General features: G+C 38.0%; 1 protein-coding gene and 2 long non-coding RNA genes across 3 annotated transcripts; 1 reads left to right on the top strand and 2 right to left on the bottom strand.

Moving 5' to 3' along the window:
- Positions 1–3,550: 3,550 nt before the first annotated feature.
- On the bottom strand, positions 3,551–21,939 carry LOC118767293. Its single transcript, XR_005003199.1, has 3 exons — positions 21,830–21,939; positions 20,375–20,390; positions 3,551–3,589 (listed from the first exon to the last, which is right to left on the bottom strand). It is a non-coding gene; the product is annotated as an uncharacterized LOC118767293 (long non-coding RNA).
- Positions 21,940–29,132: 7,193 nt separating this feature from the next.
- LOC115222530 (Golgi resident protein GCP60) lies at positions 29,133–67,206 on the top strand. The gene is made up of 10 exons (XM_029792787.2): positions 29,133–29,284; positions 41,569–42,032; positions 46,616–46,757; positions 47,606–47,746; positions 50,474–50,587; positions 52,364–52,451; positions 54,722–55,985; positions 62,298–62,419; positions 63,623–63,809; positions 66,162–67,206. The coding sequence occupies exons 2-10, from the start codon at positions 41,873–41,875 to the stop codon at positions 66,473–66,475; spliced, it is 2,532 nt and encodes an 843-aa protein (XP_029648647.1). The 5' UTR covers positions 29,133–29,284; positions 41,569–41,872; the 3' UTR covers positions 66,476–67,206.
- On the bottom strand, positions 48,739–68,869 carry LOC118767240. The gene is made up of 3 exons (XR_005003140.1): positions 68,589–68,869; positions 49,368–49,378; positions 48,739–48,775 (listed from the first exon to the last, which is right to left on the bottom strand). It is a non-coding gene; the product is annotated as an uncharacterized LOC118767240 (long non-coding RNA).
- Between the last annotated feature and the right edge of the window lie 3,220 nt (positions 68,870–72,089).

Genomic DNA, 72,089 nt, shown 5'->3' with positions numbered 1-72,089 from the left:
TTTACACTATACATATATAATACTTATGAAAATTCTTGAATCAAATATCAAGAAGACAAGAAATCTAAAGAGGAGACTCCCTTTTAGTTAAGTACTAGCAGAGATACCAGGCATTGCCCAGTATAACTCTCAGTGGAGTAGTTATTCAAATGAACCAAAAGACTTCTGTCAAGCACGACTATAGAAGTAACAATTTACAGAATTTTGCCCTAAAGGGGGCCTTTGAACATTCACGAGGAAATATCTCTGCAGTGGTGCTACCAGCAAAGATGAATCCGATGGTAACAATTTAAACTTGGTGGCCCTGAAGAGAGCCTTGGATCTTTCACTCTTTAAAGTCCCAGCGGCAGAGCTGTCAGTAAAGAAGACTCCGATTAGAGTTGGTGGCCCTTAAGAAGTCCTTCACACCACTTTGGTGTGTTGTATTTGCTTTGCTTGTTATTTGAGATTGTAACCTAGAAGAGCATGTAAGTCGATAGCCACAAAAACAGCCTTGGCAAGATCATGCTGATATGTCAAAAATATGTGTAAATAAGATGTAGGAAAAAGTAGATTAAGTTAAAACTGGAACATCGATAGCAAAGCGTGATTGCAACATATAAATACGGAAAACAGAGACATTGAACATTTATAATGTATAAAAAAAGCAACCTCAGAGGCATACATGGACAAAAACGGCACACAAATACAGCAAATGTAAGCACTTATACAAAAGACAGCGATTACTTTTTGGCTGATAGAGCACCTACAAAATTTCCTTATAGACTATATTTTGGGTTTTCTCGCGAGTTGCAAAAGCAAATAGGTTATGTCAGCTCCTCACTTGAGAGCAGCCAACATATAGTTGACCATGGGAAAAGCATGGTTATTCTAAATTAAGCCCTACAACTGTCAGCATCTGTTAATCAACATGGTGAAACTGAACCAGAGAGGAAATTACAACCTTCTGAATGTGAAAGGAATGTCTTTACCAGATGGAACGAGGGGTATCCTTGGTATGGCGACAGTATTCCCCTTATCACATCCTGTAAGTGTTGCCTCAATAACATGAGGCATCGCCTTTTGGGCGACCAGATGTGTGCCATTGCAGAGCCTGGGGGGGTTCCAAATTCCTGAGGAGCATGACAGGGGCACCATTCTTAAGTCACAATAAGTGTGGTGGCAATCTGGGAGGGTCTAGGAAATTAAGAAATTCTGTGGGGTAATTAACAACCTTGTCCGAATCAGCCATAGAGTCAAGGGACTTGTAAACGTGCAGGTTTCCAGGCAAACACAGCACGAGCTGTTTGCCAATATTGCGCGTTCACACAACCACTCTTAATTTGTGTTGTTCTCCTCAAGATTAGGAAAAACAGATGTCTGTAACTCAGCAATTAACTGATGTTACGTACCACACAAATGCACAGCCTTCCGTGGTACTACCATGGGTTCTAGTGCGAAACAGCCTGCAACGCATGAGTGGAAACATGCTCAGCAAGTCGATTACCACTACAGAAATGGAAAAAGCAGTACTGAGAAGCCAGAAAAGCCGTCAACAATAAATCCAAACTTGCGCCTCATCAAATTCAATTTTCTCGATAAATTCACAACATGAATGTCTCCACAACGCAACAACTGATTCACAGTCTTTTGTTGATCTCAACATGCAACAGAACATGACGACACAACACCTACACAACGACTGTTCTTCAACTGACCTTTTTTTGTCTATTCAACAACTGACCTTTTTTGTCAACTTTATAACTGAACTCTTTTCCTGTCCTCATGCCAGCTCACCGTTTCCTTTTGACTGATGACCTACATGAATTTCTGCGCAAGTGCATGCCTGCAACTTTATTTGTAGGCCATAAACAAACAAAAAATCAATTTTGGTGAAGATGGGAGGCAAACTGCAGGTATTGTAGGGCCTTTATGCAGTAATACTGCTGACTCCAAGAGAGAGCCTTAAGGGGGTTTCTGCTCCTGGGGCACCACACAATTGATGTGCAGAAAAATAAAATAGCCTACGACATGCAATAGGACTTCAGAAGCCTATGTATGAAATTTGGTGCAAATCGGTTGTAAAATGTAGAAATGCATGCAGTTACACAAACAGACAGACATCTTCTGTATTATATATATAGATGACTGTAGAGCAAATTTTACATATTTAATGTTTTGGCAAGGAGCTCCTCTGTCATGAATTCATACCTCCTTTAAAATAAAATATCTTGTATTTAGTATGAGCAGAGTTTCTTTGTTAAAGCATTAAATCTTTAAATAAAAGTGTTTATCATATATATATATACATATATATATCTGTAAAATAATATGTGACAATTACTCGGTAGCCAAGATAAAACTCTGAGTTTTGGATGCCAAGGTGGAAATCCACACCACCATCTCTTCAGTTATCTGGCCATCTGAAGAGATGGTGGTGTGGATTTCCACCTTGGCATCCGAAACTCAGAGTTTTATCTTGGCTACCGAGTAATTGTCACATATTATTTTTACAGATAAATTCCTCTATTTATTGGGGCCTTTTTCTTTCTTTTGTTATCTTACCGTTTTTACCAATATATATATATATAGATCCAATAGAGGTAGAATCAACAAAACACACTCCATCCAATGAGAGATAAATATCAATTTAAATACACAACCAAAAGAGCTACTAATAGTTTCATGCTGTTATGATACTTGAACAGGCATATTTATAAAATACACCATATATCTTAAAGCAATCTTTCAGTCTGAAAAATTGCTTTATGATACACGACATATTTTATAAGTATGCCTGTTCAAATATCATAATAGCATGAAACTATTAGTAGCTCTTTCGGTTGTGTATTTAAGTTGATATATATACACATACATAAATAGATTGAAAATGAAAGACAAACCAGCATAGCATGTTGTGTTACGCGAAGATATTTATTTCATAATAAAGAATGCAAACAAAGCATAGAACAGTTATGGTAGTTACATAAAGTAACTTTATTTATCTGCCATAACTGTTTTATGCTTTTTTTTTTATATATATCTAATTTGTACTCTTTATTGTGAAGTGAATATCCTTGAGCAATGCCAGATGCTCTGCTTGTCCATCTTCCATTTTTGACCTATTTACACCCGCTAAAACAGGTACTACTTTGAGCCACCTTCGATGGGCAATTTCAACTGCTCATTCCCATTTGCACTTCAAACCAGAGTTTTAGTGGTAAAATGATCTAAGCACTTGTACATGCCTATCAATATATGTCAATTGACGTATATTACTTACATCTTCTATGTATGTATATATATATATATATGTGTGTGTGTGTGTGTTCAAAATAAAGCAAAGGAATAAAGGTAGTGGAATTACATTTATTAACCAGTTATGATAATTTCAATAACTACTGTGGAATTGTTATATCAAACAACATACTAGATCATATACTGAAAAATTACCTAAGTTACATTATAATTATCATTTGAGTTCATACAATATCAAATGACAATTTTACCAGTCATCATGACTTTTGTGTATCATGAAATGACTAAAAGGATCTCAGTCTTACAACACTTATTTCTCTCTCTCTCTCTCTCTCTCTCTCCCTCTCTCTTTCTCGCACACTTACACAAACACACATTTCACTCATCTGTCTCTTTACAGAAAAAGAAGCACGAGTGACAGGAGTACTTAGTATTCTGAGACAGGTAGAAACGTTCAAGACAATATGACTAGGTCGGCAGGGAGGTAATAGAAGCCTATGTAATCTATAGTGTAGAGCAACATCAGTGACCCAGGATACACAGGAGAAATAGAATACAAGTATATCAACTAAGTGAATGACATTGGGTTTTAGGAGAGTGTACCAGAAACAAGTGGCCAGATGTGGCCACTCACACATAGGAGATGTGATTCATCAGAGGGCTTGAGTGATGTGGTCAGGGGAGTATGGTGAGTAGAAAATAGGTGGTCCTGTACAAGGGAGCTGCATAAAGGAGTGATGGGGAGAGGGATGGATAGGAGCTGTGGCTCCTTAACTCTCAGCAAATATATAAACATACCATCAAACCAAATTGTAATAGTTATCATCTGAAAGTTGCAATGGTAAGAAACTTGTGTTGCAAAATAAACATCAAGATTTCAATATGCTATATACTTTTCATGCATTGATTTACAACTATCACACACACATATGTATAAGGGCTTTTTTTAACCTGTTTCTGTCCACAAAGTCCACTCACAAGGCTTTGGTTGGCTTATAGTAAAGACTTTCCCAAGGTACTATGCAGTGAGATTGAACCTAAAACCATGTGGTTGGGAAGAAAACTTTTTGCCATACCAACACCTATATATATATATATATATATATATATATATAATATATATATATATATATATAATATATATTTACTCTTTTACTTGTTTCAGTCATTTGACTGCGGCCATGCTGGAGCACCGCCTTTAGTCGAGCAAATCGACCCTGGGACTTATTCTTTGTAAGCCCAGTACTTATTCTATCGGTCTCTTTTGCCGAACCGCTAAGTGATGGGGACGTAAACACACCAGCATCGGTTGTCAGGCAATGCTAGGGGGACAAACACAGACACACAAACATATACACACACATATATATATATACATATATTCGACAGGCTTCTTTCAGTTTCTGTCTACCAAATCCACTCACAAGGCATTGGTCGGCCCGGGGCTATAGCAGAAGACACTTATATATATATATATTGGGTTGGTAAAAATGTTTGTAGTGTTTTTTAAGTAAAATTCATTAACAATATTTAGATAGTTGTGCATACCTTTTACTCAACCACATATTTTCCATTTTGTTTCACTACCTTTCACCATTTTTGAGGCAGCTTCATAATCCCATCCTCCCAGATGTTGGCATCCTTCTGGGTCATAAACTGGTCTAAGTAGTTTTTATACTCTTTTAAAGAATAAAAGTTCTTCCCATTAAAAGAATTTTGCCGGGATTGGAATAAATGATAATCCAAAGGTGCAAGGTCAGGTGAGTATGGTGGGTAGGGTAGGACATCCCATCCAAGCTGCACCAATTTCTGCCTGGTCTACAAAGAAACATGCAATCTAGCATCGTCCTAATGTAAGACAACACCCTTTTGGTTGGCCAGTTCTGGACATTTTTCATCAATCGCCTCCTTTAATTGGTCTAATTGGAAACAATAATAGTATGAATTTGTTGTGTGGACGCCCCCAGACGATGAAGTAGGCTAGCCCAATACATAGATATAGAGGGAGAAGCCTAGATATTGGTAGAACAGAGCACAGCTGTGAAGAGTAGACAGACTAGAGTAGAGAGTCGAGTTGAGTAGTAGAGAAGAGATGAGTAGCGGCCATCCAAATGTGCGACATTACAGAATTTAACATTTGATTTTGTGGAAGTAGATCATGGTACACAATATCCTTCTAATCCTACCAGATACAAAACATTATCTTCTTCAGATACAGACCAGCTTTTGGAGAGATTGAAGGTACTTCATCTCATTTTGTTCAGGACATTTTTCATTTTATTTTTCATTTAGCTCCTATTCCATCCCTCTCCCCATCACTCCTTTATGCAGCTCCCTGGTACAGGACCACCTATTTTCTACTCACCATACTCCCCTGACCACATCACTCAAGCCCTCTGATGAATCACATCTCCTATGTGTGAGTGGCCACATAAAATGAAAAATGAAAAATCCTTTTCTCATCACACATTATCATTCTTTTCAAAAATGTATAATTTTTGTTTCATCTGAGCAGAGAATCGCAGTTGGAAATGCACTGTTTTAAGTTTTTTCCATTAAGTTATGAGGCATCCAAACTTCATAGCAATTCACATAATAATATCAATTCCTACAAGTAAGATGTAACCTTCATTACAATTAAAACAGCTTAAATTCGTAACAATGGATTTAACCCAAATGCTTTAAATTATGCATTACCAAGGGGCCAGAATCAAAACATATGTAGGTGCTTTTAAGTCTTATATTGTGCTTTTTAAAAATTTATTTGTATTTATATATTAAAAACAAACTATGATGCAAATAAATTAACTATACATTTCTAACTCTCCATTTTCTTACATTACTAATTTTACCTATTATAACAATCCATAATGCAAAGTAGAAATTTTCTTCTAATGTGATTAAACTAGTGAAATTTCAGATTTATTATCCCTAATGAGGATAAGATATCCTTGAATTGACTATATATATATATATATATATAATATATATATATATATATATATTGTTGTATTTGGGGATGGTCATATATATAATAAAGAAAAATCCCCTTGTACAGCACAACTAATTAGCATTCTAATTAAGCAGTGGGAAAATAACATAAAAAAAGAGAGAATAAATTTCATAAGTTAATGTTCTTTGTCACTCAATATATTTCATGAGTCAGAAAAAAAATAAAACACTTCATAAAATTAAGCTTCATATACGACTAAAATGTTACAGGATGTTTCCATATGAAATTAAGCTTCCCTTCAAAGAAAGAATAATTAAATAATCATAAGAGGTCATCAACTTTTAATCGAAATATTCTTTTGCACTTTGGTCAATGTAGGCACACTTGTTTAAGGAACACTAAACAAAAGTTGAATTTCCAAACAATTTATCTTTAATGAGCAAATCAGAGAAACAAACTAATTGGATGGTTCACAATTATTGGCATCTCTACAACATTCAATGATTAACAATTAGCAGTGTATCCTTTATGCTTAATAACTTCCTTCAATTTGCAGAAGTAGTTTTCAATTATCTTCGGACACATATCAGAAGGACTTTTTGCCCATTCTTTAATTGCATATTCTTCCAACTACTTCAGGTTAGATGGCCTTGTTGCTTTCACCCTTTTCTTTAGCTCCTACCATAAATTTTCTATCAGGTTTAAGTCAGGATTTTGAGTCAGCCATCAGAGTAGATCTATTTTGTTTTCTTTCAACCAATTTTAGATGAAAAGGGAGGTATGATTGGGATCATGGTCCTGCATGAAGGTCCAACAGTGTCCGAATCCTATGCTTTGCCAATGACTAGGTTTACATTCAAAACATCTCTTTTTCATTGTTCCTTCAATTCAAATAAATTTTCTTGTGCCTTTCACAGAAAAACAGCTCCTCAGCATTATACTGCCTCTGCCATGTTTGATGGTAGGGATGGTATTCTTCAGATTGTAGGCTTCTCCTCTTTTCTCCCAATGGTTGTCCTATTGTTGTGACCAAGTAATTTGATTTTGGTTTCGGCAGACCACAGAAAAGAGAGCCAAAAACATTCAGACTTCTTCTGAAAGTCCCTTGCAAACTTTAAATGAGCAGTCAAGCATTTCTTCTACAACAATGGCACCTTCTGGGGACAGTAGGCCTGAAACTATCTCTTCAGAGTTTGAGCAAATGTTAACCTTGAAGCATGAAGTCTGATTGGTGTCAAATTAGCTTTCATTGTTGTAGTCGTTATCTTAATTAACATCTGCTCATCTCATTCTGAAAAAAGCTTCTTGGTGGAAGAAATTTATTTTCCAATAAACCAGTATCTTGGTGCTTCATGATTATGTTGCAAACAGTTGATCTAGCTATAATAATATTCTTAGATATTGCCGTAAAACCATCTCCAACAACACGAGCATCAGCAATCTTCTTCTTTAAGTCAGAACTGTGCTCCTTCACCTTTACTATGATGTTGCAAATAGAATAGTTCATTGTCCAAAAGAAAGTTGTTCTGTGTTATTATGTATTTTAGAACTTTCTATTATTCAACACATATTCTTATATTGTAGCTCAAATTAGTGTTTTTCCAATACAATAATCAAATTGTTATGTAAGTGCCAATAAGTTTGAACAATGCTTGAAATTTTTAGCAACTGAGATTACCATATTAAACATTGCCAGATGTCCTCCATTGGTAAATTTTATGCTTTAGTTGTTAACATTATTGTGCCATAGTATTTTTGATGAGATCTAATTTTAACAAGAAATTCAACAAAAACCCACTTTTTACAAGGGGTGTCAATAATTGTGTGCATGATTGTATGATATTATGCACATTATACACACATGCATATGGATGAAGACAGCTGTGTAAGAAGTGCTGATCCTAACTCTGGAAGGAACCTGTGGAAGAGGTAGACCTAGGTGGCAAAGCATGACCTTCAAATATTGGGCCACATAGAGGTGATAACAATTGATGATATGTTGTGCTTAGGAAGATTCATCAAGCCGCATGAAATCATAGGCATGACCAAAAGATCAGCAACTAGCTGATCTCTCTCTCTCTCTCTCTCTCTCTCTCTCTATATATATATATATATATATATATATATATATATATATACTAGCAGAGATACCAGGCGTTGCCCATGTTACATGCAATTGAAGAATTAGACTTTTCTGTTATATTTTCTCCAATGAACTGGAATATCTATGTTTTGAATTTCATCAAAATTGCAGATGAGGGTTATTTCCCTCTTTACACACCCTAAAAAAATTGTAATCATGCCACATGTATGCCATACTACTGATTTTTATGCGCATATTTCAAAATTCCAGTCTTATTGAACCTGTTAAAAAGATTTTGCTCCTGAAAAATGATGGTCATAGAGCTCTAAAATGTGAGAGGCTCCTGTTGGGGGTGGGCATCTTAATGTCAACCAGGGAAGTTGAATTGTTGAGAATCTTTTTAACTTGGGTCTTATATCTATTGTTTGAATTTCTTTGAAATAGGAAATATATGTTCACTGGGTCTGTAAAAGAGAGCAAAGCTACAGGAAACCAAAAGACGGATGATCACAATAAGCAGTCAGCTACCTAACCCTAGTCATTACCACTCCCAATATAGGATTCCTCACCATCCAGGTGACAGGCACAGCCATAAGATGCATTACGAATCTATAGCAATTGGAAGGGCATGACCCAACTGAAATAAACATTAACAACTGTGTGACGTGGAGGCTAAGGAGAAATGAAAGTGTCACCTCTGGAGTTTGCAAATGACCACTATACTGATACGTAACTGGACAGAATAAATTTACAATCTATAAATGTCTTTGAATAACCAGTCACTCATCTGGGAAGGCCTTGAAATCAATGTTACCATGTGGGGACTATGTGTGATCCAGTGATAATAAAAAGACTGAAAGGAGGTCTGCAATCAAATAACTTTACTCAACACTTTGCAACTGAATCAGTGGAGGCAAAGATGCCTCTCATTTACTTGACAATTTATGCACCACATTGCAGAAATCACAATGTAAGTGCATGTCAAAGCAAACTGTTACACTGTTGTACCATTGAATTACAAATAATGCTCATCTTTTATGCTTGGGTAACCCTACAGCTTCCAAGAGCACAACTGTATTTGTTTTTGCTAAGATAAAATGACAAAATTGTGGGTGTTAAGTCCCCATGGAGGGGTCTTTCTAACTTGTAAGAAGATGAAATTTTATAAATATTACTTCATTTGTGTGTAATATCTATGGTTAAAATTTCATCAACAGCAAAAATATATGAATTGTCATGGGGGTTATGACCCTTGTGCATAGAGTATAATTTCCAAATTTCATAAAGATCCATTCAGTACTTTTGACCTAGTTTTGGATCATAAAAGAAATGGCTAAAATTTGGGAGTTAAGGCCCCCATTAGGGTGTTATATATATATATATATATATATATATATATATATATATTTAGATAGATAGATAGATAGATAGATAAATATAGATATAGATATAGATACACACACACATACAAAGATAAATTGATAGATACAACTGAGTGGGCAAACAAAAATATGAGACACAGCCTAGTGCTTTTGTTTATGTTGATAAGCCTAGTACTTATTCTATTAGTTTGTTCTTGTGAAACCAGTAAGTTATGGGGATGTAAATAAATGAACAGCAGTTGTGAAGCAGTGATGAGAGCGAAACACAGAGACAAAGACACACACATACACTTACATATATACATATATATACGATTGATTTGTTTCAGTTCCTGTCTATGAAATCCATATAAATACACACACACACACACACACACACACACACAAAGATAAATTGATAGATGCAACTGGAGTGGGCAAACAAAAATATGAGACACTGCCTAGTGCTTTTATATATACAATTATATACAAATATATTTTATTTTTAACCCTATATATTACTAACATAGATTTTGTAAATTTTTCGTATTTTTTCGCATTTTCATTTTTTTATTTTTTATTTCTTATTTTATTTTTGTAATTTTTTATTTGAATTTTTATCTGAATTATGGCTTGTACTGTAGGGTCCAGCGAACCTAATTTACACATACCTATTTTACACATACTTATGGGTTTAAAAAAATTAAAATATAGTTTATAGTATTGAACGATGATAAAGTGATATAAAAGACTGATGATTGGGGTTACATTCTAAGAAGGGTTCCAGCTAAACATGGAGTGGTTTAGGAACCGGGAAATGTACCTCATGAAACACATGAAGCCAAGTTATAAAACAGTAGGTATTTAAAATAAAAATTATTTTTTATATGGTGAGATGAAGGGGTCTACTATCTCTAAAGGGAAAAAAATATATATATATATATATATATATATATATGCAGGTATATGCAAATATGTATATATGTATATGTGGAGGAACATGGTTAGAGCATGTGGACTCACAGTCGAGGGATCCTGGGTTCGAATCTCAGACCGGGTGATGTATATATATATATATTTTTTTTTATGTATGTATATATATATATATGTATATGTATATATATATATATATATATATATATAGTTGAAATTTTCAGAAAAACATAAGATGAAGACAGGTGTATAAACAACAAGCAGGTGATGCTGGGGAAGGTGAGAAACTCTTTTACATTTCAAGCCTAAGCTCTTCAGCAGAAAGGAACACAAGGACATAAACAGAAAGAAAATAAATAAAGCTTGTGTATTTAGCAGTCAATCATGGCGACTGGTTGGACAATGGTAGTTAGACAGGAGAGCTAGGAAGAAGGGGAGATAATAAAGTACTGGTAATCCCAAAACGAAGGTGCTCGTACATGTGTGTATGTGAGAGTGTGTGTGTGTGCATGTGGATAGGAGCTGGTGACTTTGAGGTGTAGATATGTGTGTGCATGCGTCTGTAATGTGTGGGTGTGTGGATGATGGTGTGGGTGCTGAGAGGTGGTCAGTGCTTGTGTGCAGAGAGGTGTGGGGTGGGGTGGTGTGACGGTGTTGGGATGAGGGTGGGCTGAGGATATGAGGTAGGGGTGGGGTATGTGGGAGTGGGACATGTGGGGATGGGGTGTTGATGGAGTGGTGTGTTAATGAAGGAAGAAGGTAGGTAGGAGTGAAGAGAGGAAGAAGGTGTCAGATGAAGAGAGAAGAGGAGGGTAGCCTGATGAAGAAGGGAGGGGAGTTGAGCCCATGTAGAGCAAAGGAGTGAAGAGAGAAGATTAATTCCTCTTTATAGCAAAGGTGGGAATCCAGATGGCCCCTGTGCAAAGACAATCTGAACACAGATAGGTGTTGTAATGAATGACCAGTAGAGTGGAAATGGCGCAAGACTGGGGTGTCATTGCTGAGTCCAATGTCTTAGAGGTGCTCCATGAACCTGTCAGCCAAGCGGTGTCCTGTTTGACTGATATACAGAGAAGAACAGAAAGAGCAGGAGATGCCGTAAATGACATTGCTAGAAATGTAGGTCAAGGTGTCAGTGATATGATAGGGATGATGATGACGGTGGTGTTGGAGAGGTAGGGCAAGTGTAACAGTGGGCGGGAGCAGGGGAACAAGCCAAGTTGAGCAGTGGGGTCAGGGAAGAAACTGTAGATCAGGAGGTCATGCAGGTTGTGGGTTTGTTTGAAGTAGGAAAGGATTAGGTTGGGGAAGATGTGTGAAGTGGAGGGGTCGGAATGGAGTTGCCGGAAGGCTTGGAAAATGGAATGTTTGAGGGGGCAGAGTGGAAGGGTGGTAGGTGAAGGGAAACAGGAGACAGGCAATGGCGGGGCAGGTGTGAAGAGTGAGAGCAGAAGCATGGTCCACAGAACATGTTCAGGCAAAAGTGGTATGGATAGTGGTGAAGGATATCCACAAAGGATGAAGTGGTGAGCCATGAGTTGAGACTGAGTCTCAAAGTCATGGTTGTCACTGCAAAGCCTGCACCGATGGAGACCTCTTGGTAAAACTTCCCTGCGAACGAGAAGCAGTTGAGGGAGAGAACAAGTTCAGCCAGATGAAGAAGTGTGGAGGCATCAGGTTTGGTCGAAGGTCTAGAAAGTGTTTAAGTGCAAGAAGTCCTTCAGTGTGTGGGATCACCATACATAGACTCTTGATATCAAGAATGAAGACAAGTTTAGAGGGGCCAGGAGGGAAGGAGAAAGAGTTTAAAAACGAAGAACAGGTTTAGTGTCATGGATGTGTGAGGGGAGAGAAGCCACTAGTGGGGACAAGGTCACAGTTGAGGTATTTCGAGATCAATTCAGTGGGGCAGTTACAGACAGAGACAATGGGGTGGCAGGGCTGTTGGGCTTGTGGATTTTGAGAAGGAAGTAAATGGTGGGGGTGCAAGGAGTGCAGATAATGAGGTTAGAGGGAAATGGGAGGAGAAGATGAGGTCATGGATAGTGGAGGATACAGTCTGTTGGTAGCTAGGCATAGGGTAGGAGGGCAGAAGGCGATAGAAGATGTTTTAAGGTTAACGGAAAGCTTCATCCTTGTAGAGGTCTGCATGCCACACCATCATGGTTGACTGGTTTTATGATAATGCTTTTGTGGCATCAGAGACATTTAAGGAGCAAGAGTTTGGCTGGGGAGATGTTCAGATGTCAGGGATGCCTGTAAAGGTTAAACCAGTCCATAACACGTTGGCAGATGCCCGCAAACTGATCAACTGCTTGGAACTGGCCAGGGGCTGGTGTCCAGTGGGATGGTTGGTAGCACAGGTCGGTGAAACAGTACTCTTCGCTAGAAGCAGATGGAGTGTTGTGGAATAGTGCATATAGCCTGAGATGGTGCACAAAGCTATGAATATCAGCACGGGTCTAAAATTCGTGACTGGATGGAGTGAGGGGGGACAAAGCACAGACCCTAACTGAGAAGAGAACGCTCCGCCTCAGAGAAGGAAAGATCAGGAGGAATGGTAACAAGACTAAAGTGGGGAGGGGATGGATGAGTTAGATGTAGGAGGGATGGTGGGGTAGCGGAAGGCTGGGAGAGAGAGAGGAGGGTTAAGGTTGGTGTAATGGAAGGGTTGGGATGAGGATGAAGGGAAAGCTTATTGGGGAGGGGTGGGGTTGTGGCATCAGGTGTGATGGAATGAAGGAGTGAGTGGAGTTTACATTGTTTTGTGTGAGTGAAATACTCGTGAAAAAGATGATTTAATGGATTATGTAGTGTAGAGTAGAATGTGCATAAGAAGGTGAAAGAGTGAAGAAAAAGATGGAATAAGTGAGAGGGAGAAGGTGGTCGAAGGTGTGCATTTTGGAAAGATTGGAATGAATGGTGGCAGGCACAAGGCAGTTGGAAGTAATACGGAGCATGGGTAGGATAGCAGAAGCAGAGTAGAAAGTGGGGTGGAAATGGAGGTGGAAACCTTTGGGAATAAGGTGGTAGTGAGGGCAGCGATTGAGAAATGAAACACAGCTAAAGAACCGTGTTTTTTCGAAAATTAGTAGGGAAAGATTGATAGATGTTTGAAAACAGCAGAAAGAAAGTATGGAAAGGTGTTTCCTTGGGTGGTGGTGAAGGTGGAAGAGGAAAGATTTGTAATCAGGCATGATTGAACAAGGAGACAAAAAAAAAAGGGAGAAAGAAAGGCAAAGTAATGAAATACGGAGTATAAAAGTTCAAAACATTCAAAAGGCATGAGAAGAAAAAGAAAAAAAAAGAAGAGTAAAAAGAAGAGAAAAAGAAAAAAAAACAAGGAGAAAAGGAGAAGAAATCAAGAAGAGAAGATGAAAAGGAAAAGGATTAAATCTGATGATACTGCCCTACCCCTTACTATATTGTGTGCAATAAATACTTTCCAGGATGGTGCTGTTAAGCACAGTTTCTTTCATTCTCAAATTTTGTTTCTTGGCTGTTAATTAGAATTTATTTTTGATTATAGTGGGAGGATTGCAAAGCAACTTAAACTTGCTCTTTCCATGAAGTAGGTTGACGTTATATCACATGCAAATAACAATTATAACCATTCACCATTAATCATGTAGCATATTTCCCTCATTAGCAGGCAACTATCACAATGGAGAACAAAATATTACTTAATTACATAACTAATGCACAATGATGCACTGCAAAAAATTGGTTTCATGCATAACTTGGAACATGGCGTATTAAAACTAAGAAAAGATACATCGTCTTTTCTTTACTACTTGAATTTTGATGGAGTAAAAATAAACAATAAGGAGAAAGTGCCAATCCCTAGCAGTTGAGGGAACCCGTGGAAGAGGTAGACCCAGGAAAACCTGGGACGAGGTGGTGAAGCACGACCTTCGAACGTTAGGTCTCACCATGGAAATGACCAGAGACCGAGACCTATGGAAGTATGCTGTGCGTGAGAAGACCCGGCAAGACTAGTGAAGCCATAACCCGTGGCCCCTACCTGGGACGTAGTCAGTCCACCTGTGCATACCTTCCTGCTTGTGACACTTGTGAAGACCTGTTGAGGCAAATCAAATCAAAGTCAAATCGAATCAAGTCAAACCAATCAAATAGATGAACATCAATGGAATTTGTATCCTTGTGGTACCAGTGCCGGTGGCACATAAGAAAACCATCCGAACGGGACCGTAGCCAGTACCACATCGACGGGCCTCCGTGCTGTGGGCACGTAACAACACCGTCCGAGCGTGCCGTCTGCCGCCTCGTCTGGCACCTGTGTCAGTGGCACATAAAAACACCCTCCGAGCGTGGCCGTCTGCCAGCCTCGTCTGGCACCTGTGTCGGTGGCACATAAAAACACCATCCGAGCGTGGCCGTCTGCCAGCCTCGTCTGGCACCTGTGTCGGTGGCACATAAAAACACCATCCGAGCGTGGCCGTTCGCCAGCCTCGTCTGGCACCTGTGTCGGTGGCACATAAAATCACCCACTACACTCTCGGAGTGGTTGGCGTTAGGAAGGGCATCCAGCTGTAGAAACACTGCCAGATCTGACTGGCCTGGTGCAGCCTTCGGGCTCCCCAGACCCCAGTTGAACCGTCCAACCCATGCTAGCATGGAAAGCGGACGTTAAACGATGATGATGATGAAGTGAGTGACCTTAAATGAATGAAAATGGTAATCTTCAGTTTTAGTTGTTCCCCTCTCTTACTGGTATGAATGTACATGGAACATTACTTTTCTTTGGAAAGAAAATCATGATACAATGATGATTTCTGTTCATGGCCAAAAATATGTAGGTCCTAGGAGAAGCTAGAAATATTTTTATTGAAGTAATGAATATGCTGCGCTCATGGTATGAGGCCTCCTACTTTCATGAGTTGTATAAAGTGGACCCACTTAGTGATCTGAATGCCACTATGCCTTCAGCATTGGTAACAACCAGCCAGTCAGCTGTGATTTTGCAATCCAAAGACAAGTTCCGTGTTGCAGTAAATCATCTGAAGAATGGGAAGGTAACATGATGTTCATGAGGTGATGATTAAGTAAGTTTGGCCTGCTGAAGTCTTGTTTTTTGCTTAATTTGGAACAGTGGCATCATACAGCTTGACTGGTAGAGGGGCATAATTATCCCACTCTGGATAGGTAAAGGTGACTGCAATGATCACAACAATTACAGGGCTGTTACACCCTTGTCAGTACCTGGTGAGGTCTTTATCAGAATTATCCTGAAAAGAGATAATCCTGCTGGCATCTCAGCAGCTGGAGCAGTCAGTGTTCATGCCAAAGAGGTCAACTACTGACAGGATCCTGTCTCTTCATGTACACAAGTGTACATTGAACACAAGTGGAGCTTTTGGCAGGGGGTCTGTGTCGACCTCTGCAAGGCATTCGACTTGGTGGATAGGGATGTGCTTTAGAGGATTCAGAAGCTGTGAGGTATACCTCCTCAACTGATTGGGCTGATGATAGCCTTGTACACTGGAACAGTCAGTGTGGTTTGGATTAAGGGCTCAACATTTGATTTTTTTCCAGTTAGATCTGGGGTTCAATGCTTGCATGAACTGGATACTCAGCTGAATGGTGGCTTGATAGAGTTGTGGTGCACTCACTAGTGAAATTAGGATTATAGACTTAGATTTTGCTAATGACACAGTTAGTGTTGCTGAATTCTAGATGTCTTAAGGAGCACTTTCCTTTTACTGAGTGAGGAAGCAGAACCACTTGCCTTTAGAGTTTCTTGGATGATCAAGACAAAGATCCAGTTCTTCATTGGCTTCTTGGAGGACTCCACCTTGTCTGTCACTGTCACAAATGAGAATGTTGAATTTGTTTACCACTTTGTTTACTATAATTTGTTTACCACATCACAATGAGATTCATAGTGGCATTAGCTGTGAATCTTAAGTCCTAAAAGGATTTGGACAAGCTGGTGCAGCTATGGACTCATTGGACATGGGTGTTTACTGCTGGCAATATCTATGCAGGAAGACAAATGTTCAGATCTTGAGGTCTCTGGTCCTCCCTGCCTGTCCAACCTTATAGCTGGACACTATCTGGGTCTTTGGGAGTTGCCTGAACTCCTTTGGTGCCAGGATTATGGGTGTCTTTTGGTTGGTTTTGTTCCAACCAATGACTCTACCCAGAAGCTGGGATGCAGTCTCTTACTTGTATGATTTAGCCATATTGCTCAATTTTCCAAGTTAGACCTTACTTGCCATTGTCTCTTCACTGAAGATCTCACTGAGTTGACAGCTCTTTTGGATAACCACATGACACATGGTCATATGATCAACCAACATGACCATGATGAGGAGGTATCTAGGAGAGATGGGGCATGACTGGAACTTTGCTCAATGGGTCATGAGGGAGGACCTAGGAATATACCATCAAATGATGAATGCAGCAAGCACTACAATGGCGCATGCCCTCTCACCTGAACCACCTGAAGTGATCAGTATTCTGGTGTTAGTAGTGACAATTTTGGCCCTCATGAATATGGTTACTGCCAAGATCAGGAATTTGCCAGCTGTCATGCTTTGCTGCTCATATTACTAAGTTCCTGACATATCATCTGCCAGTCAAATTCTTCTCTCTTTGTCTTCAGATCTAGTCTCTTTTACTGACGTCCAGAGTAAATTTGACTTGGGTAGATGTATGTTAAACATTATCACTCAAAACTCTGGGATATGTTTGTTATAATTTGATTGACCAGATTTTTACTGATGTCATCATTCAAAGAAAATAGATTATAAGTTGAGGCAGAACCTGCTCCAATAGTAATACATATCATAGCTTGAAATTTTCTACTCTCATCAGCTGTAAAAGTCACATACTGTTTTATAAAAAAGAATGTAAACGTTTCTATTAGCTGTGTTAGTAGCATCACAACTTAAACAGCCAGTTGCATCAGAAGTAATTATATAAGGAGCAATCACATCAATCACAACAGTGCAACTAGAGAAAAAAACCATACCCTGCTCACAAATAACTAGTGTAAAGAGCTAAAACAATAGCAAAGAACTACTTGTAAGAAGGATAGCAACCTATATTTTCAACCTCAACCAGTTCATTTATCCCGTTTTCAACATCATACAGGTGAATACACACACACACACACACAAATACATATAGATTTATACACCAAGTCACATACATGCACGTATGAAGACAGACGCATATATATGCCAGTGGATCTATGCCATCCAGGCTAGCAGAAGAGTCTCCTCAAAGACAACATTTTCCTAACAAAATCAATAACCTTATTCTGGACTATTATTGTAACTTCAGGGTGAGAATTATTTCTAGATCCGCATCAGAGTGGCACAGGTCAGACAAAGGTAGTGCTATTTCAGTAATTCTTTTTGCCATTGAAATGAACGAGATGGACAAGTTAGCAGAGGTAGAACACAAAGCTTCTGATGGACATGCAACAACCATCAGTGACAGCCTTTATAGATGATCTGATTGGAATGACATCCATTTGGTGGTGGCAGATGTATCCTTCAAGGCCTGAGAAACTCGTCCCATACACAAAGATTAGCTTCAAATCATCAAAACCTTTGTGGTGATGAGAGGGAAAGTGATGGAATGCTTCTGCTTCACTTTATCCCCAAACCGTCATCTCAATATTGATAGAACAGTTTATCCACAAAATCAGAAAAGACCATGAATCTAGGTTGTCTGGTCACTTGAATGCCTGGGTATGCTAGCACATCATCTTGCTCAAAGTTTTGTGCCCTGCACATGGGGGGAGTCTGATAAGAGAAAGCTTACCAAATGCCAGATGCCTGTACAATTGTATGGAAGCCAATGTCAATGGGCACACTGTGAGCCAATTGAAATAAACTGCAAGAGTTTTGAAGGGTGATTATTTTGCAAATCTCTGCCCTAGCTTGGAATCTGTGGTGCAGCAAAGAGTGGGTAGGGTCCATACTTTTCATATCAAAATCCAATGGTTATACCTAACAATAAGCTTGTTCTATTCTTCCTAACTTTAAGCTCATTAATAGAATACAGTCTCTCCTTAAAATCACTATGATCCAGTGTTTCATTGCTGTAGGCTGAATAATCCTTGAATATCTGCTAGTTAGTTAGCTGCCAACTGAAATAATCTCAATGAGATGTTTTTGACCATTTGTTTTCTTTTTTGTATATTGTTCAAATAGTTCAAAAGTTTATTTACAAATTAATGGTCTCATCTGGGTTTCTAACGAGTAAATCAATCTATTGCAGAGATCCAAGGTCACATCCCCCAAAATTGGAGAACTTTCCTTCCAAATATATTCACACAATTACCCAAATGTAAATGAGATTCCCAACATGTATGAACTGGTAAAACAGACAATTTGTTTTTATCACTAGGAAGGAGTACAAAAGCAATTATTTGACAACTCAAGCATGTAAAATATCAGCAAGCAAAGCATTGGCATATAAATTCAACTGAATGCATGTTTCTATTGTCAAGGAAGATTTTATTCAATTGTCACATTTTTTACCTCTTACTTTTTACTTGTGTTAGTTTTTAGAATTGAAGGGATTAGTCAAACAAATCCATGTAAATTTAGTAAACAAACCGACATCAGTTGTGAGGCAATGGTGAAAGACTGACATAAAGACACACACATGCACATGTGTGTGTTTGCACGCACACACATACTCACGCATGATAGTCACTCCTGTCAATTTTGACTGATGATTGTTTGAAGAAGAGAATTTAAAGAAAAGAAAAAAGTGAGACAAAAAAAAAAAGCAACTTTAAAATAAAAGAATAAAAGAAGTTGCATCTATTTGTGATGATTGCATGAATGTAATTTGAGTCCAGGTATGGATTTTGACATAAAGTCACACTGAGGACACTCATAACTTTGATTTTGCCTGGGATTCGGCAAATGTGTGAGGATACAAATTTTTTTTATTGTTCTGATATTAACATAAATGGGCTGAGGTTCAATACAGCTGTTTCAGACATGTTTTTAATTCAGGAACAACTCAATTTACATTATGAAAAAAAAAGTTTTCTTCAGGTGAATTAAAAGTAGATTAATATTTAATATTTAGGATTTTTTAAACCCAAATTGACTCTCTCACCTCAGTGCCAGTTGAGACAGTCGCTCTCTCAACCAGTACCTGTAAAATACTTTAGTTGAATGAATTGCCCATAGGACTTACCTTTTGAAGCCTAGTGCTTATTCTATTGGTCTCTTTTGCAGAAATGCTAAGTTACAGGGACATAAACACACCAACACTGGTTGTCAAGCAGTGTGGAGGAATACACACAGACTCAAAGACACACACACATACATACATACATACATACATATATATATATATATATATATATATATATATATGAGTGTGTGTGTGTGTGTGTGTAAAAAGGGTTGAAAGTAAATTCGTCCTTTAATTTGGAGGTTTCCCAAAAAGATTTCTAATATTGATACTTTATACTTTGCAGGGGTAAATTTGCAAGGATACGAAAGTAATACTTGTATATAATGTATGGTGAATTTATGGGAAGAAGTCCTGTAAAACTCATCAATTTATTTAACAATTTATCTCCTCCATTTTTAAATAAATTGATGAGTTTTATGAGACTTCTTTCCATAAATTCACCATACATTCCTCAAAATCCACAGACCTAACAACCCTGGCCACCCCTTGGTCTCCACCTGCAACTGCCCCACTGAACTTATCTCCAGATATCTTGACCATGTCCTTGTCCCCCTAGTGGCTTCCCTCTCCTCTAACATCCATGACACCAACCACACGCTTCATTTGTTCAACACTTTCTCCTTCCCTCCTGGCCCCACTAAACTTCTCTTCACCCTTGACATCTAGAGCCTTCACATGGTGATCCCTCACCACGAGGGGCTGTGTGCACTCCAACATTTCCTTGACCTTTGACCCAACCCCCAACCTGACACATCCACACTCGTTCATCTGGCCGAACTTGTCCTCTCATTCAACTGCTTCTGATTTGCAGGTGATTTCTACAAGAAGGTCTTGGAAGTGGTCATGGGAACAAGAATGGGCCCCAATTATGTGAACTTGTCCGTTGGCTACATTGAGGCCCAAATATTCTCAAGTTTCACTGGTCCCACTCCCAAACTATACGGCCATTATAATGATGAGTGTATCGGTGCAAACTCACGCTCCTGCGAACATCTAGACTCCTTCCTCTCTTTTGTCAAATCTTTCCATCCTACCCTCCACTTCTCCTGCACTATCTCTGATACCTCTGTCTCCTTTCTTGACATTTCGGTCAGCATTCATCACTCCACTCTCACCACCTCCATCCACTACAAACATACAGACTCTCACTCATAGCTCAACTTCTTTTCTTCTCACCCTAAACACACCAAGCTTTCCATCCCCTATTCCTAATTCCTCTGTCTACACAGGCTCTGTAGTGACGACCATGACTTTGAGACTCAGTCTCAACTCATGGCTCACCACGTCATCCTACGTGGATATCCCCTCACCACTATCCACACCACCCTTGCCAGAGCATGTTCCATGGACCATACATCTGCTCTCTCCCTTGAACCCACCCTGCTGTCTCCTGCCTTCCATTTCCCCTCACCTACCACCCCACCACCCTACCTCTCCAACGCACCATTCTCCGAGCCACCCAGCAACTCCAGTCTGATCCCTCCACTTCGCACATCTTTCCTAACTGACCCCTCCCCTCCTTCAAACAAGCCCACAATCTATGAGACCTCTTGTTCCACAGCTTCTTTCCTAACCCAACCTCCAAACCTGGCTCCTTCCCTTGCTCCCACCCATGCTGCCGCACTTGCCTTTACTTCTCCAACACCACCTTCTTCACTGGCACCCATCATCGACCCTATTACATCACCGACTCCTTCACCTGCACTTCTACTCATATCATCTACTGCGTCTCCTGCTCTCTGCCCTTCTCTATACATTGGGCAAATGGGACACCACTTGGCTGACTGGTTTGCGGAACATCTCCGAGACATACAATTCAGCAATGACACCCTAGTCTCACACCATTTCCGCTCTTTGCAACACCTGTCCTTGTTCGGATTGTCCTTGCAGAGGGGCCATCTGGACTCCTGTTTGCGCCGTGAACAGGGATTAATCTTCTCTCTTCGCTCCTTTGTGATACATAGGCTCAACTCTCCTCCCCTCTTCATCTAACCTCTTGCCCTTGCCTCTCTCCCTGTCACACCCACTTCCTTCCACTCACCTTTCCTCTCTTGCTCTGACTCCTACTTCTCTTCACTCCTACTCTCCTCTCTTCTCTTCACTCCTACCCACCTTCTCCTTCCCCTTCACCATCACCCCTCCCTCGTAAGCCCACCCACCCCTATACAAACCACCCCACCTTCCTTATCTTCACCATCCCACCCCACCCATCCCTTACAACCATCCCACATACTCTGCCTCTACCCCCACCCTTTGCCTACCCAAATATCCCACCTCTACCCCCACTCTCAGCCTAACCCACCCCTACCCTTGCTTTCCCCACTCTAGCCTCCCCGCCTCCCAACACCATCACACCACACCACAACACCTTACACCACCATACCACAACACATCACACCACCATGCACACATCAGCACTGACCACTTCCCAGACCAACATTTTCACACCTACACATACACACATCAAGATCACCAGCACACATGCACATAGAAACTCTCATATACACACACGTGCACCTCCATTTTGGCACCAGCACTACTTTATTACCTCTCTTTCTCCCTAGCTTTCTTGTGTGACCCTTCTGTATGGCATTCGCCAATTTAAATCTCTAGCCACTACACATTCTTTATTTTCTCTCCTTGCTTCTTTCTGTGTACCTTTCTGTGGAAGAGCATAGGCTGGCACATAAAAACACCAACCGAAGACCCGGCAAGACTAGTCAGGCCATAACCCGTGGCCCCTACCTGGGACGTAGTCAGTCCACCTGTGCATACCTTCCTTCTTGTGACACTTGTGAAGACCTGTTGAGGCAAGTGAAAATCAAAATCAAAACAAATCAAAATAGATGAACATCAATGGAATTTGTATCTTTGTGGTACCAGTGCCGGTGGCACACAAGAAAACCGTCCGAACGTGGCCGTAGCCAGTACCGCATCGACTGGCCTCCGTGCTGTGGGCACGTAACAAACACCATCCGATCGTGGCCGTTCGCCAGCCTCATCTGGCACCTGTGTCGGTGGCACATAAAAACACCATCCGAGCATGGCCGTCTGCTAGCCTCGTCTGGCACCTGTGTCGGTGGCACACAAAATCACTCACTACACTCTCGGAGTGGTTGGCGTTAGGAAGGGCATCCAGCTGTAGAAACACTGCCAGATCTGACTGGCCTGGTGCAGCCTTCGGGCTCCCCAGACCCCAGTTGAACCGTCCAACCCATGCTAGCATGGAAAGCGGACGTTAAATGATGATGATGATGATGATGATGATGATGATGATATATATATATATACGAGGGGCGTTTAATAAGTAATGCCGCTGACCCACTTGCAGTTGTTTGATCTAGCTGAAATTTTGCATGTGCAATTACCTATATCTCTATAGATTACGGCTCTGAACTAATTGTGGTTTCTGATTTACAGGTGTTTGAACTGAGTCAAGTGTGAAACGGAGCCTGTTGAGTGTCGAGCAGTGATGCGGTTTTTGTATTTGAAAGGACGCACACCACGGGAGACTTTTGATGAAATAAAAGTAACTTATGGTGATGATGCCCCATCATATGACCTTGTAAAATCTCTACATCGTGAATTCAAACATGGTTGGAACTTTGTGGAAACAGCTCCCAGATCTGGTTGCCCCCTTCTGCCATTGATGAAGCATCTGTCCGTCAAGTTGAGGCTGCCATTTTGGAAGATCGACACATAACTATTCGCCAAATAGCCCATGAGGTCAAGATTAGTACCGGGTCTGTGGAAATTATCATTCATGACCATTTGCATATGCAAAAGGTGTCTGCCAGATGGATTCCCAGGCTGCTCACACCTTTCCAGAAGCAAGAACGCGTCGATAGCGCGAGGATGAATTTGAAGATGTGCCAAGAAGATGAGTCAAAATTTTTCAAAAGACTGATTACACAGGATGAAACCTGGTCCATCACTATGATCCAGAGACCAAAGCCCAGTCAATGCAGTGGAAGCACCGTGACTCACCTCCTCCAAAGAAGGCAAGGGTGTAGCCCTCCGCTGGCAAGGTCATGCTCACAGTCTTCTGGGACCAGGACTGAGTAGTGATGACAGATTCTTGGCAAAGGGTGCCACAATTACAGGAGTCTATTATGCTTCACTTTGAGGAAATTAAGAGAAGCTATCAAAATCAAGAGGCGGGGCAAGATCAGCAAAGGCATCCTCCTCCTGCAGGACAACACTCCGATCCACAACTCGCGTGTCGCCAGATCAGAAGCACAGGCGTGCGGCTATGAACTCATCCCCCATCTCCTGACCTGCACCCTCTGATTTTCACCTCTTCCCAGCCATGAAGTTGTTTTTGAAAGGAAAGCGTTTCCCAGATGATGCAGCCTTGATTTCTGAAGTCACGTCGTGGTTGGAGGACCAAGCTGGGGTCTTCTACAAAAACGGTCTTCAGAGCTGCATCAAACAATGGGAGAAATGCGTTACATCTGGGTGATTCCTATGTAGAAAAAGACTAATAACTGTTCCAAGTTTCGTTGCTCTACTGCTATGGGAAGTGGGTCAGGGGCATTACTTATTGAACACCCCTCGTATATGCATATATATATATGCATACACACATATATTGGGTTGAGTAATAAAAAAAATTTGATTTTGTTAAATACCTTCAATCATGAAAAAATTTTACAAAGAATTATTTTCTATTATCAGTATAGTTGCCATTATTTTGAATGACTTCTTACCATTTATCAGGTAACTTTTTGATTCCTCTTGAGTAAAATTCAGTTGGCCTTGACATGAAAAAAGCTTTCCACATACATTTTCACCTGATTGTTTTTGAGAAAATTTTTTCCCATCAGAGCATTTTGTAGAGAGTGAAGATGAAAATCAGTTGGTGGAAAGTCCAGTGAATATCATGAATGGAGTAGAACACACTAGCCCATATCCAATATTTTATCCTGCATGATCCTTGCTGAATGTGGTCTTGTGCCATCATGGAGAAGCACAATGTTTCTCCTACTGACAAGTGCAGAGCATTTTCTTAAACGATATTCATGCACATGTTGCAGCTGTTGAGTGTATATGTCAGCTTTAGTATTTGATTGCAGTTTTAAAAACTCAAAATGAATAATACTGCGGTGATTCCACCATAACCTTCCTTTCATAGAGCTCAGCCTTGTCACTCCGCTGCCTTTTGCATTGATCTTTGTCATAAAAGACCCATTTTCCATCACCTGTAATGATATTATTTAGAAACGGGTCATTTTTTCTACCTTGAAAGAAGACTTTTCCCTATGGATATGCGATCTTCCCTATTCTTCTCACTAAGAGTATGGGGAGCCCAAACTTGCTGACTTTTCCTATCTTTTAAAAGTGGTGGCAGATGGTGGATGGGATGTGTTGAAGTCAACTGCTAATTTCCAAGTTCTTTTACAAGGATTGAATTCCACTAATTCTCTTAAAGCACCATGATTGAAATCTGATGAGCATCCTGGTGCAAAGTCTGATGAGCATCATCTCTCAATAACAAATCTCTGGAATGAAACTTTGAAAACCAATTTTGCATTTGCTGGTCAGTAAAGACACCTTGGCAATAAACACTGCATATTTTCTTTGCTGTTTCTGTGGCATTTTATCCATTCTTAAACTCTCACAACACCACATGTTAAATATGCACTGCCAGTTCATCCATTCCAGGGCAGTGAAATTTAATATTAAGCTATAATGCGCACACTTTCACTGCTTAAATATGAATGACAGATGAGGGTATTTTAAAAATGGTAGCTTCCATTTCAATTTTAAACATTTGAAGTTCAAAAAGTGTCATTACAATTTATTTCCCCAAAATGGATATTATTAATGATTCAAACCATATATATATATATATATATATATATCATCATCATCATCATCGTTTAGCGTCCGCTTTCCATGCTGGCATGGGTTGGACGGTGCAACTGGGGTCTGGGAAGCCAGAAGGCTGCACCAGGCTCCAGTCTAATTTGGCAATGTTTCTACAGCTGGATGCCCTTCCTAACGCCAACCACTCCGTGAGTGTAGTGGGTGCTTTTTACGTGCCACCTGCACAGGTGCCAGGCGGGGCTATACATATATATATACATATATATATATATATACATATATATATATACATATATATATATATACAATATATATACATATAATATATATACATATATATATATATATATATATATATATATATATATATATATATATATATATATATATACATGTATATATATATATATATATATACACATATATATATTGATAAAAATGGTAAGACAACAAAAGAAAAAAGAGACCTTGATATTATGTAAATAGAGGAATTTATCTGTAAATGTATATGTGACAATTATTCGGTAGCCATGATAAAACTCCGAGTTCGGATGCAGTTATCTGGTCATCAGAAAAAAAAAAAAAAATATATTATATATATATGACAGGCTTCTTTTTAGTTTCCATCTAGCAAATCCAGTTACAAGGCTTTGGTTAGCCCGAGGCTCTGGTAGAAGACACTTGCCCAAGGTGCCATGCAGTGGGACTGAACCAGGAATCATGTGGTTGGAAAGCAATCTTCTTACCACATACCTAACAGTTTGACTCAGCTCCATGCAACTTAAAGTTTCATAGGCTCATACAATGAACCTAACTCATCTGGCATTTGGAGATCAAGTAACAGGAAATGACACAAATTTCAAGATGGCTTCTATATGTTAGGACTTTAGTGTTCAACTCAGATTATGTGGTATTATTGGCTTGTTGGCAGTGACATCAGATCATATCTTTGTTCTTAGATTGACTTGGTCAGACAGAACGTTGGTAACAGCTGTTGCTGTTATGTCTGGAGGTTGTGGTATTGTTGATCTAGCAACATCTTGGTTGTGTTAGGTTGGACTGAAATCTGTTTGATCAGCAGAGGTTAAAGTGACATGCTCTTGTGTATGGAATATGTAAGTCTAAGGTGATATTTCTTGATTGTCAGGTCACAACGGTTTGAAGTTCATTAATAGTACTTACCTCTGGTGACAACAATAAAACAGTACTTCCTGTTGATAGATGCTGCAAGTTAGTGGAATATGAGTAATCTTTCACAGAGACAGAGTTCACAATTGCAAGCTCCAGGTGAATATGAAGGGACCCTTTTTATTTGATGTTGGGGACATTGTTCCAATGATCATGAAGTCTCCAGATAAAATGGAACAAGGAGGTGGAGTTTTTCCCTATCCCTGTACCTGAAAGAATGCCTGTGCTATGTATACCCCCTCTTGAAGTTATTGGATATCATGTCTTATAATGCCATCAGATGGTGTGAGCTCTACAAACCTCGGCCCTTAAGAAGTGGGATTTTCCCAGTAAGCAGTTGGTAGGATTTTAGCAATAGCAAAGTGGGGTGTTTATTGCGAGTTGTGTAGTTGTGTGTCTGCATCTATTGTAGCATTCACTGTTGGAAGCAATGTTGTCTAACAGGAGTAACTGAACTTGACAGTGTAGCAGTTGAAATATTCATAATACTTATGGGTTCTGCATATGTATGTATGTGTGTGTGTGTGTGTGTCGTATGTATGTATGTATGTATGTATGTATGTATGTACGTACGTATGTTTGTATGTATGCATATATGTACAGGATGAGTCCTGTTTTAGGGTTGATATATATGACTTCCAGACAGGGAGACACTTTTGACCCCTAATTCTTGTTTTGCAGGTTAGGATATCAAAGAGTATAAACAACATGATAGATGATCCAGATTTAGTAATGTTTAAACCTGTCAGTAATAACCTGCAAAGCAACAAAGAAATGTATGACTTCACAGAAACTGGGTGCTACTTTCGACATACTGTGTGTGTGTTTATATAATCTGTATTAAATTATGAGAAGAAAATGGAGAGTTAGTGGTGAATATTTATATATTAATAAATTGACAACCATTTCTTCCTACAGCTGTTTCCATTTATACTCATTGGATAAATTACAAATTTATGCATCAAATTTGCATTTATAAGTTATAAAGTCTGCTGGAATGAACAGAAAAGTCAACATGTAATTTTTTAATGTCCAACTTTACCCTCATGATATTTTGCTCATGACTTAAAAATGCAAATTTAATACATAAATTTGTAATTTTATCAAATGAGTATAAATGGACACAGCTGTAGGAAGAAATGATTATCAATTCATTAATAAATAAATATTAACCACTAATCTGCATTTTTTTTCTCTTAATTTAATACGGATTATATACTTAATACATACCTATTGATTTTAGGAAATTTTATTTCCCAAAGATATATGGTATAGAACCGGTGTTTTTCTTGTCTGTAATCACCCCATTAAAAGGTTAATATCATATAATTAACTGATGCACACACATGTTTTCTTGCATAAAATCTGCGACTGAAATAGTTAACAGACGCATTGCTTTTGCTTTGCACAGGATATGTAAGAGAATAGTATACGTGTCGTAAATTATGTAATTATAATCCATTGATGGATGTATCGATGTCTCTCGTCAGACACCTATTATCTGACGACGAGAAAACAAAAATACACAGACATAGTATCGCAGAAATTCCAGAGAAAGAAAATTCAAAAGAAAACTCCAGATATTTTGTTTGTTAAATTTTTTAAAGGATATATTGAATAAAACAATTTTTTTATACATGTATGATGCCATAATAGAAACCGTCATTGTCTACAGGTTATGTAACGTCAATTCATAAACGGATTAAAATAGTTTATAACTATCACTTTCGGTATTTAAAAAAATGTGTGACATTTTAACCTGTAATTTTCTCTTACATTCCAACACACACCTTCGATGTTAAGTTCAGCAATTTCTTGCTGTACAACATGCACAGCTGATTTGTTCATAGTGATCAAATGCTTGTAATGTACATTCGCTTACTTTTACCACCGGAAAGACATTTTTCAGTACAGGTGCACGGTGTGCCACATTATCAGAATGATCGCAGAGCAACGCGAGATGAAGTATTCTGTTCAAGAACACAACGCATCGCATGGTGCAGAAATCGAAACCACGATCCTGAGCCCAACGCCCCTAAACACTACGATACACGTCTTCTCTCTCTCTCACACATACACAAACTATGTTAGTAGTTATCCTACATATAAGTACAAAGTACAGGAAAAAGTTAACAAAGCCGCTTCTTATCGCTCGACAGGCAAGAAATAGCTTGCAAATCTTTTCCTCTCTCTTTCAAATTATATCTTATGTTAAATACGGATGGACTCAATAAAAAAACAGAGAACGTTGGCAGGTACGAAATATCATTTTAATCATTACATCTATCGGATTAAGAAATAAAAATCGGTTCTTCCATAGATTCGAACAGGAAGCAGTTTTTTTTTTACACGAACGCATGCGCACTACAGCGCCAAAGAGGAACTGAGGCTATAGAGAAAGCGGAAATCATCTGTCTGTGCGTCTGTACGTGAGCAAGGAGTTTGTAGAACTGTCTATGTGGACACGGTGTGGGAGTAGCTGGAGGTGTGTCAACACACCACTGGGTGAGCAACTTCATTTCTACTTATGCATACACACTACCATTATATATATATATATATATATATATATAGCATTATACACACATATATATATTTCGTTTATAATATATATATATATATGTGTGTGTGTGTATATATATATATGTATAATATATATATATATATAAATGTATATATATATAAAATGTATATATATATATATAAAATGTATATTTGGATTACGCCTGTATTATATAAACAGCTATATATATATATATAAATTTTGTGTTTAAGTTACCTTGTTCACTTAAATTTTCTCTGCGTGTAAATGTATATAGTACATAAAAACATATATACACATGAATATATATATACATGTATTTATATATAATTCGTATATGTATACACACACACACATATATACACACTTATATATATATATACACACACATATACGTACACATATATATATACATATATTTACACATATTTTCATATATATATAATATATATATATATATATATATATATATATTATATACATACACACATACACACACTCATACCTATATAACACGTACACATAATATGGATATAAAATCATATACATAGAAACCATTTTATACGAAGTATATATTTATATATATTCATTACACGTTCATACATATGTTCGTTTTTGGCAGCTAAATATACTGGTTTATAGTAAAGAGATATATATATAATGGATAGGAATATATCAAGAAGACATATAATTGATTCAGACAATTAGTGCTCAAAACGACACAGGTTAGTCATATGAGGTGGGACAGTGTCCACGAACTTTCTAGGCGGACCTACCCGACTAATTTTGGTTCATGTTGTTAATATTCAGTTTGAACATCCGGAGGAGAACTAATTGTACGTTGTGATAAAATACCATCAAAGGGTTTCTGTTCTGGAATGGACTGAAAGAAGTGTTTAGTGAAAGTACAGTGACGAATGGGACGAATAAGCCCGTATGCTAGTAAAGATAGCTCATTCAGAGAAGCCGGAGCCATTATTGCTATTTAGAAATGTCACAGCGAAGAAAATGTGTGTTTGTGAGCAAGTCGTTGACAGAATCTTTGACAGCCTGTTGGTTGTAGCCTAGGATGTTATGTGTGACGCAGTGGCACCATACCAAGTTACTCTGTTGAGGGTCTTTTTTGAGCTTTAGAGATGAATAACAAATGTTATTGGCCCTAAGGGCTGAGAGTTACCGCAAGAAATAATCAGCGATTGGGAGGTAACTGAATGTTGCTCAAGACTGGAGAGTGATACTGTATTTCTTGATCGGTATAGTAATTAAGCCTGTGCTGTTGTAAGACGAATTTGTCGTGTTTTTTGTTGAAGGTTGCTTTCAAGGTTTCTGTTCACAAAATTAATATTTAGGTTCGCATGTAGAAGATCAAAGAAGTGTGGAGCATACCATATTCATAAGAATCTGTTAGAGGTGACAGCAAATCAATCATTATTATATGGGAGACATTACTGAACATTGAGGAACACTTGAGTTAATACGATATGGATCTGAGAGAGAGAGACTTGTCAACAAGTTTAGCAATGTCGTATTTTGACCGGAGCTTTCAGTTTTGGACATGAAATACAAATATAGACCATACATTGATTGGCAGCTAGATAACATAGCTAGGAGGTTCTTGTGCCAGGCGTGGTTGAAGGCTTTGAAAGGTGAAGTGAAACTGCTGATGTAGGAGAGGAGTTCTCTATGTTATATTTGACTTTATGAGTACTGGTGTGGAGGTAGAGACAGATTGGAATTCGTTGTTGACAACTGTGGTGTTTGAAGTAGATTCTTGGGTTTGAGAAGTTGACTTTTGGAAGATGAAATACAATGGATCATGTTGCTAAGGATTTGGAATAAACTCTTGAAGAGTTTGACTAGGGTAACAGCAAAATAAGCCTTAGAAGGGGCTTATATTTGGGATTGATCATCTTGTTGAATTGGAATAATTGGAGGAATTTGTGGACTGGCATTGTGATGTTGAAACAGAAGGTATTGAAATGAGATTGAGATGCGTAATTTTGGAATGGGAAGCAAAGTAAAATATTTTTTCGGCAGAGGTGCTGCAAACAAAGTCATCTATGGTGAGGAGCTGAGGTGCAGCTAACAAAGTCATCTATGGTGAGGATTCCTTGGCAAGGAATCAGAATGTCCTACTGCATGTTGGGAAGTGAAAATCTTGTCAGCTGTGTAATGAACAAAGGCATCTTTTGCTTCAGTAATTGTTTTCTTGTAATGTTGCAGTGCTGTGTAAAAACCCTTACTGTTGATTGTTGTCGTTTAGCCACTGGTCAGCTGTGGCTGAGTAAACTACATTTAAAGAAAGGCATTCCAGTCATGACAGTCACAATTACATTATTCAATATAGCCTTTGCATTTTAAGATAACTTGAGGGATATTTTTAAATAGGCACCCATGCCAACCCCCTTTGCTTGCGAAGACATGGGGCAAGCGAAATCGAAATTGAATTGAACCAGCCAGGATCCCTGGTCTGGTGGTACGTAAAAAGCACTATCCGACTCGTGGCCGATGCCAGCGCCGCCTCGACTGGCTTCCGTGCTGGTGGCACATAAAATACACCAATCCGACCGTGGCCGTTGCCAGCCTCGCCTGGCACCTGTGCAGGTGGCACGTAAAAAGCACCCACTACACTCACGGAGTGGTTGGCGTTAGGAAGGGCATCCAGCCGTAGAAACACTGCCAGATCAGACTGGAGCCTGGTGCAGCCTTCTGGCTTCCCAGATCCCCGGTTGAACCGTCCAACCCATGCTAGCATGGAGAACGGACGTTAAACGATGATGATGATGATGAAGTAGCTTTACACTAGGTGATGAAAAGTTAAAATATGAAAAAAAGGGGCGCAGAAAAGGTTTCTTGGTGTACAGGAGCTACATGGCTACTTGCATTATACAATAGTGAGTAGAAGTAGTCAGAATGGAGCTGGAAAGAGATAAAAATGGTAACACGGTGTCAAGGAGGACCTCAAGGTGCAAGAAGGTGAATAAAAGTAAGTGGAGACAGAAGAACAGGAAGGGTTCTAAGAGTGTGATGGATAGTTAGAGATGTGGTAGGAAGCTATTTGAGTGGGGGGAAAAAACTGATAAAATAGTTCTTCACTTATTTAATTCCAGCAGTAGAATACTGTATTTAGGCAAGTGATAGAGAGATGAGTAATAGTTGTGTATAGAGTCATTGATTCCAAAACCTGTTTCTCCAAGATGGGTTGATCTTCTCTAGCACCACAGATTGCGAGTTATCTCCTCTATGTGATTCAGAATCCTGCAATCAGTTTTTACTGTTTTGTCCCTTGTTTTCTCAGATCTCCCTCTTCCACACACTTCATCCATATTGACACTTCTTCATACAGTAGTCCTCATCCATGTGCATCTCATGTCTGTACCTATGCAGTCTTCTTTCTTTCACACTATATCTGATTCCTCTGATGCTTAATATTTCTCTCAATACATTTGTACAATTTTGTTCATGCGCATCCAATGGGAGCATACTAGTTTCATTTCTTTCTAGTTTTCTGAGAGAGGGACCTTTTGTTACTAACAGAGGTAGTAGCTTTTTGAACTTCTTGAACCTGTTTTTTATTCTAGAAACCATACTTTCAGATCATCCTCTGCCACTGCTAATTGGGTTACACAGGCAACAGAAACTTTCTACCACTTCTAGGTATCTTCTTGCAAATATGAGAAAGTCTGTTTCCTCATGAACTCTTAAAACTTTGGTCTTAGCTAAGTTAACTTTGAAGCCTTTTGATTCTAGGTTTTGCTTCCACATGTGGAATTTCTTCTCTACGTCAACAACAGTTTCAGCTGTAATAATGAGATCGGTAGAAAGGAGTCCCTATTGGCAACTTGTCTTAACCCTTTTGTTATGTATTTATTTTAAGATGCTGTTTTTTTCACTTTAAATATAACAAAGAATTTAGTAAAATAACTTAATTATCATTCAGCTAGTGTTAGGAGCATAAATTGTGACTAAGGTTTGGTGGAATCCTACTCCATCTGATATTTTAAACAACTCAGCAGTAATTCCTGATGGGCCACAGGCTTTCCCTGTTTTCATATCCTTAATTACTGATGTTAACTGATCCTTCTGTTGGTCCTTGCTGGAAAAACTTTCACCCACCCGCATTTAATAACCTTTCATTGTAGTACTTCCATGCCTTTTTCTTTTCAGAATCACTAAGTGCAAGTGTATCATTGCCCATTCATATATACTTCTCTCCATAACATCACACTGCCTTGTGATATAGCACACTTCATTCCTCTGGTCTTCATGCTGTAGAATAATGGCAAAACTCTATCTTTCTGATTTCTCTCCTGGCTAAATAAACCTGTCACCTATCTTCTCTTTTAGCTACCTGATATAATTCTCTGCTACCCCATTTTATTCCAGTCTTTCTAGCCTCTGTCTGCCTTTTATGGCTCTTTTACCTCATTGTACTAATTCTACTTCACCCTTCATCTGTCTGGAACTTTACATCAACCACAGAATTGGTTTGTAACCCTCAGTAGGTTGTCCTCAGTAGGCAAGCCTTAGTTTTTTATCTCATTATGAAAAAAAAAATCTCTATATATATATATGTATGTAATATCTTATTATCTTAATGTATATATATATATATAAAACAAGAAGGATGTTAAAATGATGTTGATATATATATATATATACCTGCCTTCGTCTCTTGTCTATTTTCATAAAGCTTCCCGTTATTATATATATATATATATATAATATATATATATATATATGTATATAATCAATTCAAATAAATGAACAATAATATTAACAGTAATAGACAACAAGAGAATGTGCACAAGGAATGTATTAGTTTGATGTTCAGTAAAAAGAGAGAGCTTTTGATGTTTCAAGCAAAACTCTTCATCGGAATGGGGAAATGGAAAAGTCCAAAGAAGGAAAAGAAATTGCCAACAGCATGTGTGTAGTTACATTGCATCACTCATCATCATCATCATCATCATTTAGCGTCCGTTTTCCATGCTAGCATGGGTTGGACGGTTCTACTGGGGTCTGTGAAGCCAGAAGGCTTCATCAGGCCCAGTCAAATCTGGCAGTGTTTCTACGGCTGGATGCCCTTCCTAACGCCAACCACTCCGTGAGTGTAGTGGGTGCTTTTTACGTGCCACCCGCACTGGTGCCAGACAGAGCTGGCAAACGGCCACGAACGGATGGTGCTTTTTATGTGCCACCGGCACGAGGGCCAGGCGAGGCTGGCAACGGACACGAAACGGGGCGGTGCTGGCAACGGTCGCGAAACGGAAAGTTCTCTTACATGCCACCGGCACTGGTAACACATCTGCAATTTCCATTGATCGATTTCCATTGATCGATTTCGATTCTGATCCTCACTTGCCTCAATGGGTCTTCACAAGCAGAGTTTCACTAATAATTAATATATATTAATTATTAGTGGCAGAAGCATTATCTAAAAGGCAATCTTTAAATCCAACTTAATGCAGATGTCATGTTAGAACAGCAAGTGCTGTATTATTAGCCTTGAGAAATCTTCTCATATAGGCACTTGGTGTCATGGGTGCCTGAACCCCATACCGTAATTTCATTCTCTCACTGCTAATAATGCATAATTTGGTGTTCTAACATGACATCCACCTTAAGTTGAATATGAAGATTACCTTTTGGTAATAATATTGCTTTCATAATTAATTTTTAATAAGCCTGCTGGCTATTTACATCAATATCTGAAAAGATGCTCATATTCTATATAGCATAGCACTGAGATTTGACCTGCATGCAGTGACTGGACACTTCCCTCTGATGATTTTCAATCGAATGAAATCACATGATGTGGGAGTTCTGGCACCTATGACGTGATTCTTGTCTGCTATAAGATCATCATCATTTGTCGCTGAGGTAATCTGTAAAAAGGTTTCATAAAACTGGTTCTTCTCTTCATTTGCCAATCCTGATTGAGGGTCATCATCATCATCATCGTTTAATTTCTGTTTTCTATGCTAGCATGCGTTGGACGGTTCGACCGGGGTCTGGGAAGCCAGAAGGCTGCACCAGGCTCCAGTCTGATCTGGCAGTATTTCTACTGCTGGATGCCCTTCCTAATGCCAACCACTCCGTGAGTGTAGTGTGTGCTTTTTATGTGCCAGGTGAGGCTGGCAACGGCCATGATTGGTTGGTGCTTTTTACGTGCCACCAGCACGGAAGCCAGTCAAGGCGGCGCTGGCATCGGCCACGTTCGGATGGTGCTTTTTACGTACGTGCCACCGTCACAGGTCATATGCAATTATAAATGTTGCTGTTATATTTTCAAAGACAAGTCAAGGCTTAATTATCTTCTCGCACACATTTTCCTTCCTAAATATGCTCATACTCCCCACACTATCACTGTTGCAATAGTGATGGAGTGGGTGGGGGGAATGAGCATACTTAGGAAGACAAATGGGTAACGTGACCGAGATAGCCAGTGTGTGCAATAGGATATCTTTGTTTCTTGCTTTTAAGAAGTCTGGCTGAGGTTCTCTTCTATCTTACCTTTTTGAAAAATGGATGAGCTCCAATTTCTCCCAGATTAACAGCATGTTGTTTTCCTTCAACCATCAACAAACTGTGCATTGAACAGATTGGAGTTCTGATCAGTTACTCCCTTGACTTTCAGAGCTTATAGTCTGTAAAGATTTTATTTTACTATGTTTGAGGACATTCCTAATGTCATTTATGTAAGATAAGCAGCAGTGAGCCAAACAGTACCCTGGGAAACACCACAACTGACTTTTGCTGGTCTTCAGTAAATTCCATCAATCATATGCTAGATTCTGCATAGTCAGGAAGCATTAAATCCACTGCAGTTACCAAGAACTCAAGTGTTGGATAACTTTTTCATCAGAACATTGTTGTCAACTCTGATAAATGACATTTTTGTTGTAGCCTACTGCCAGAGCATTTAGAGTGCCATCAAAGTGGTCAAAAGATATTTTAGGTAGTCCCTGCCACTACAAAGATCATGATGGTTAGGATCTAGAAGATGGTTTTTCTTGAGGAAGGCAGTTATTTTTGGTCTCGCCACTCATGAATACTTCATTGATGTGAGTGGTTAGTGAGATTCTATGGTAATTTACTGCAAGTGACTTAATTTCCTTTTTAAAACCTGAGATGACAGACAAGGATAGAAAGTGTTCAGCTACACAATGTCAATTCAGCAATTTCCTCCTAAGATAGTAGCAAGAAATGCCAGATGTTGACTGTACTCCATCAAGATAACAACTAAGAATCTGTCAGGTAGAGCCTTGTGTTGAATTCACTTTAATTTTATTAGTTGCTGCTGCAATGACATCGGCAGTGCTGAAAGTTATATCAGATCCTGGCTTTATTGTAGATGAGGGCCACTACCTGTTTGCTAATTAACTGATTTGCTGAATGAGCAGTTAAAGATTTTGGAGGCACTGTAAGAAGTAGGCTAGAGGTGTTTGAGGTGATCTCTATAGCTCAATTATAGATAGGTCATTGGTTTTATTGTATACAGACAATAATTAACAACAGCCATTGCATAATGTCCTTTGTGTCTGTGGTAACGGATGCATGGAGGAAAGCAACACATCCTCTTCTATGGCCCATGTGGTCCCCATCAATGGTAGTAAGATCCTTAACTTTTGCCTCAGCATCAAAGTGAAAGTAGTTGAAGTGAATCTTAGTTGGGATGAAGAAAAAGATTAGGTTTAGCTGTTTGACAGTCCAGCTCCACAATGTATGGAAATTTCTGTTTTTTGTGCAAATGGGCCAATGCCTCAAGCATTTGGCAAGATTGCCATTGCTATGGTAGTTATTTCTTTGTGTTGTTTCGAGGTTTGTGAATTGTCTTTGTTCATTTAATGACAGCACTGGGGTGTATATTTTGTTTACTGGGATAGCAGTAGAGGCTGATGTGTCATACTAAGATTGCTTCTTTGAATTTCTTTTGCTAGATTCAGCATGGCTAAAAATAGGGTTCTCTTGATCAGAGAATTGTTGGTGTCTGAAATCATTGTCTTTGTGATTGTACTGCTGAATAAGTTTGGTTATGTCAGATATATCACAAATGTTCACTCTGAATAATTACTTGTTTCTTGACTTCTGTGAAGAAGACACCAGCATTACTCTAGCACGGGATGATGTTATTGTAGTAGTTGGGTTTTGTGCTCTTAGCAGGTTTAGCAAGAATGAATGTTGAAAGGAGGATATGTAGTGAGTCATTTTTGTGGGTGCTATAATATTGGCTAATGGTATGTTTCCTCAGTGGCGAGCTGGAAAGGACGGCGAGCTGGCAGAAATGTTAGCAAGCCGGGCGAAATGCTTGGCAGTATTTCGTCTGTCATTACGTTCTGAGTTCAAATTCCGCCGAGGTCAACTTTGCCTTTCATCCTTTCGGAGTCAATAAATTAAGTACCAGTTATGCACTGGGGTCGATATAATCGACTTAATCTGTTTGTCTATCCTTGTTTGTCTTCCCTGTGTTTAGCCCCTTGTGGGTAATAAACAAATAGGTATGTTTCCTCAGTGTGCATCCTGTAACTGGGAGGTAGATGATGGGGGCAATCATGTCATAGGCATGTTCTCTAATATAGAGAACAGCAGCAGATTTAGGATTCTGCTATATTCATGTGGGTGGAGTGTGAAGCAGTTGTGTGCTTGTGGATGTTCTTGATTTGAACATTGTTGTTGTGAGGTGGGTATATTACAGGCTGGGAGTGATATCATGACTCTTGCACTTGTAAGTGGTGCTGTGTTATTAGCAGGCATATTGTTGGATTGAGATAGTGAAGAAGAGGAAAGATTCTTGCCTATGGAGATAGTAGTAGCTGCAGTTTCTGATAATGGTGATGGGTATGTAGGTTTGATTGCCATGGGAATGGGTGTTGTTTTTAAGGAATGCGGAGAATGTGTTGTGTCAGCAGTGGAGGGATGGGCAGCCACAAGATCTCAAAGGTAAAGCTAAATAGAGCCAGACAAAAATATTGAATGGAGTTTTGAACCTTTAGCATTCACATTACTTTGTCAAATGTAATACTGATTTATTCACATTGTTTTGAATTAATCTTGCATTATCTCATAGCTTCAAGATTTCAATGATATGGTTATATATTTTTACAATGACATTGTTGGGTAGGTGTGAAATGTTGTACCTGGGCAGTTTGAACATATATATATATATATATATATATATATAAGTGGCAGAATATTTTGGCTGGATATGGTCGGTTTAAATGTTAAATGGTTAAGTAAACTGGAAGATTTTTGTTGTGATCTGCTTTCAGTTTAGTTTACTAATCAATAATTGACAGGGATGGTAGGATTCACCAGGTGCAAGAATATTTACTTGTTGGTCAACATTGAAATGTGGGACTTCATATAATAGTCAGTTTATTATTGTATGAGACTATCTACCTTTCATTTGCTCTGGAAGGCTGAGAAGGTTCTTTGCCTGGGTGTGTGAAAATAGAAAATGAGGATTCATTTGTGTTTCATTATGGAAAATTTTGAGTTTATAGTGGGTCTGAAGACTTTATTATACCTTGATATCTATTTTGAGTGGATGCCCCTCATAAAATAAAATACTTTAACCACATGTACTGGGTGCTTTTTTTCAGAGCACTGAGACTAGTGAGATCATGTAGCTAAGATTCCCTTCAGTTAAATGGAACTGTGGTAGAGGGGGAGGCAGATTTATGCTAACAGATGAGAGGTTCAAATATGTGAAAAAGGTGCCCACAACAAAACAGGTTTCTTATTACTTACTGTAGAGGAGCTACATAGCTAAGAGAAGGTAGGAGTGACCAAGTACAAGGTAAAGGGACAAGAGAACAGAGTGTCAGTGGGTAGAGTTTACATGAATATATGGGAGTGTGTGAAATGGGGAATGGTTGAGGGGGTGACTATTGTAAATACTGCAGTGAGAAAGATGATGGGTGAGGAGATTTCCCAACACATGGTTTTGCATGGCACCTTGGGCAAATATTTTCTACTGTAGATCAGGACTGACCAAAAGCCTTATGATTGGATTTGGTAGACAGAACTGAAAGAAGTCTTTTGTGTGTGTGTGTGTGTGTATATATATGTGTGTGTTTGTGTGTAACTTTGTCTTAACATCATGTGATGGTTGCAAATGAGCATCACTCATACAAGTGACATTGTTTGTTTCCTTTCATCCATGAAAGATAATATCATACTTGGAAACATATGAGAAATGGTGAGAGGAAGGGCATCAGAAAAATAAGGTGGCCACATCTTCTAGAGACAGAGATTAATTTAATAAACGGTAACGCAGGTGTCCCAAGGTGAGCTCAGCATGAACGGAAACCACACATCGAGGAAGAATTTATGCTGTATTTAATATGCCTGTATTTGTGTAATACCAAAGGTGGGCACTGTTAATCGAAAAGTTAACTTTATTAACCATTAATCAGTTATTTCCTAATGTAATGAAAGTTATCGATAAACCATTAACTTTAATTTTTATTACAGAAAAAAAATCAGTTTTTGCTCTAAAAACACCTTTAAAAAGTGCCAAGACTATAAAACCCATTAACTTAAAAGTTAAATCATTTAATGAAAATGTTAACTTTGTTGATTAACAGTTTGGTGTCCAGGTTTGTGTAATACACACACACACACTCATGAGATGAGGGTTATACTGAAATGAATGCAGATGGCATTCATTTCTATCAGCTCACATAGGCTATACAAATTACACACATTAGAAAAACTCTTACTCTGTACTAAAGTTTTGTTTAACATTTGTCACTATTACAAGCAATGTATTTATGCCATCATTGAACCCAACCCTTACACCACCTTTGAAAAAATTTAGATTTTTTACTGTTGTAGCCACTTCTTTGGAACCACTTTCACCTCATCTGTGTTCTGAAATCATTGACCCTGAAGACTGTCCTTTAAACCAAACCAGTGGGAGTTGGAGTGCACCAGATCCTGGCTTTATTGTAGATGAGGGCCACTACCTGTTTGCTAATTAACTGATTTGTTGCCAAAGATATATGTGATCATGCATTGTCTTTATGAATATGGATAATTTTTTTTCATTGTTGTTCAGCCTCTTCTACTTAATAGTTTCACTAAATTTTTTTAGTGTCACAGTATACTGCTTGCTGTACATGATACCCATATCTTAGAAAATTAATGAAACTGACACCCTTGTTATCTCCCCAAATAGTCACCATGACTTTCCGTGTTAATCACTACCTTTTGAATCTCTTAGGCCTTGGAGAAGAGATATGATACCATTTCAGGGACTGAACTTTCATTTATGGATTGTATACACCCATATACGACTTGTACTGGGTATCCTCAAGTGCAACTCTTCTGAGGGTGCATAAGGACATTCATCATATGTGATGTCCTTCCAAATGCCAACCCCTTTACAATCTGAACTTGGTACAATTTATGATGGTGCCTACACTGAGAGTTTAACATGTCAGTGACAAATCTAAAAGGTTCTCTTTGACCACATGCTGTTTCTACTCATTTGTCAGCCACTTTACAGAATATACTAGGTGGATTTTATCCTGCCACCTGTTGATTTTTCCAAGTTCAAATCCTACCCTGAAAATTTCTTTCACTTTTTTTCATATTATCAAATTTCTTAAATACTGAAAATCAAATATTAATCTTTTTGTTATTGCTTTCCTGGGTTCAAATCCAGCTTTAACTAACCTACACATCTCTTGATTTTCCTTTTGTATAAACTTAAACATCTCTGATTTTAAATCTTATTGTGAGAGGAACAGATTGTTCATTTTTAGTCTTTTTTTTTTCCTCAATGGGGTGTTTTCATTATACTTGCAGTATTATTAAATAGTTGTCAACTTTACTTGTCATCTTTCATGATAAAGAAATATTTTCTAGTTAAGTACTTATTAGATGGATGCAATTACTCTCCTTACCAAAAAAAAAAAAAAAGAATTGTGGTTTTGCAGCTGCATTAGAAATTATTATTCATAAGGTGGTGAGCTGGAAGAATAGTTAGCGCACTGGGAAAAATGCTTAGTGGCATTTTTTACATCTTTTATGTTCTGAGTTCAAATTACACCAAGGTTGACTTTGCCTTTCATCCTTTTGGGGTCAATAAAATAAGTACCAATTAATCACTGGGGTTGATGCAATTGAATTATACCCTCCTCTAAAATTGCTGGCCTTGTGACAAAATGTGAAACCAATATTATTGCTATCAATATTACAATAATTATCATAGTTATTTTTGTTTTAATTTTTTCAGATTTCAAAAAAATTCAGTGATACCAAGGTGACAGAGAACAGCAGTTTTGAGGCATATACTCATACACAAATACACACACAGCCTGCATACACACTCCTATATATATATATATGTATATATAGCCAGTAACACTCCAGAGTACACACACATATATACACTTATTCACAGACACTCATACACACACACACATACACACACACACATAAATGTATGTGTGTAGACACACACACCCTCAGATATAAACATAAAGACACACAAACAATCTTTCACAGCTGCTATTCATCACTACAGTGGGGAAGACACCATGACAGAAGTTGCTGGAGTCACAGAGGCCATGGCAACAACACTGAGGGTAAATGAAAATGAAAGTGAGCTCTCAGATGCTTCACTTGATGAGGACTGTGTTGCTAAGTGGGGTTTCAGGCTTGCTGAGTTGTATCGGCTTGCACTTTTGTTCTTTAAAGGTATGTTGGTGTTTCTTCTGTTTATGTGTTTGTGTGTGTGTGAAAGAGAGAGATTGAGAAAGTTTGTATCTATCTATATATATATAGTTTATAGATCCAGTAGAAGTAGAAAAATGTACTCCATCTAGTGAGAGATAAATATCAATTTCATGAATAACTGAAAGAGCTACTAATAGTAACTCTTGTATCATAAAAGCATGAAACTATTACTAGCTCTTTTAGTCGAGTATTAAATTGGAGTGGCTGTGTGGTAAGAAGCTTGCTTCTCAACCACATGGTTCTGGGTCCTGTCCCACTGCGTGGCACCTTAGGCAAGAGTCATCTAATATATAGACTTGGGCTAACCAAAGCCTTGTGAATGGATTGGGAAACTGAAAGAAGCCTGTCATGTATATATATATATGTGTGTGTGTGTATATATATATATATATATATATCAGGTTGAGTTAAAAAGTAAGCAACGTTTTGAAAAATGATGAATTTGTATTGGATTTTTGCAGAGTTTTGAATTTTTTTTAAGCATTTTTTTTACAGTTGTCTGATAATACAATAGACTTGCCCAAATGCCTCAATAAATTAACATTGATATGTTTTTTACTGTTTTTATAATCATCTGAAATGGAACTGTCATTTGATATTCAAGTAATTTTGCTATTCAACTTCCAAAAAATGGACGTAAAACAGCTGAAAATGCTCACAATATCACCAAAACATTTGGTGAGGAAATGACCAGTGAGTGGTCAGTTTCAAATGGTTTAAATGATTTCACAGTGGAGACTTGAGCCTTAAAGATTGTGTGTAGTGGATACACATCTGTTATTGATGACAGTCAGTTAAAGACTGTCATTGAGAAAGATCGACATAAAACCACTCGAGAACTGGCGAAGGAACTTCAAGTTAGCCAGAAAACTGCCTGCAACCATTTGCATGCAATCAGAAAATGCACAGATATGAAAACAGACCAATCCATTACTCGACTGTATTGTAACTTGCAATGAAAAGTGGATTCTGTACAATAATAAACGTTCTTCACAGTGGTTGGAACAAAATGAAGCATTGAAAATCTTCCCTAAACACGAGCTCTTCAAAAAGGTTATGGTGACTGTTTGGTGACTACTGCTGGACTCATCCACTTAACTTCTTATAACCCTACAAAAACATTACTGTAGAAATATATTGCTAAGAAATTGCCAAAATGAAAGAAAAACTGCTACTCCTCCATCCCAGACTGGTCAACAGAAGAGGGCCAATCATCCTTTATGACAATGCTTGACCACGCATTTCACTAATGATGCTCGAGAAGTTGAGGGAACTTGGCTAGGAATTTCTTCCCAACCCAGCTTATTCCCCAGACCTTTCTCCTACCTACTACCACTTTTTCAAGCACCTTCATGGTTTCCTCCAAGAGGAGTTAAAAAATCAAACCCATGCTGAAAGTGTGTTCAAAGAGTTCATCAGCTTCAGAACTCCAGATTTTTATGTTACCAGAATAAACAAACTTGTAACTCGTTGGCAAAAATGTGTTGATTGCAATGGTACTTTGATGAGAATAAAATTTCCACATTGTTGAAATATATTGTGATGAATTTCATGTTTCAAAATGTTGCTTTGAAGACAAAGATGCCTTAGAAAAAATAGATTATAGAGGAATTAAACTGCTGGATCAGGTTGTGAAGGTTTGGAGAAAGCTGCAAGATAATTGATCCATAAAGGAGATGCAGTTTGCTTCATATCCAGAAGAGGTACCACTGATGCACTCTTCTTAAGCAATTGCAGAAGAAATTCTTGGCTAAGAGTAAACAACTATTCTTGGCATTTGTTGAGTTGGAAAAAGCATTTTGTCAGTGTAAAATGTTTATTAATTTGGTGGTCAGTAAAGAAACTTGGTCTGGATGAATGTCTGGATGTACAAAGGTGCAATAAGTAAAGGTGAGAATTGACAAAGATTTCAGCAATGAATTAAGCATGACAGTAGGAATCTATCAAGGCTCAAATCTCAGTCCTCACCATTATAATCTTACAAGTTGTCGCAGAGGTGTTTAAGTCTAATTGTGTTCATTAGGAAATAATCTATGCTAAGTTGACAATCTGGTTCACATAACTGAATCTATTGAGGTAAAATTCCAAACATGGAAGCTAAATCTGGAATCAAAAATCCTTAAAGTATACTTAAGAAAGACTAAGGTTTTAGTAAGTAGGGAAGCAGACAGATCCTGGTATTGTCAAGGAAACATCTCTGCTCGATGTGCAAGAAAGGAGTAGGTATAAGCTCTTTATGCTGTACTGAATGTAATTATGGACACATAAGAGAATGTTAGCTTCATATGTAATATAGCACTACATACTATGAGCATACCAGAAATAAATTCTGTTAAATGCTTGGATGGCTTACTAGTAGTAGTTATCTAGAAGATATAATTAGCCATTGGGAGGTGATTTCTCTGAAGGTATAGTAGCCAGGGTAAGAATGGTTTGGAAAAAGTTCAAGGTGCTATTGTTGCTGCTGGCATCAATGGTTTTTTTTTTCCTCCCTTCAGATAAATGGACAGATTATGTGACACTTATGTTAAAATTGATGCAGCATGATAGTGCTTCTTTTTTGGGATATATGATACATTGACAATATGTTGGGTTGGCAAGAAAGTAATTTTGGTTTTTTAGTGTGAAATAAGTCATTTATTTTTTCATACAAAAAATGAACTTTAATCACTTATATATTTTCCATTTTGTTTAATGATCTTTTACCATCTTTCTGACAACTTCATGATACTGCGCTCATAGAACTTCTGGTCTTTATCAGCCTAAAACTGAAGCAAGCGTGATTTCAAGTAATCATCATTATTGAAAGTTTTATTATTAAAAGAATTTTGCAAACTTCAAAATAAATGGTAATCTGATGGTGCAAGGTCAGGACTATATGGTAGATGTGACATCACTTCCCAACCAAGTTCCAATAATATCAAAGATGTGTGTGGTCTAGCTTTGTCATGGTGGAACACGATTCCATTTTGATTTGCCAATTCTGGCCTTTTTTGTTTGATTGCTTCCTCCAGTTTCATTAGTTGTTGACAGTAAACATCTGAATTGATTGTTTGGTTCCTTGGAAGCAACTTAAAATACGCAATACCTTTGTAATCTCACTTAATTGACAGCATAACTGTTTTTTTATGCAATTCAGCTTTTGATGTGGTTTGTGCTGTTTTATTATGTTTGGACCATGATCATTTTCGACTGATGTTATTGTAGACAATCCATTTTTCATCACCAGTGATGATTCATTTAAAAAAAAGGTCGATTTCATTGCTTTTGAAATGCATATCGCAAATATTTATTCATTGTGTTAAGTGAATCTCTTTCAATTTTTGTGGAACCCAAATATCGAGCTTTTTAATGAGTCCAAGACATTTTAAGTGATTTCCAATTGTTGTGTGTGATACAGTTAACTTCTCTGCGATCTCTCGCACAGTTATATGACAATCAGATTCAATTATGGCTTTGCTTTTGTCATCATCAATTTCAGTAGGTCAAAGAGGACGTTGGCCATCTTTGAGTGAAAAATCTCCAGAATGGAATTTTTAAAACCGTTTCTGATGTGTGTTCTGTTAAGAAATCAATACCATAAGCTTCACATATCTCTTAGTGAGCCTCAGCAGCTCTCTTGCCTTTACAGAAAAAAAAAAAAAGAAAGTAAAATATGGTGACTGTTCGCTTTTGCATTCCATGTTAAAATTGACACTAACCTAACAGCTATAAATAAAATTACTTGCAATTTGTTTCCAAAGTAATCTAAAAGTACTGGCTGTCAAATGTCAAAAGGAAAAAAAAAAAATCATAACCTCGACAAAAGTCCTTCAAAAAAATCATAACTCTATCTATTTGCGGAAAACGAAATTACTTGCTTGCCAACTCAATATGTGTATATATAATCATGCTGGTGCCATGTAAAACACACCCAGTACACTCTGCAAAGTGGTTGGTGTTAGGAAGGGCATCCAGCTGTAGAAACCATGCCAAAACAGACAATTGGAACCTGGGAAGCTCTCTGGCTGGCCACCTCCTATTAAATTGCCAGCATGGAAAATAGACATTAAATGATGATTATATATAGTGAAAAGTGGTTAGAAATTTATGTACAAATTGTGTTTTATCACTAAGAAATGGGTGAAAATGCACAATAACATTAAGAAAATTATTGTAATAAATTTGAACAACTTAAAGGGAGAAAACCAAATATAATATTTCATTTAAATATATTAGATCTCAACTGGTTTCATCCATTCTGGTTGTGGATTTATCAAATGAAAATAGTTATAGTGACTGAAATATAAATGGTTGAGATTCTTGTAGTTGGACAGAGAACTTAGGTGTCAGGTTCCAAGACAAAGAATGAAAGGATATGGTGTGTGCATACAAACACACACACACACACATAGTGTGAATGAGTGATTATCTATTTTTTACCTGTATATTTCTGTCTGTATGTATGTTCCATCTTTTCATCCATACACCTATCCATCCCTCTCTTCTATCCTCTGCCTCCAACTATATATGTATTTCTCATCAGGAATCCTATTTCTCTTCAGATAAACAAGGCAAAGCTGTGCATCTCACTTACAAGGACAAACTCAAATTAGTTGCTTATACAAAACAAGCAGCACATGGGCGATGTATAACCGAAGCCTTCCCTGATGTTGGATTTTTGGATGTTGTCGGGAGTGATCGAAGGTGAGTATTGATCAAAATATGGATGTATGTGTGTAATGTCTAAAGCAATTAAATTTTTTTATTTCTCTTTCCTGCTCCCTCTCTTGTCTAGTTTCTGTCTGCTTCTTCCTGTCTACATATGCATTCTACATTGTTTTATATTTCACTATCTAACCAATTGTTCAATGACAATGTAAAACATTGCTGTTATATATTTATGAATTTTCATGTATAGATGTGTGCATGTATCTGTGTCTGTTTGTCTCTCACACACATGGGATGTATGTGTATTTAGTATATAATGTATGTACATACATGCAATTCAATACCTATATGTGTGTAATACATTTATATGGCAAGTTGAATAAGAATACATTTACTAAAAATCATTCATATTTTGTCAATCACATCTCAATATTTAAGATATCTCTCACTCTTTTTGAAAAGTCAAAGACAAATAAATTGAGGTTAAATTGTTTATTGAAAATATGATTAACTTGTATTTTTATATATATATATATATATATATATATACATACATACATATATATATCGTCATCATCATTTAACGTATGTTTTTTTGTGCTGGCATGTTTTCCACAGTTTTATATGTGTGTGTGTGTGTGTGTGTGTGTGTGTGTGTATATATGTATGTATCATCATCATCAAACGTTCATGTTCCATGCTAGCATGGGTGGGATGGTACCACAAGAGCCAGCCAGGCCAGCCTGCACCAAACTTCTGAGACTGTTTTGGTAGGATTTTTACAGCTGGATGTCTTTCATAACACATACCACACAACAGATAATAACTATACATATACACCTTCTATATATATATATATAATGATTCCATCTCTTTTCTATCAGACAGGCTTGGCGTGCTCTTGGTGACATGCCACAGACACAAGCAATGGCTGAATTTGTGACAACACTTGATAGCCTCTGTCCCCTGCTCCGGCCATTTGTCCAAGCTCACCGAACCGAGAGGGACGACAAGCTACGGAAAGAGTGAGTATGTAATAATGGTAGTTATGTGTTTTTCATGTTTCTTTGGTGCTCATATATTCATACATATATATGTTACCCCTCTGCTGTCAACCAAGATCAAGAGTCCATTTTCGATATATATATCTACACACTGTATTGAGTTCCTTGTCAGATAAAGCTTGTAGTGTGTCATAATATATATTTGAGTATTCTTTACAACTGTTACATTACAGTATATCCCTATGTATTTAAGTATGTAAAGATGTGTGTGTTTATATGTGTTCATATATCTAGTATATATAAATCAGAGTATGTGTGTGTATAATGAGTAATGCATACATTTCCACAATTCTCAACCAATTTTCACCAAACTTTGCATACACATTACTTATGTCCTGAGGAGAGTCATGCACTATAACATTTTGCCCAGAGCTCCCATATAAATGGACATAAATGAACATAGTTTATTGTATGGAGGGTCTTCCATACTTTTTTAATCTGTCTGTCTATATATATATATATATATATATATATATAAAGCTGAGAATGTCTGTATATGTGCATCACTAAAACTTGAGAACTACCCAACTGATTTCATTCAAATTTTACACATGCCTTACTTAGGGTCCATGCAGTGTCATGGACCCAAACAATTTCCAACTTCCCTAATGTGAGTCCAGAGCAATCTTTTATCTCTTACACTGTTTCAGTATTACGTATCAAAAGTGAAACAATAACATCTCTTTTGTAATGTGAGATACTTTCAGTTTAATAGTTTCATGAGGAATACTGAAACTATTAACGTGAAACTTATATCACATATATATCTCACACGCATACATGTATATATATATATATATATATATAGAGATATAATATGCATATATATGTGTATATACATCTGCACATATGTATATGTGTATATATATGTATGTATGTATAGATCTATATGTATACATGCATAAGTATATACATGTATATATAGAGATTTATATATATATGTATGTGTGTGTATATATATATATACACACACACACACACACATATATACTTCTGGTTTCATTGTGGAAAGATGTGCTTTTTGTGCTCCTGAAGCAACCAAGAGGGATTCCCTAAATCGACAAAAAATCTACTAAAACTGACAAAAAATCATGGTACTTGTTATTTCATAACAGTCTACTATGATATATTGGTAAAAAAATTTAATATATTACACTAAAAGTTCAATATATTACATTAAAGTCAGTGACGCTAGCCAGAGTTATCCTAGAAGAAAGCACATGGTGATAAATCGTAGTTTCGTTAGTGGCCATGTGTCACATGATTTTTCTTTGAAACAAAACTTCTTCATACAAGAACAAGGTTTGGAATTTTACCTCTTGGTACTAAGTATCCTACTTGTTTTGTTTATTTAGTTTTATCTTTAGTAATACCGGATGACAAAAAAATTTGTGTTAAGATGTATTGTTTGTTTACATTCTATTTGAAAAATTTACAGTTGCGAATTCGTTACGAAACCTCTTTCTTTTCACTATTGTTTTTTCACTTTATCTTTTTCTTACAACACCCCTCTCACTCTATACCTTTTTTTTTTCTCTTTCCTTCATATCTTCATTACCTGCTCCTCCCTTCTCTTTCATACCTTTCTCTCTCCTTCTCTTTCATATCTTCCTTTTCCCGCTTCTCTCTCCCTCCCTTTGTAATACTTAAATTTAGATAATGCACAGTAACCAACTCAGTGTTCTGGAAGTATGTGCATGCATTAGAGACAGACTCCTCACTTTCCAGTTGGAATTCTCTGCAATCCCCAAACATGTCAGATTACTGGTCCTAAAAAGTGTGCAGAACTTAATTGTGTATGCTGTGCTGGCATTTTTACTGTTGAAAATCCAAATGTACCATCTTCACTGACACCAAAGTCCATAACATGCATTGAATTTATTCCTGCAATGCTGCAACACCACCTCAAATGTATGTCCAACTATGACCCCTCCTAGTTTTGATGGTGTTATTTATCTACTTTCCAAATGCTATGACTTCTTTCTAGTGCATCAGCTTTTGCTTCTCTTCCTATTATGCCTTAGTAATTGCATTCCCTCAAAACAGCAGGAAATTTCCAGCATTATTCCTCTGTTCAAAAAGGTTAACTGTACATCATCTGTTAATTATTCACTTGGTAGTTGCAATAACTATAACACCAAATTGATCGAGTCTTGTGTCAGAAAAACACTCTGGAACTTCTGATACTCTTAAACCTTATTTGAACTTCAAATTTGGATTTATCTTTACCTCCAGCTGCTGTAGTCAACTCCTCATATTTGTTGAAGACATCACTTGGATTACCTATGGCAGCTCATTGTGGGTGTTTTCTATCTCAGTTTTACCAAAGCTTTTAATTTTGTGCCACATAAACTACTGGCAAAGATCTCTGCAATGAGCTTAAGGGTTGATCAATCTACTAGCAGCTGTCCGATGAAACGCAACCAGATAAATTTCCCTCTGTTAGTCACTTACCATATCTTGAACATCTTGCTTCTCTGGACATAAATACATTAAAACCTTGACCCTTAGCACCAACCAGGTAGAAGCCCACTAGATTGTCTGCCATCTTTCCAACAACAATTGTGGGCACCTTTTTGAATTCACTATATGTACATCAATGGACATATCAAATAAACACACACACGCATTCATATTTGTTCACATACCCTAATGGCTTATATTCATTTTCCCTTTCCACTACAATAGACAAGAAGAATTAGAACGCAGGCGTTTAGAAGAAGAAGAACGTCTTAGACAAGAGATGGAAATTGAGGCTGCAAGGCGTCAACAGTTGCAACGAGAACATCAGCTAGAACAAGAGTGAGTATCTATAGTTTTATACTTTATGAGTATGCATAAACTGATTAGTAGTATCATCATCATCGTTTAACATCTGCCTTCCATGCTAGCATGGGTGGGATGGTTTCTCAAGAGCTGGCCAGGCCAAAGCCTGTACCAGACTTCTGTGACTGTTTTGGTAGGATTTTTACAGCTGGATGCCCTCCCTAACACCTACCACTCAGCAGAGTAGACTTAGTGCTTTTTTCGTGGCACAAGCACAGGCGAGGTGAGTGATGCTTTTTACATGGCACAAGCACAGTCAAGGTCACTTTTGACAAGGTTTTTACATTTGGATGTCCTGAACACCAACCACTTTACAGTATGGACTGGGTGCTTTTAAGTGGCACCTGCTCTGACAGGGTCACCAAGTACTTGCAAGGCAAAAAAATTTGTAAACATTGTTACCTTTTTAAGATGTGTATGTTTATACGTGACATCAGTGATGTATCAGATACAAATGTTTTGATGTGATTGTGCCTCCTCAGTAACAGACATCATCTGGTACTTACTTTGGAGCTAAGTAACTAAAGTCATCAACTACTTCCAAAGATCTATCTAAACTTTTGAAAGAATCTATTTTCTGAGTGTGCTTAATGCTCCAGTGCACTTGTTGTATGTGAAATCTTCCTTCTGTGATCTTCCATATACAAATACAACCTTCCATGATAACCTTCCTATTATTCTACTGCATCTCTTGTGCATGCACAGCTTGCATACCACATGTAATTCCTGCCTATATATCAATATTTCCATGTATAAATATATTTTATATAGATGCAGACATGGCTTTGTGGCTAAGAAACTCACTTTGCAACCACATGGTTTGAGGTTCAGTCTCACTGTGCAGCATCTTGGGAAGTAAACTAGCCTTGGCTTAAACAACTACCTTGTATGTATCTTTGAGTCTGTGTTTGACCAACCCATTTAACTGGTTGACAACCGGTCTTGATTTGATTATGTCCCTGTAACTGTGACTTAACAGTTAACAGTTCAGTAATAAAATGAGTACCAGACTTAAAAAGTAAGTACTGGGGTCAGCTTGACTAAAACCCTTCAAGGCAGTGTGCCAGCTTGGCTGCAGACCTATGATTGAAAAATGTAATAGATAAACAATATATAAATAATTGTAGGCGCAGGAGTGGCTGTGTGGTAAGTAGCTTGCTAACCAACCACATGGTTCCGGGTTCAGTCCCACTGCGTGGCATCTTGGGCAAGTGTCTTCTGCTATAGTCTTGGGCCGACCAAAGCCTTGTGAGTGGATTTGGTAGACGGAAACTGAAAGAAGCCTGTCGTATATATGTATATATATATATATGTATGTGCGTGTATGTGTTTGTGTGTCTGTGTTTGTCCCCCTAGCATTGCTTGACAACCGATGCTGGTGTGTTTACGTCCCCGTCACTTAGCGGTTCGGCAAAAGAGACCGATAGAATAAGTACTGGGGTTACAAAGAATAAGTCCTGGGGTCGATTTGCTCGACTAAAGGCGGTGCTCCAGCATGGCCGCAGTCAAATGACTGAAACAAGTAAAAGAGTAAAAGAGAATATACATATATCAGTGTGTGTGTGTGTGTGTATATATATATATATGTATGTGTGTGTAAATATATAATTTCTTTTGGCTATAAAAATACTGTGCATATATAAATTCACAAACACACACACATATCTATATGTATCTGTGTGTATGTGTACATATATCTGTCTGTGTGTATAAATATTACTCATTTAAGAATTTCTGTTTTTCTACATCCAGGATGCAGATACGAGCAGCCCTTAATCAGCAAACAGCTGTCCAGTTCCAACAGTATGCTGAGGCCCAATATCCAAAGAATCGGCAACAGGTTTGCTGCACCATTAAATATCTACATACTAATAATGGATATGTTTGTATATATGTGTGGGTGTTTAGATATGTATATGAAGTTAGGAATGTGTGTGTGTATAGTAAGATAATAGGGTAATGCAGTTGAGAAAGTAAAGGAGTGGGGTGAAATAAAATATAACAACATAAAATACAATAAAAAGTAGAGTACAAGGAGGTATGAGGAGGTTTGATATTCCATATTAAAACTTTGGATATAAAAGTGCAGATATGTGTGCATAGGACAATTAAATTATTACACAGGGGTTCCTCGAGCCAGTGAAATGTTTCCTTGGGGTTCCGCTCCAGCAAAAAGTTTGAAAAGCACTGATCTAGAGAATGACCACAGGGTTATCTTTACAAAACAAACAACCTTGCAACAAGCACTTCCTTCTAAAGAAACTACCCTTACTGCCTTTTTTAAGTTGTATCAAGTAGACGGAGATGTAATAAAACTCCTTTACCCACAATTACCCAAGTATTACACCTAAATTATTCAATGGGGCAAGGTTGATTGTGAAGACATTACCACCTAATGCGATAGAAGCTGCCATCATCACTAGATGTGCCTCTGGGGAAGAGATTTTCATTCCAAGAATTCCAATCAAGCCAATAGGCATGTTATTTGAGTTCAAACAAACACAGTTCCCAGTGTGACTTTGCTTCACAATGTCTATTAATAAAGCTCAGTGTCAGACTTTGAAATGTACTGGCTTGCTTTTTTCATGGTCAACTTTGTTGGTTGCTCCAGGGTAGGTAGTTTGCCAGACTTATTTGTCTATGCTCCAAACCAGAAAACAAAGAATGTTGTTTACCCAGAAACTCTTATTATTATTAATATTATTTTGTATTATGAATTCAGGATTGATTTCCCAATTAAAGAATAAATTGTATCCCAATTGAAGAGTAAATTGAACTTAGAATAACAAATTTCTATACAACATATTTTGCTTTTTTCTTCCACTATATAAGGAACAATTTCATTCCCTGGAAACGTCGGGTGCTTCTGCTAGCATATACATAGTTGGCCAGAAGTCATTTGACAGTAAATCAAAATTTCATAAATAGTATCTGTAATTCTGTATTGACTCGAATGGAAGAATGTGTTGCTCACGGAGGAGTTCAGTTTGAACAATTTTCATGATGTTTCATATTTAGATATTTTCATTAAATTCATTCAGTTGTTAAACATAAATAAATCTGTAATTAAATAGGTTTGATTTACTGTCATGTGACTTTGGGTCAACTCTGTATGTATGTATGTATGTATGTGTATATATATATATATATTAATATATATATATATATATATACATACATACATACACACACACACATCCATACATAAACTGTCTTACCTACTGCCATGTCTAACAACATCCACTCCTATGCAGATGAAACAACCCTTCATTCCTTCTTAACTTCCCATAACCACGTCTCATCCACACATAATTAAAATACCACATGCCAAACTTGCATTAATTCTATATGGGGAAGCTTCAAGGTCATCTTCAAGTGGGTCCCTTCTAACTTTGTTCCTATTAACAGTAAAAAAAAGTGATGTACTACATCCCCTCTAAACATGAATGGTATTTGGCTAGAGATCTCCAAGTGTTGGGTCTCACTATCACTGAAGATCTTTTTCAGTGAAATCACATCTTTCACATAGCTTGAACTACATCCCCAAAATTAGGCCTTCAATTCAGGACCTGAAGATATTCATCTCCTTACAGATGCTGACATACTACAATGTGCATGTGTGGCCCATCACATTTTGGTCTGTGTGATTGCTCCACATACTGACATCTTGGACCACATCCACAAAACGGCCACTTAACTGATTGGCATTCAATCCTTTATGAACACTCTCCAGCCTTTGGCCCACAAATATACTGTCTCCTCTCTCTTGCTCTCTGATTTTTCTATTGCTACTGTAATAGTCCCTACTCCCCTGATCTGGTCTTCTATCTACGCCACTCAGGCACCTCCAACCCACTCATTTCTCCTCCCATCATCCTTTTTGGATCCAAACCTCCCTTCTTCTCTGGCTCTACACTAATCATTGTGCTTAGTCATTCCTTTTCAGGCGGTCAACACTTTGGAATTTCTGTTACTTCCTTCAAACAAGTAAAAAACACACATGCATAAATGCATACACATGTACACATACACAAATATAGAACTAAATACATCTACACAGATATACACTTACACACAATAATGTATATATTTTTTTGTTTCTACATACAGCAAGAAGAGCTGATTGGCCAGCTACAAGAGCAACATTTCCACCAATACATGCAGCAAGTCTACCGTCAGCAATTGATACATCAACAGCAACAATATATCCAGTTGCAGTCTTTGAACAGGCATCCCACAGCTCCTTGCTATGACAATGCTGTTTCTTCATCGACATCCACAGTTTGCCCTGGTAGTGGTAGTGGTAATAATAATAATAAAGAAGGCTTGGCAAGCAGTAGAACTCGAGGAGCTGGTAGCAAAATGGCCCATGCTAACCAGTTTTCTCAAAATAATCACATCAGCAATAGTAGTAGTGATGGTTGTGGTGTCAGTCATGATAAGAACCATAATAATCCTGGGTCAGCTGATGGTGGTGGGGCAAGTAGTAGTAATAATAATAATAATAATGATAATCATTGGTCAGTTGATGGTGAGGGGTGTGGAATTAACCATGGTCGTAGGCCGGCCGGTTGTGGTGGTAATGACTTCTCTCAGAATATTGTACAAGGTGAAACTCATTCGACTGCAGCTGGAGCTGGAAACAGTGGTGTCGGATTGTCTGGTCTTTCAGCTGGTATGAATGTACTTACAACAGGAACAGTGACACCAACTGCAGCCACAGGGGCAGCAGATGCTACTGCTAGTTCTGATACTATTGCTGGCAATAGCAATGCCACAGGAGTGACCAACACACAGCAAGGCCCACCCTGGCCTGCTGGAGCTAGAACAACTGCAGCAGCTGGTAATCATATGGGCATGAATTATAACATGTACAACTATAATAGTGGCCATGACAAAAACACTACTCTCAACAGTAATATAAACACAACAAATGCAAACAGCAATACTGTTCTTAGTACTACCACTACTGCTTCTACAGTAAGTTCAACCAGTATGTGTAATGCTGCAACCAATGAACAGGCTGATGGATTGCATAATTCAGCATTTGTGCCCCCACATGCTAAAAGTTTATTTGGTATCCCTGGCAGCGCACCAACAGTGGTACCATCATCATCAGTGGCAGACAGTACACTGCAACCGCACCAACAACAACACTCTTTATCACTATCACAAGTCCCACAACCAGCTCATTCTAGCTTGTCCCAGCAAAATGAAGGGTTGTACAATAACAACAACAACAATAATAGCTACTCTACGAACAATAACAATAACAACACACCACACTCCAATGACCCAGCGATGGCTGAGGAAGTTGATGGTGAAGATGAGGCTGCCATCCATGGGAGTGCTGCCGATGGTTATGGAGATATGGGTATGTATCTTTCTTTCTCTTGCTCTCTTTCATATTCTTTACTGTACTGCAGAATATATATAGTTGTAAGCCAACACTATATATCAACAGTATATATATATATATATGTGTGTGTGTGTGTGTATATATATAAATGTGTGTGTATATATATGTGTGTGTGTGTATATATATATATATATGTGTGTGTGTATATATATATATATATATAATATTATATATATATATAATATATATATATATATATATAATATATATATGTATGTATGTATATATGTATGTATTAGTCAGAGGGAAGCGAATAAGAAAAAATTTGCCAATGTTCTGAGCCGTGAGGATGAAAGACTTGAGGTATTTCGTGTTGCAAGACTGTGTGAGAGAGAATCGTGATGTGGTAGGAGAGAAGTGTGTTCGCATGGATGATGGTTCACTTGCGCTAAATAAGGATGCAAAGAGAGAGGTTTGGAGATGCCACTATGAAAGGTTGCTGAATAAAGAAAATGGATGGGATAAAGAGAGTCTGCCGAATGTTGACCCAACAGAGGGACCAGCTATCCGAGTTGATAGTTCCGTGGTAGCTAAGGCAATTAGAAAAATGAAGACAGGGAAAGCCCATCAGGAATTACTGCAGAGATGCTCAAAATATCTGGCAGTGTCGGCTATAACCTAGTCACCCGTATAGTCAACCAGGTGATACACGAAGGAGTCATACCCAATGACTGGTGTAGCAGCATACTAGTCAACTGCTACAAAGGTAAAGGTGATGCCCTAGATACAAATAATTACAGAGGTATCAAGCTGTTGGATCAAGTAATGAAGGTTACGGAGAGGGTCATAGCCCAACTAATTAGAGAGAGAGTTAGTTTAGATGAGATGCAGTTTGGGTTCGTGCCAGGGAAAAGTACCACTGATGCTATATTCCTGGTAAGGCAGCTGCAGGAGAAATACCTAGCCAAAGATAAGCCCCTGTACCTGGCTTTCGTTGACATGGAGAAAGCTTTTGATAGGGTCCCCCGATCCCTTATCTGGTGGTCAATGAGGAAACTAGGGATAGATGAATGGCTGGTGAGGACTGTGCAAGCCATGTACAGAGATCCCGTAAGTAAGGTTAGGGTTGGCAACATGTACACAGAAGAATTCAAAGTAGAGGTTGGGGTCCACCAGGGTTCAGTACTCAGCCCCCTCCTATTTATCATAGTCCTCCAGGCAATTACGGAGGAATTCAAGACAGGTTGTCCCTGGGAGCTCCTCTACGCTGACGACCTTGCTCTAATTGCTGAGTCACTATCAGAACTGGAGGAGAAGTTCCAGGTGTGGAAGGAGGGTTTAGAATTGAGGGGCCTTAGAGTCAACCTAGCTAAAACCAAAGTACTAATAAGTAGGAAGGTAGACAATCCACAAATGTCTTCAGGAAGATGGCCCTGCTTGATCTGTAGAAAAGGTGTAGGTAGAAACTCTATAAGATGTACCCAGTGTAAGCTATGGACACATAAGAGGTGCAGCAATGTCAAAGGTAGGCTAACTGGGAAGATAGTTTTTGTATGTGGCAGATGCTCGGAGCATTAACTTCCGAAAATCTGCAGAAAACAACTTCCGTCACTTTGCAGGGGGAAAAACTAGAAGTAGTTGATAGCTTCCGTTATCTAGGTGACCAAGTCAGTAGTGGGGGTGGGTGCGCTGAAAGTGTAACGGCTAGAATAAGAATAGCCTGGGCAAAGTTTAGGGAGCTCTTACCTCTGCTGGTGACTAAAGGCCTCTCGCTCAGAGTAAAAGGCAGACTGTATGATGCGTGTGTACGAACAGCCATGCTACATGGCAGTGAAACATGGGCCGTGACTGCTGAGGACATGCGTAAGCTCGTGAGGAATGAAGCCAGTATGCTCCGATGGATGTGTAATGTCAGTGTACATACTCGACAGAGCGTTAGCACCTTGAGAGAAATGTTGTACCTAAGAAGCATCAGTTGTGGTGTGCAAGAGAGACGATTGCGCTGGTATGGTCATGTGGCGAGAATGGATGAAGATAGGTGTGTGAGAAAGTGCCAATCCCTAGCAGTTGAGGGAACCCGTGGAAGAGGTAGACCCAGGAAAACCTGGGACGCGGTGGTGAAGCACGACCTTCGAACTTTAGGCCTCACTGAGGAAATGACCAGCGACCGAGACCTTTGGAAATATGCTGTACGTGAGAAGACCAGGCAGGACAAGTGAGCCCAGCCCACTTATGAATGCCTTTCCTCCCTTGGACACAAAGACCTGTTGAGGCAAGCGAAGTCGATATAGGACCTCATCCAATGACAGGCACCCATGCCAACCCCCTTTGCTTGCGAAGACATGTTGGGGCAAGCGAAATCGAATTGAACCAGCCAGGATCCCTGGTCTGGTGGTATGTAAAAAGCACTATCCGACTCGTGGCCGGTGCCAGCGCTGCCTACACTGGCTTCCGTGCCGGTGGCACGTAAAATACACCAATCCAACCGTACGACAGGCACCCATGCCAACCCTCTTTGCTTGCGAAGACATGTTGGGGCAATCGAAATCGAATTGAACCAGCCAGGATCCCTGGTCTGGTGGTACGTAAAAAGCACTATCCGACTCGCGGCCGATGCCAGCACCGCCTCGACTGGCTTCCGTGACGGTGGCACATAAAATACACCAATCCGACCGTGGCCGTTGCCAGCCTCGCCTGGCACCTGTGCAGGTGGCACGTAAAAAGCACCCACTATACTCACGGAGTGGTTGGCGTTAGGAAGGGCATCCAGCTGTAGAAACATTGCCAGATAAGACTGGAGCCTGGTGCAGCCTTCTGGTTTCCCAGATCCCCGGTCGAACCATCCAACCCATGCTAGCATGGAGAACAGACGTTAAACGATGATGATGATGATGATGTATATATTTTATTCTTTTACTTCATCAGCATCATCATCATCATTTAACGTCCGTTTTCCATGCTAGCATTGTCATTTTGACTGTGGCCATGCAAGAGCACTGCCTTTAGTCAAACATATCTTTGTAAGCTTAGTACTTATTCTATTGGTCTCTTTTGCCAAATTGCTAAGTTTCTGGGACATAAACACACCAACATCAGTTGTCAAGCAATGATGAAGGCACAAATACACACACACATACATTGTGGGCTTCTTTCAGTTTCTGTTCTCCAAATCCATTTGCAAGGCTTTGGTTTGTCTGTGGCTATAGTAGAAGACATTTACCCAAGGTGCCATGCAGTGGGACTGAACCTGGAACCATGTGGTTGGGAAGCAAGCTTCTTACCACTCAGCCACTTCTGTACTATATATGTGTATATATAATATGTTATATATTTAATTGGCAGAAGTTACAAACTGACTCAAAGGCTAAGAGTTGCATGTATTGGTGCTTAGCAGATGCTTACCAGTGCCGCTTTCTATTACCAAATCTATTATAGTGTGTGTGTATGTATGTATGTGAAAAAATGTGGCCTAGTGGTTAAGGTGTACTCCAAACTCAAGATCATCTTTTCAATTCTCAGATTGAGTAGTGCACTGTGTTCTTGAACTGAAAACTTTATTCATGTTGCTCTGCGATCACTTTGACATTTGATTTGTAGTACACCATTTATCTGTACAGGCAATGTTGATGGAAGAAGTGAGCTAATGTACAGCACAAACATTTGATCACTATAAATAAATTAGCTGTGCAGGTTTTTTTAGCAAGAAATCGCAGAACCTTTATCTATCGTCTACAGCAGCAGAGTCCACCATTTATGTATGTACCAACAGCATATATATATATATATATATATATATATATATATATATATACACATATATATATACACATACATATATTTATATGTATAGATGTCTAAATATATATGTATTATGTGAACGCATGCAAACACCTATGTGTATATGAGGACGAAGTTGCGTACACATATACATATATACATGTGTGAGGCCTTCAAATGTTGGGCCTCACAGAAGTAATGACGAAAGACCAAGATCTCTGGAGATATGCTGTGACTGCAAAGACATGACAAATGAAGTGAGTTCATGGATCGCAGGACAGCCTGCTATGCTTACCTTTGATTGTAGGGTGATCTGCTGTGCTTGAGGAGACCTATTGAGTCAAGTACATCAAAATAAAAATCAAATGGAAATTGTAGTTGTGATATGTGCCGGTGGCACGTAAAAAGCACCATCCAAACATGGCCATTGCCAGCCTCCTCTAGCCCCTGTGCCAGAGTCATGTAAAAAGCACCCACTACACTCACGGAGTGATTGGTGTTAGGAAGGGCATCCAGCTGCAGAAACACTGCCAGATCAGACTGGAGCCTGGTGCAGCCTCCTGGCTTCCCAGACCCTGGTCGAACCATCCAACCCATGCTAGCATGGCAAACGGACATTAAACGATGATGGTGTGTGTGTGTGTGTGTGGATATGTGTATGTCTGAGTACATACATGCACGTTTGTGTGTGTGTATGTACATGTATGTATACATGTTTGAGTGTGTACATATGTAGATGTTATGAACACAGGAGGTTTATGTCTATGTATTGTGAGAATATGGTGCATGTATTTTTATCTTTTCTTTTTCTCTTTTCTACCTATTAGAGTAACTTCCTGTTTATTCAATGATTTTTATAGTGTCTATTGTCCTTAATAGCTGATGAGAATACATTGTAGCTATTCACTCCAAGATTCGAAACTCCAAGTACTATAATGACAACTTACTGTTTGTTTTAAATTATAATATATATAAATAATCCTTTATTTAATATCAAGGTCTCATTCTTTTGTTGTTACTTTTTATTATATATATATATATATATATCATCATTGTTTTATGCCCAGTTTCCATGTTGGGATATGTTGGAATTTCACTGTCTGGGTCAGCATTTATGTGGGTGTACTGTTCACCTAGATGGGTCAGAGAACTGTATTTCACCTGTTTTATTTTTGGCTTGGTTTCTGCTGTTAGATACCCTTCATAACACCAACCACTTTGCAGAATGTACTAGATACGTTTTCCATGGCTCTAACACTATCTTTAACATGATTAACAGGACCTCACAAACCCATGGCCTGCTCTCTTAGTAGTCATTTTACCAAGTCTGTGGAATGTGTTTTAGGTACATGAATGATAAATAAGAGACGTATGCAATAGGTAGACGGTTTATAGGAATACTCGGTATTCTGAGATATGTATAGTCAAGGCCATATGGCCAAGATGATAGAGCAATGACAAAAGTTAACATGACTCAAGGGACTGAACAATAAAAGCAACCGATTACAACTGGCCCAATGTAGTCTCCTTTACATAGACTTGTCTGTCTGCTTGTCTACCTGTCAGTCTCTCAATCAATAAATACATACGTGAGTGCGCGCGTGTGTGTCATCATCATCATCATCATCATCATTTAACATATATATATATATATGTAGGGTAAAGCCATACCCCTTTGGTTATGAATGACCATGGGATTACACCTAGAAAGTTCCCTTCTGAAGCATAAGTCTGGGCAAGGTTGTTTGTGGAAGACCAGCAGTTGCCCATGCATACCAGTGTCCCCTCTCTACACCACTGATGTTGTCCAAGGTAAAGGCAAAGACCAATACAGCTTGGTATCTGTGATGTCACAACTCGTTTCTACAGCTGAGTGGACTGGAGCAATGTGAAATAAAGTGTCTTGCTTAAGAACACAACACACAGCCCAGCCATGGAAGCGAACTCACTACCTCATGATTTTGAGCCCAATGTTCTAACCACTGAACCATGTGCCTCCACCCATGCTAGCATAAAAAGCGGATGTTAAACGATGATGATATATATATATAATATATATATATATATATATATATATATATATATATACACACACATATATATATATATATATATATATATATATATATACACACACATATATATATATATATATATATATATATATATATACACACACATATATATATATATATACTTTATTTAAAGCAGCAGAAAATTCAACAAAACCTGTTACTCTGAGTTTCCCGTTGCCGTTCATTGGACAGTTTTTGCTAGAATGGAACCGATATGTCAATTCTATCCAGACTATTACAAACGCTACACCTTTAAAAATGGACTTCTTTGATTGGCCCTTTAGAAATAACGGTCAATTTTCAAGCGATAAACAAAAATGAGCTCAAATATATATGTATAAAAATTATAAAAATTATAAAATTCGAGGAAAAACCTTACATTGAATAAAATACATATTGACCTTAATGAAGGTCAATATATATATATATATATATTATATATATATATATAAAAAATACACTTATATTACTTCAGGTGAACTACCTCCACTAGCTGCAGCCTCCCTTTGGACCAGAGGTGAGATGAAGGAGTTCAAATCTGCTCTTAGTCAAGAGAAGGACTGCGTCATCAGGGTTGGATCAGGCGAAACTGTCACGGTAAGTGGTTTGACTTTGTGTATTTATAAATAGTAATATAAATATGCCTGCATGCATACAACCAATTCTAGAGAACCATCAAGGCATTTGATGGAGTCTATTTCATATGTCTTCTTAATAAATGTGTACTGCTACATATGAAGTCTACTTTCTCTATTTGCTTACTTGCAATTCCACTGCACTTCATGAAATATCTCTCAACTCCTTTATTTCATATTAAGCATAGCCATTTCTCTGATGGTTGCAGCGTCTTTACTTTTTCATTGTGCTGCATTTCATTACATATTGCCACCTACACCAAATTAACCATTCAACTAGTAAACCATACCCTTATCATCCCTCTGATGAGCAGCTGCACACCTCAATAAAGGTAGAACCTTATTCCAGAATTTTACTTGTACAACTCCTGCTATAAGTGCAACAAAACAGTTAAGTCATAATTGATCATAGGTTCTTAATGATACACAATTTGAGATAATTCCAATTCAAATTTCCACCAAACTTGGTGAGTTGCACAATAAATACAATGAGATTATCCTCCAGTTACAATTATGAACTTGTAGTGGGTGAACCACAAATTGTGTGTGTGTGTGTGTGTGCGTAATTCTAACTACAGTAAAAGAGTACTTAATACATGTTATACAGTTTATTTTCCCCTACTTGTTTCAGTCATTGTACTGTTATGCTGGGGGACCATCTTAATGAGTTTAGTTAGACAAATCATCCTCAGCAGTACTTATGTTTTCTTCTGAGCCTGGTACTTATTCTGTCATTCTCTTTTCACTAAACCATTAAATTATGGGGATGTAAACAGACCAACACTGATTGTCAAGCAGTGGTGAGGAACACGCACAAACCCAAAGGTACACACACACACACACACACAGACGATGATCATCTTTCTGTTTCTGCCTACTGAATCCACTCGCTCTCCGAGTTTCTTCTTTAGTGTGTTCAGCAAGAACAATGAACTTCTAAAGGATTTTATTTGTTATTCATTTACATTGGTTAGCTTTTGATCAGATGGTATTGCTTAGAGATGCTTTGTCAGAGCAGGTTGTACAGTTTGAGGGTTAAGGATCCTTGTGGAAAAGTCAAGTTATTTGTACTGGAAGAGGAACTATTACTGCATAAGAATTAGTTAGGAATGAATTATCAACTTTAATTGATTATGTTTATTTATATACAAACACTATATTGCAGGTGAGGGTACCAACACACCAGGATGGTAGTTGCCTGTTTTGGGAGTTTGCTACAGACAGTTATGATATTGGCTTTGGAGTCTACTTTGAGTGGACCATCTCCCACTCAAATGCTGTTAGTATACATGTTAGCGATTCAAGTGATCCTGATGATGATGAAGAGGATGAAGATGACTTGGACGATGCAGGTAAAGTGTTTTGTCAAATGTTATGCTGTTTGTGGTGGCATCTTTGAGTATTTAGTATGTATGAGTTGGTTGGGTGATAAATTTTTGTATCATAGTTAAATGCAATGCATGTGGGCAAGTTTTTGTATAACTATAGTGTTGTGCAAAGTGATCTTGATCTTGTGTTTATCATTGTGTGTGCTTGAATGAATGTCATGTTTGTTATGAGTTGAGGATTTGTCTTAACTTGTGTACTCACTTGTGCATTTTGAGTGAAACTAGTATAGATGATATTATTATATTTTTATCTGAGTATGACTTTTATATGGAGGAGCTTGTCTTAGTGACTAGTAGTGAATATAATGATATTGGTGTAATGGCTTTCATTTGAACAAAGTGTGTAGTTTGGTGTTGAGTATGTTTTCGGTGTCTGTCTTCAAAATGGAATGAATTTTTTCCCTTAGTGAATTTCTGAGAAATTCAAGTGCTGTATGATACGAAGATATTCATGCAGTTTGATGAATTGCTTTCTTTGGTGAGTGCTTTGAACGAGTGAGGTGATAGTGTTTATGTAGTGACTATCATGTATTTTTAGTTTGGTGGAATGTTTTGTGCATGTATATATTTTGAATGATGTGTTGTTTCATGTAGGCAACATCTTTGAATGACTTGTGCAATGATGATGTGAGGTGACTCATGTTGAGCATTATGAGTATTTGTGCTATTTATGAATGTTTAATGTAATTAACTTGAGTAATGTTTGAATGTATATCTCAGCAAAATGTATAATGAAGATGATAGTGATGTGATGGCTTTTTGCTATGCTTATAGATTGCAGTGTGATGAAAGGGAAGTTTTGAGTCTATAATTTTTAGGGAGAAAGTGTGTGTATGAAGAGAGAGAGAGAGAGAGATTTTGAGTAGTTTGAGTTTGATGTTTATCAATACTGTGGTGTTGTGTGTAACACTAGTTGTTTTGTGAATGGAAATACTGTTTCATTCTAGTAGGTGTTACCCATGTCATGCTTTATTCTTGTGTGGTTAGACTGGTATAACTATTATGTGTATTTAATGTATTATAGTTGATGTGATGGCTGTCATCCTGTGGTGGTAGAGAAGAATCTAGTTTGTGAAAGAATTGTGCTTCACTAGAGTGACTGCTAAAATTCAACATTTGTGCATGTATATATGTATATTACCGTCATCATCATCATTTAACATCTGTTTTCCATGCTGGCATGGGCTGGCCGGTTTGACTGAGGTCTGGAGAGCCAGTGGCTGCACCAGGCTCCAATCTGATCTGGCAATGTTTCTACAGCTGGATGCCCTTTCTAACACAACCACTCTGAGAGTGTAGTGAGTGCTTTTTACGTGCCACCAGCACAGTCAGGTGGGCCTGGCATTGATCACGTTTGGATAGTGCTTTTTACATGCCACCAGCACAGGGGCCAGTTAGAGGGTATTGGCATCGGTCATGTTTGGACGGTGCTTTTTACGTGCCACTGACACAAGAACCAGTCAGTGGGTACTGGCATTGGCCACATTCGGTTGGTGCTTTTTACATGCCACTGGCACGGGAGCCAGTCAGGCAGACCTGGCATCAACCACGTTCGGATGGTGTTTTTTACGTGTATAGGTTGGATGGTTTGACTGAGGTCTGGAAAGCCAGTGGTTGCACAAGGCTCCAATCTTATCTGGCAATGTTACTACAGCTGGATGCCCTTCCTAACACCAAACACTCTGAGAGTGTAGTGGGTGCTTTTAATGTGCCATCGGCGCAGGAGCTTGCTTCTTTCTCCCTTGATCTACTGTCCATATTTGCTCTTATACTTACTTTCTTGTATCTTGAGATGCTCTGGCATCTTGTCATTACCATTTCTATCTTCTTTCTGGCTGATCCCACCTCTATATAATGTGGGATATCATCATATCTCCTCTATCACAAAACACCTGTATTTGATCCTCTATCATACTTTAGCCTTCCAACACCTCATACAAAGCTACCTTCTCTTCTTTCATATACATCTCCACACCCCACCCCCATATCAGTTGAGGAAGCTTCTGCCTTGTCTTGCAAGTCATTTAGTAATCTCACTCGTATCAGTAACACAAAAAAAAAACAGTATCCTGTACATGCTATAAAGTGGAGGGTATTAGGATGAGTATTCAGTCGTAGAAACCATGCCACAACAGACATTGGAGCATCTGACCTATGCCAGTATGGAATACAGACATTAAATGATGACAAAAATTACCACTGTGTATGATTGTATGTATGAATGTATGTATGTGAGTGTGTATGTATGTTTGTGTATATATATTTGTTTGTGTATATTTATGTATATATATAATCATTCACTTATCTTTCTTTTAGATGCCAAATCACCAAATTCTGACCCAGAGAAAGGCCACACTTCTTCCACTGCAAATATTTCTGCTTTAGCCTCTGGTAGCACCAATTCACCATCAAGAGCAGCAGCCTCTAGCACAGGTCCAAGCAGTAGTAGCAATCAGCATCGTCCACCCACTGATGAGATAATTCCAGTTTACAGGCGAGACTCTCACCTAGAGGTTTACTGCGGTAACCACGCGTATCCTGGACGGGGTGTATATCTGTTGAAGTTTGACAATTCCTATTCACTTTGGCGTTCAAAGACACTTTACTATAGGGTGTATTATACAAGTTGAATGAGTGGTTGAATGAGGTGTGGGTGTTCAAGTTCAATAATTCTTATTGAGTGTGACACTTTAAGTCACTCTATGGGATGGGTGTATTATGCAAGTTGAGCATGAATGAGTTTGTGTAAGGCGGGAGGGTTGCTTGTGAGTTGTGTGGTTGTGTTATATAAGTTTGGCTGATAGTGGAGTGTTTGACAAATTTTGTTGGTTGTGTCTGGAATGGATTTGTTGACATTTGACAATGTGTACTTGCTATGGTATTACATTACACTCTACTATAGGGTGCACTGTACCAGCTGAATGTATGTTTGATTGGAGTAGAATTGGTATTAATTGTGGGTTGAGTTGAAGTTCAAACCCTTCTATTTAGTGTGTGACATATGAAGTCAGTCTGCTGCAGTACTCTACAGAAGTCATTCTACTACCTGTACTATACCAGTTGAGTGAATGTGTGGCTGTTATGGATTGACAATTCATATTTGCTATAATATATGAAGATATTTTAATAGATGATAGAAGTAACAATTATTCAATGATGGGTTGTTTATAATAAGTATTTTGTTTATTGAGGGCTTAGAGCTGTTTCTGTTCGAGGGATTGTTATTGTTTCGAGGTTTATTTTTTAAAGTTTGCTGGTGTTTCTTAACTTTGTGCCTGTGTGTGTTTGTGACTAAATATGTGTATGTATTATATGTTGATGTCCATATAAATGTGTGTATGTATTATATGTTGATATCCACACACACACATGCACTCGCACACAGATATAGATATAAAAAGATATATATATAAAAACTTATATACATACATAGACATATATATATATATATATATAGAGAGAGAGAGATACATTTTCAGATATATACATGCACACGTGTATATACATACACAAAAACATGTATATGTGTCTGTGTTTGTATGTATATATATATATATATATATATGAATATATGTGTATCATTTGTGTGTGTGTGTGTGTGTGTGTGCACACACATATATACATACTCACACATATGTACTTTCATACATACTTATATAATACATGTCTAGTCTCCTGAAAAATAAAGAGCTAACAGAATAATTGCGCAAGCCTGGCTGACTTGCATACTGGCTACATTTTCAGATTATGTATGTATGTGTGTGCATGCATGTGTAACATGAAGATTGCCTCATAGGACTATTTATATTGGTAGATGAACAGTTAGTATCATAGATAGATTAGGATTGATATTCAGATTTCCTGTAAGGCTAGGGTAAGTGTAGCAACAGCTAATTTGGGATGTTGTTGTTGCCATTGTGACTTGTAGAGGATTTGTTCATTCTTTTATTCTTTTTTAAATGATGCAAGGACAACAGTGGAGCTCATGGGCTTCGGGTAATCGTAATACTGTATCGGGCTCTATATGAGGATCTAGAAGTGGAAGCTGAGTTGATTTATATAGGACTCTGATGGATTTATAATACCCTTAGTAAGGTTTATGTAAGGTCTTTAGGGTCTATAAAAATTTAATAGAGTCCATAAACTATAAAGCTCTGCAAAAGTCCTTAATAAGGAATTTTAAAGTTTTAATAAGGTCCTAGATATTTCTGTCTCTCTGTTTTACCCAACACAGTTTTTTTGACAGCTTTGTGTAGATCTTTCATTGTTAAGGGTCTCTAAGGTACTCCTGATAAGCAATGATGAGGTTAACTGTTTTGTCAGAGTTGATATGGAGTATCAACTGTCATCAAAGCAGAAAGCTTCTCACTAAACTGTCCAGCTGTTTGTGTGGGGTATTTACTGCATTATTTGAGCTTTGTGTACTGATCAAAGAAGCGGTAAAGAAGTTTCCAAGCCAGCACAAAAGAGAAACAGACAGACAGTCCAACAGACCAACTGAGGTGGCCCAACAAAGGATTAAAGAAAAATGAACAACAAAAGCAATGGGAAAACTGTGCACAAAAGCAATGGGAAAACTGTGCATAAGTTAGAATATGGAATTTATACATATATATATATATATATATATATATATATATATATAGTGTGTGTTTATATTATACATATATGTAATTGTGTGTGTATATATATATATATATATGCATGCATATATATTATATACATATTCACTCACACACACACTTTTATTTTACTTTACTCTTATTTTCATTGGTTCTTCTCACTGGTCTGTTGCCATGGTTGAGCTGGGTTGTCAATGTCGCTGCAGCCTTTCTTCTGTGCATTTGGGTGTTTGATGCTCCTGGCCTTATATATGTGTCTCTTGCTGGAATATTGACTCCTCTAGGATCTTACATTGTAGAAGGTCCAAATGTTATTTGAATGTGTTGACATTCCCACACCATGTGATCCCTTATGTTAAATTAAAAGATATGTTAATGAGCTATGAATCCCCCCCCAAGCTATCGCAGTATCCTAATCCTAATAAACAATGGAGAGTATTTAAAATTTGGCACATTGCTACTCCCTCCAAGATCTTCCAAATATAAAAACTTCTGAATATTTCTCATTTCTTCACACCAGGGAGGTGAGTTTCAAAACTTATTAACCTTTCTTAGTAATTCAGTGGATGAGGAGGCAAACTTTTACAATCTCATCAATAAGATTGACAGTATGGAGAGGCCAGCTGTGATTAGTAATCCAGATAATTGACTTTCACATGTCTTCTTGTTCTAAATGTTCTTAAGATCTATCCTATCAGTTGCCTGCAAGATGTTGCCATCTTAGTAATATTCAATGATGCATCCTTAGTCAATATGATTTTTAGGTCTTGGACAGTTTCTGACTCTGTGATTTCAATTCCTCCTAGCCCTTCCCCGTTATTTTTAATCTCAGCTGCAGAGTGTTAGGGGCTAAGTTGTACCTGCGTATATGATAGATGTACTTTGTGTATTGTTGACCTCATTAGGACTGTTGATGGCTTTGCTAATTTGGTATCATCGATGCTGCAACTGACAGTGGACATTCTAATAATTGCAGAGACATTTGAGAGATAGATTGCAAACAATAATGGCTTGCAGCAATATGATGGCTGCCTCAATATTTACAGTCATATATGTTAGTGTGTGTATACCTACCTACTTACCTACCTTATCTATATATATATATATATATATATATATATATATATATGATGGTTTATTGGTATGTATGTGTGTATATGGATAAGCACAAATATCTAATCAGGGCACACACATACTCACAGACATATGCAGAAACATGAACACTGGAGCTATAAACTTAATAAATATATATATATTTATATATATATATATATATATATATGATGGTTTATTGGTATGTATGTGTGTATATGGATAAGCACAAATATCTAATCAGGGCACACACATACTCACAGACATATGCAGAAACATGAACACTGGAGCTATAAACTTAATAAATATATATATATTTATATATATATATATATTATCATTTGTCACTGGAAGCTTTTACAAATTTATTCTTTCCTATGTATAACAAATGTTACATAAATGAATAAATAAATGAAATTGGTATATATATATATATTCACATGTGTTTTGTTGAATATTTTTTGTTTTTGTATATTATATGTATATTTCAAAAAATTTTTTTAATGTATAAATAGAATTTCTCTGTTCCATTTGGTTTTGCAACTAAGAAACCAAGAACATGACTGGCCTGTTACAACTCGTTCCTGATAACCACCAACAATAAATCTTATGGGAGTTTGAACTGCTATTAACTGACGAGCATTTCCCTTGAATGATTGAAAATAATGATAGAGACAAGTGGGAACAACGATAAGAAGCTGCCCTTATCAACTAAATTAATCTTGATTAGGTCGCTTCCTTTGTATGTTGTTGTACTCTTGACCTGTCTTAACCAACAGGAACCAAGCTTAAGAACAGCAACTACATTGCTGCCTTTTAAGTTGCTTTTGGTTAACTTTTCACTGTATTGCAATGTGGTAACTATATATCAATGAAGTAACATAAAATAAGAAAAAATTCAATACTATATATTGAGTAAATTCTATGCCTTGTCACATGGATAGATTGCCAAAGTGTCATTTGCTTCAGAGTATCTACCCATTATATATATGTATATATATGTGTTCCTTGCACATGTGTTTCCACCTTGTATTTGGAAACTACAAAATGAAATCCACAAAACCACATATTTGCCATTTCATAGGGTTGTTATTTTGAGAAGTAAATAAATCTCCCTCAGACCATCAGGCCCTTATTTGTCAAGAAAGCAGATGGAGTAGTATTTAACAAACAAAAGCTCAAAGCCTAAAGTTGGGAAAATGGGGGGTTGTATGAGTTGAGGAAAAATTCTAATGTATACATGTGTGATGTCAAATTATTTTTCTCTTTAATTTCTCTCTTTAAATAGAGAATGAGAGACTTATGAGAGAGAGAGAGATGATGGTGGTAGCTGTTCACCAGTTAATTTAGATAAACATCTCTTTGCACTCTCCTTAAGTGAACTATCAAATCAAAGATATAGGAGTCAAAGCAGTGTAGTTTCCTAATCCCAATTGCTTTGCCAGTGACTTCAGGTTTACATCGAAAAGATTGAGATAATTCTCATTTTTAATTGTTCCCTCAATTCAGATTAATTTTCTTATGCCTTTAGCAGAAAGACAGCTCCTCAGCATTATACTGCCTCCACCATGTTTGATGGTAGGGATGGTATTCTTCGGATTGAAGGCTTCCTCTCTTTTCTTCTAATGATAGTCCTGTTGTGAGCAAATCACTTGAGTTTTATTTCAGCAGACCACAGAAAAGGCTTCTTCAGAAAGTCCCTCGCAAACTTCAAATGAGCAGTCAAGTGCTTCTTCTACAACAATGGCATCTTCTGGGGACAACAGGCCTTCAAGCCACCTGTATTGAAAGTTTGAGCAATCATTGACCTAGAAGCATGAACTCTGTTAGCTATCAAATTGGCTTTCATTTTTGTAGCAGTTATCTTAGGATCTTTGTTGACCATTTTAATTAACATCTGCTCATCTTGTTCTGAAAAGAGCTTCTTGGTGGAGGTAGTTTGTTCTCCAACCAACTGGTATCTCAATGTTCCATGGTTATGTTACAAACAGTTGATCTAGCCATATTGAAATTCTTAGATATTGTCTTATACCAATCTCCTGCAGTATGAGCATCAATGATATCACCAGATGTCCTCTTTTGGCAAAATTTGTGCTTTAGTTGTTAACATTATTGTGGTATAAAGAGTATTGTTGTTGACATCCAATTTTAATGAGAAATTCAATAAAAACCCATTTTTGATAAGGGGTGTGCATATGTGTGAGTGTGTGTGTGTGTATATATATATATATATATATATATATATATCATCATTGTCGTTTAACATCTGCTTTACATGCTGGCATGGGTTGGACAGTTTGACTGAGGGCTGGCAAGCCAGAAGGCTGCACCAGGCTCCAATCTGATCTGGCAATGTTTCTACAGCTGGATGTCCTTCCTATTGCCAACCACCCTGAGAGTGTAGCGGGTACTTTTTACATGCCATGTGTATATTTATTTATATAGGTGCAGATGTGGTTGTCTGGGTTCAGTCCTACCTTTGGGCCAACCAAAGCTTTATGAATGGATTTAGTAGACAAAAACAAAGAAG

The sequence above is a fragment of the Octopus sinensis genome, linkage group LG20, assembly GCF_006345805.1.
Source record: "Octopus sinensis linkage group LG20, ASM634580v1, whole genome shotgun sequence".
Taxonomy (NCBI): domain Eukaryota; kingdom Metazoa; phylum Mollusca; class Cephalopoda; order Octopoda; family Octopodidae; genus Octopus; species Octopus sinensis.
The sequence above is the reverse complement of the archived record's forward strand: the minus strand, read 5'-3'. Positions and strand labels throughout refer to the sequence as shown.

Bases quoted from the DNA above. Each gene is read 5' to 3' on its own strand.
- LOC115222530 (XM_029792787.2), top strand. From the start codon at position 41,873: ATGACAGAAGTTGCTGGAGTCACAGAGGCCATGGCAACAACACTGAGG. The intron at 42,033-46,615 runs GTATGTTGGTGT...ATTTCTCTTCAG, and splicing joins TGCACTTTTGTTCTTTAAAG to ATAAACAAGGCAAAGCTGTG. The intron at 63,810-66,161 runs GTAAAGTGTTTT...TCTTTCTTTTAG, and splicing joins AGATGACTTGGACGATGCAG to ATGCCAAATCACCAAATTCT.